General features: G+C 43.8%; 1 protein-coding gene across 2 annotated transcripts; it reads left to right on the forward strand.

Moving 5' to 3' along the window:
- Window positions 1-587: 587 nt before the first annotated feature.
- Window positions 588-38,271, forward strand: MTFR1L (mitochondrial fission regulator 1 like). Of its 2 annotated transcripts, none has more exons than XM_040421925.1 (6): window positions 588-788; window positions 8,368-8,472; window positions 9,306-9,412; window positions 12,566-12,774; window positions 37,264-37,564; window positions 37,674-38,271. In XM_040421925.1, exons 1-6 carry the CDS (start codon window positions 702-704, stop codon window positions 37,783-37,785), a joined length of 921 nt encoding a protein of 306 aa, XP_040277859.1. In that variant the 5' UTR covers window positions 588-701; the 3' UTR covers window positions 37,786-38,271. The 2 variants fall into 2 exon arrangements, with proteins under 2 accessions (XP_040277859.1, XP_040277860.1); XM_040421926.1 differs by lacking the exon at window positions 588-788 and adding an exon at window positions 8,150-8,238.
- Window positions 38,272-72,089: the final 33,818 nt, after the last annotated feature.

The following is a 72,089-nucleotide window of genomic DNA, read 5'->3' on the forward strand; positions in this document are numbered from 1 at the left end:
TGGGTTCTGTGACTACTGTGGACGATCACAGCGGCTTGAATGGTACATCAATGCTGTTACATAGTTTTCAAGCCGTTGTGACCTACGATTGGCGACATCGGAAGCTCCCAGGAACAGTGTTTTTTTTGTTTTGTTTTTTTAATGTTCACAGTGGGGTTGTCAGCTCCAAGCCCGGAAAACTCATTTAGGGATCATTCATGCGGCCGTAGCAATTTTTGCGGTCCGCAAAAGACGGATACCGGCCGTGTGCGTTCCGCATTTTGCGACAAGACTAGGACATGTTCTATTTTTCGTGTGGCCGAGGAGCGGAAGTACGGATGTGTCCGCATCCTATCTGGAAAATATGCGGCTCGGATGCGGACAAAAACTAGTAAAAACTGGTTCATTTTGAGGTTCTTGCACTTATCTCAGGTATTTACACACCGGATGTCACACTAGCTGCCATATATTTGTTCCCTTCCATTCTCGCCCCAGAAGTCAGGGGTAAAGGACCACCCTCAGCCCCAGCCCGCTCTCCACACTGCATCGAGCACAGTCACCGGGGGCGCGCGGCAAGCTCCTGCACATGCGCAGATAAGGCACAGGAGCGCGCACGCAGAGAGGCACCGTTGTGTTTTGGAGGCTGTATAACAGTCGGGGAGCGGTGCTCTATCATACAGCTCGGGGCCAGGAGGACGCAGCGTCCTTTGTACTGTCTCAGCATGGCCTCCCTGGACGTATTAGGAGATGGAGACGAAGCCTGCGAGACCGCCGAGGGGCGGAGAAGTGGTCGCAGGAAGCGATCCAAGGTGAGGGGGGTGGACAGGGCCCGGGTTGTGTCACTGCCTGGAGTTATGGCAGGAGATGCCCTTGTGGGGGCATCATGGGCTTCATCAGGACCCTTCCAATGAGGATGATGGAGTAATGCTACACAGCATGGTATTACAGCTGGGCACAGTGGGTACAATAAGGTGAACCATACGCCTATGAAGGACTGTCAGTGCCCCCATTGTGCCCTGCTCCATAGGTACTTACCTGAAAAAGGCACCTAATGTCAGAAGTTGTTACCAGCTGCCACTATGCCAGTCATACTACCTGCCGTACCTTCTTAAGGCTACGTACCCACATCACTTTGGATCTGCTTGTGTTTTTTTTGTCTGCAAAAAAACACCAGCAAAAACCTATGTGTGAAAACCTCTTAAAGAGAATGTGTCAGTACATACCTTGACATAAATCCGGCTGAATGCAACCCAGTTAGTTTCATGGAGATCTGTGGTGCCAGACCAGAGATAAGAGCTGTCTTATATTATGCTAATTAGATCAGCCCTCTGGTGCAACAAGGGCGTTGCTGTTGCACACGAAGCTCCAGTCAGTGTATGCGCCGGCCTCGTCCCCTCCGCTGTGAGTGACAGGATCAAGCACTGTAAGGGTAATCTTGCCTGGCCCAGAAAGCACGCCGCAGTGCATGTGCCTCTTTGGTTGGTGCATGCGCTGTACAACAATGAAGCTCACCAAGTGGATGGAACCTGTACTGCGCATGCAGCCCTCTACCCGGTGAGCGCCATTATTGTACAGCGCGTGTGCCACAAGATTACCATTACACTGTCTGGCCCGGTCACTCACAGCAGAGGGGGAGTGGCTGGCACATACACTGACTGGAGCTTCAGGTGCAAGAGCAACGCCCTTGTTGCACCAAGGGGCTAAATAGCATAATATCTCTCTGAATTGGCACCATGGGATAAATGGGGTTACATTCAGCTGCTCAGCGCACATCTCCCAAGGTATGTGCTGACAGATTCCCTGTTACTATTTTTCGCTCTGATACTGGATGGCACGCAGAGGTCTGAGGCTGCGCAGGGTCTAGTTTTCCTATGGACAGATGAGATTTGCCAAAGGCGCAAGTGCAAAGCAACCCCAAAAATTCAGAGACTGGTGGCAGTTTTCTCAGGGATTAGGGGTCCTTCAGTGTATGTCAAAGCTTCATCAGAATCATGACGGTCATTTGTTGCTGTGCTTTAGGCCTCATGCACACGACCGTTGTGTGTTTTGCGGTCCGCAAATTGTGGATCAGCAAAACAAGGATGGCGTCCGTGTGCGTTCCGCAATTTGCGGAACAGCACAGACAGCCATTGATATAACTACCTATTCTTGTCCGCAAAACGGACAAGAATAGGACAGGTTATATTTTTTTTTGCGGACCACGGAACGGAGCAACAGATGCGGATAGCACACGGAGTGCTGTCCGCATCTTTTGCGGCCCCATTGAAGTGAATGGGTCCGCATCCGAGCTGCAAGAACTGCGGCTCGGATGTGGCCCAAAACAACGGCCGTGTGCATGAGGCCTTAGGGTGTGTTCATACATACAGGTTTCAATGCAGTTTTTGAAGCCAATATTAGGCCTCTTTCAGACGAGCGTGTCTGGATGCGTTGTGGCAAACCCGCGCGAGTAGGTACGCAATTGCGTTCCGTTTTGACTGCGATTGCGTTCCGTTTTTATCGCGCGGGTGCAATGCGTTTTGCACGCGCGTGATAAAAAACTGAATGTGGTACGCAGACCGCAACTTCTTCACAGAAGTTCAGGTTTGGGTTCAAGGTTGTGTAGATTGTATTATTTTCCCTTATAACATGGTAATAAGGGAAAATAGCATTCTGAATACAGAATGCATAGTACAATAGGAGGGGTTACATTTTTTTTTTTTTAACTCTCCTTAATCCACTTGTTCGCGCAGCTGGCATCTCTTCTGTCTTCATCTGTGAGGAAAAGGACCTTTGATGATGTCACTGCGTTCATCACATGGTCCATCACATGATCTTTTACCATAGTGATGGATCATGTGATGAGCGTAGTGACATCATCAAAGGTCCTATTCCTCAAAGAAGAAGACGGAAGAGATGCCGACTGCGTGAACAAGTGGATTAAGGGGAGTTAAATTATTTTATTTATTTTTTTAACCCCTCCAGGCCTATTGTACTATGCATTCTGTATTAAGAATGCTATTTTCCCTTCTAACCATGTTATAAGGGAAAATAATAATGATTGGGTCCCCATCCCGATCATCACCTAGCAACCGTGCGTGAAAATCGCACCGCATCCGCACTTGCTTGCGGATGCTTGCGATTTTCACGCAACCCCATTCACTTCTAAGGGGCCTGCGTTACGTGATAAACGCACAATATAGAGCATGCTGCGATTTTCACGCAACGCACAAGTGATGCGTGAAAATCACCGCTCGTGTGCACAGCCCCATAGAAATTAATGGGTACGGATTCAGTGCGGGTGCAATGCGTTCACGTGTGTGTGTCTTCGAAGGGGATGTTCACAAGGAGTCGGGTGCACCAGCCCTTGTTTCTCTGTCCAGCAATCACTTGTGACTGGCTCATCCCAAAAATGAAGCTGGATATAAATAATATACATGAACACGCCCTTCAACTCCAGTGTAAATGTTTGACCGCTCCTACCTAGTACACACAGAGACTTGGGAAGTTAGAATTTATCTAAAGTGGGATGGTAAGGCTGCGTTCACATCTCCGTTTTGGAGATCTAGCGCATATGCTGGCTGTCTGCCGGACAAAAAAACGTTGCATTCAGTGTTTTTTGTCCTCCCGACATCTAGTATTTATGCTGGGAACCGGCCAGATCCCATTACATTGAGTGGAGATCCGGCGGTGAAATAGAGCAACCAGTGTGCCTCCAGCTGTTGCAAAACTACAACTCCCAGCATGCCTGGAGAGCCTTTGGCTGTGCAGGCATACTGGGAGTTGTAGTTTTGCAACAGCTGGAGGCACACTGGTTGGGAAACACAGTCCGCCGGGAACAGGAGCCGTTATCTTTATTTTAAACACTTTTTGGCCTTCAGTAAAACATTTTGGGGGTTGGCCGTCCATTATATAATCTAGAACAGGGGTGCACAACCTTTTCTGGTTGGGGGCCACATTGTCAACGTGAACCAATTCCAAGGGCCGAAAATAAACTTTAAAGGGGTATTACCAACTGAAATACTATATTTATGGCATATTGAACATACAGTATATATTATAAATGTCTAGTTATACAATAAATCATAAATGTCTAGTTGTTCTAGTACTCCCATCTAATGGGACAATACATGAAAGATTCATGTGAGCAGCCACAAGACATAGAGATACATGTCTGCTACCAGATGATTGGGGGCCTCATAGAATGGTATTGAGGGCCTCATGTGGCCCACGGGCCGCAGGTTGTGCACCCCTGATCTAGAAAGACTGATGAGCTGAAAAAATATGAGTATCTGGAAGCGTCCTCTCAGTAGAGTAGGAATGGCGGTAGACCTTGTAGTATACCTGTAATACTACTACGAGAAATGTGTATGCTGTATGTTAGAGGATGGGGTGCTGCATCTCTCCCTCTTCTCTGGTTATCCCGTAAAATCTGGTGAATGTTGGACACTGTGTTTAGCTGGGACCCATGGGTTTCACTGGACCTGGAACAGACCAGTTAGTGACAACTGTGGCAGTAACGTTTTTCATTGTAACCAAGGTTGCCATTGTAAAATGGCGGCGCTGGTGCACTTGGTGCAGGACAGCCCTTTATTCTTAAGATCACTAAAGGTCCTGCAATTGCCACGTATTGATTACCTGTTCTAAGGTTAAAGGGATTGTCCAACCCTTTACAAGTGATGGCCTATCCTCTGGACTGACATCCCACACCCACGTAGTTTAGCTCTTCTGCAGTAACTCCGGTGCCAGAACTACACAACCCTGTCCTTTATGCGTGTCCTCGCTCTGCAAACTATAGCTTGTCTTAGGCCCCATGCATATGACCATATCCGTTTTTCAGTCATTGGGGCATCCAGATTTTTGCTGACCCATGTCCTATACTTGTCCACAAAGGCAATCTACCTTTGTGGAATGGACATACGGATGCAGAAAGCACACAAATCACCTGTGTGCTTTCCTCATCTGTATGTCCGTTCCGTAAAAATAGTGAATATGCCCGCAAAATGCGTACCATGGACCCATTGAGAACAATGGGTCTGTATAGAAAATGTGGACGGCACACTGATCACATGTGTGTTTTGTGGATCCATGATTTGTGGACCGCAAGACCGATATGGTCATGTGCATGAGGCCTAATACTGGTCCACTTTGTGGACGAGAATATTCCATTCAGTTGATGAGCGTGACAAAAATGTTGAAGGTATGCAGAAGGTATCTGTATCGGACTGGTAGCAAGTGAGAGTCCGCTCAAATTCTATCCTCAACAAAAACTTGACCTAGAGGTAATTCTCATATCTTACAGATGTGTTTGGGAACCCTGGTTTTTCCAAACGCCTCCACAGCGGCACGGATTCACAGGAGGTTACCCCGCCTCCCCTAGGGAAACAACGTGGAGATCTTTGAATAGCCCCCTCTCCTTACCTGCTCCAGTTGTTTCCTGTCCCTCTGGGATGTGTGCAGATCCTCCTCTAAAGGGCACGCGCCGGCAGGAGTTTTTTTTTTGTTGTACTAGGCTGAGAACAGGGTCGCGGGGCTTGCGTTGCGGCCCTTCCTGCTTCTTTGGCATAAGTCCTTCAGTGGAGGCAGCCCCAGCAGCGTCCATGCGCAGTATCATGATAGGACAGGCGGGTCACGTGTGCGCAGACGAGATCTCAGGAACCGCTGTAACTGGATACTTCCCTTAGGCAATGAGCTTTTTAAAAAAGAAGAGGGAAGAATCAGTTCCCAGCATTTTTGCTGGAAGAAAGAAGCACTGGGAAGATATCTACTCCAGGTGAATGACAGTGTCCGGAAGTCTGCAGACCCGCCGACCAAAGCCCTCAGCCCGGTAAATTTCTCCTTCCCTGGGGGGTTAAATGTGATTTTATAGCTGTGTTGCACTTGGAGGTGGCAAAGAAATTTCTGTCTCACCAGGGTGAGGGATATCTGTATTTTCTTTTATGGCTAGAGGCTGTTTCCTTCTGATTATGTATTTTAATATATTCCCCTAGGTTAGGGATGTGCAAAAATCGGCTGAAGTTTCTCAGCGTATCAAAAAATGTTCTATTTGCAAAAAGGGACTGTCTTCCGGTCATAAAAAAAAAAAAAACCCTCTGTGTGAAATGTCTGGAAAAAATTGTATCAGAAGAATGTCCTTCCCTTCTGGATAATATCAGAAACATTATCAAAGAGGAAGTGAGCAGCGCTGTGGACTGTAAAATGTCATCCATATCTCAAAAACCTTCCACCTCCATGTCAGCAATGTCCGCCCCTTCTGTAATAGATCCGCAGGAGGAAGATTTTAATGAAGGGGAGTTACTTTCCGGTTCCGACTCTGGTTCCTCTAAAGACGAGTCTGGTCGTCCCCTTTGCTCCATTAAAGAGATCGATTCTCTCTTAAAAACAATAAAGGTGACCTTAAATCTGGAAGACTAAACAACAAAAATCCGTCCAGGACGTTATGTTTAGAGGCTTGGGGGGGGGGGGGGGTTAGGAAGAGGGGTTTTCCCCTGCATTATAATATTACCAGACTTAATAAAGAATTGACTGACCTAGAGAAAAAGCCTGGGATCTCCAGAATTTTTAAAAAGAAGTATCCATTTACTGAGGAGGATACCATCCTTTGGGATAAATGTCCAAAAGTTGATGCTCCGGTAGCAAAAAATTAAAAATAAATCTGCTCTCCCATTTGAGGATGTAGGTCTTCTAAAAGACCCCATGGACAAAAAAAGTGAAGCCCTTTTTTAAAAAAGATCTTGGTAAGCCTCTATAGCCATTTTAAGACCAAGTGTAGCAGCTACTTATACTGCCAGGTCCATGGCCATTTGGATTAACCAGATGGAGGAGCATTTAGTGGCAGGAACCCCAAAGGAGGATATTATTGCTTCCTTGCCCATGTTAAAACAGGCATCAAACTTTCTGGCGGATGTCTCTGTAGATACTGTAAAATTGGCAGCCAGATCTGCAGCCCTCTCCAATACCACTAGATGAACGGTATGACTGAGGTCATGGTCAGGGGATTCGGCCTCAAAAAATAAATTATGCGAAATCCCCTGTGAGGGAGACAGAGTATTCAGGTCCGTACTCGATGATATCCTTGAAAAAGCCACAGATAGGAAAACCTTTTTTTCCATCAGAACCCAAAAATTTTCATCAGACACAATTTAGACTCTTCCACAAGGGGCAGGCAGGACCTCAAGATGTGTTTTGCATTACCAAGGAGCTAAAAAATCAGTCAGTACTCCTAAATCAACTAATGATTCTGCTTCAGAAAAAAGCCATCGTTCCTGTTCCACCTGGAGATGAAAAGTCAGGTTTTTAGTCCCCAATTTGAAAACCAAACGGCTCTCACAGAGCAATGATAAACTTAAAAGACCTAAATTGTCAGTTCCAGTACAAGCGTTTCAAAATGTAAACGATAAAGTCTACAATAAATCTTCTCAGGATGTTTATATGGCAACCTTGGATCTGACCGATGCATATTATCATATCCCTATATGCAGCCGTCATCACAAATATCTAAAGTTTACAGTTCAGCGGGGGGAAAAAGAGAAGACGTCATCGACACAGGCGCACTGAGGAAGTGAGCGTCCTTCTCTTAGAGCGCCTGCGCCGAATGAAGACACGTAAGGCACAGGCGCGGGATTTGAAATGCTGACAGGGCCAGCCGGAGGAGGAGAGCGCTCGATGGCCCTGTCAATCAACTGGAGGAGGGGGTGTTTTTTTAAAAGGAGGATGCGGCGGCTACCAGCAAGTAGACGCCCTACTTGCTGGTAGTGAAGTGATTTGCATATTTTAAAAGCTCAATTTTTACTGAAACGAAGCCACAGAACAAGGTAAGAGCCCTATATAGGGAATAGTCGTACAATAAGGATTTTAATATGCCCAAAAATGAAAAATGAGTTTTGGGGGTGACAGAAGCTCTTTAAAGATCTCCACGTTGTTTCCTGTCCCTAGGGGAGGCGGGGTAACCTCCTGTGAATCTGTGCCGCTGTGGAGGCTAGAGGAAAAACCAATTACCGGTAAGTATAATCTTTAGTAGGTCCAGCCATTTCATCATGTAAATTTCTCTGATGCTGTTATGTGAAGGTATGAGGAACTACACTTTAGCTGTAGGCTATATTACCTTACAAAACAGGCTGGACTAGTACTAAAGTATACAGGATGTAAGAGGAATGATCTGTCTGAAGGTGTGATAGTCACTAAGCCCCGAACTGCCCCTGGGAGTAACTCGAACAAAGGAATCTTCACTGGGAGCTTCATGTTGCGTGGGTCACCTGCGGTCTGTCCATGAAGTATTCCCAGGTATGCTCACTAAGAGGAGATGGCCCATGAGGGAAGTGGGGGATGACCTAATTGGCAATGTGTATTAGTATCTGGGAGGAATACATACATTTTTGTTCTGGTATTAAGAGGTTTTGCTCTTCATTTCAGACGATTCCTGTGTGGGAGAACAAGCCATGTGGTTCTTCTCGTAGCCTTGTCAGGAAAATCGCATCTCACCTCCCTCTGAAGCCATGTTCAAGAGCTCACTTTGAGGTACTGCTCTAATCTCTAGGCTTTTTAACACTAAGATTTGGTCTTGGTTTATATTCTAGTAAACTGGACAATTCTATGTCGTATAGGTTTTTACTTCAAAAAGCTGATAGTTGTAGCAAACATCGTCCCTCGCCGGGCCAGAGCTATGTATCCCCTTCTATTAGCCCAAACTTCATTTTAAAGGGAATTTGTCACAGGTTTATGTTGCCCTATGTGAGACCCTGATTACAGCGCTGGGTCTTGTAGTAGTTTTCTTAATCTGTCACCAGGAAATTCACTGTTTAAACCGGGGAGGCAGCTGAATGTAATGATGCCTTTCACTTAGCGAAACCTTACTTCATTCTCCAGAAAAAGTACTTTTAACCCATATGCAAATTAGTAGTGAAGTGCACCAAGGGTGGGCCTAAACCATGTGCACCTTTCCTCCACTGTCAGCCCCTCCCTCTTTGATTGGGCCAGGTGAGATGGCTGCAGGAATCTGGCCCTGTCAATCGTGGAGAGGGAGGGGCTGGCAGAGGAAGGAGGAGCTAGGGTGCACAGAATGGCTTGAGTCTACCCTCAGTGCACCAAACTGCTTATTTGCATATGTTTTAAAATAACTTTTTCTCCAGAATAAAGCAATGGATGACTATTAAAGGTTAACTTTCTATTCAGCTGTGCTAACCCTGGTTTATCAGTGAAGTTCCTGGTGACACACTCCCTTTAAATCACTGTTGGGCAGCTGCAGTGGGATCCAGTGTAATGACCACGCTCTGGAGTCCTCAGTATTCATGAGCTGCTACGGGAAACCAAAAAGTCTAATACATGAAAATACAAATGTTTTTCCCTTGCAGGCTCTCCCTGCTTCTGATCTGTACTTCACAGATGCACCAATGGTCCCAACTCTAGCTGACATCAAGTGGATTGCTGCAGATGATGATGAAACCTATGCAAGAGTTAGGTATTTATTAGCTTTTAACACTGCATTTTTGTTCAGCATTATCACTTACTTATCACCTACTCATGCATGATCTACAGTGGACATGGACTGTCCATTGATATCAATAGGGACTGTGTAATGCTTAATTGTCCTGTAGTGGCGCTGAAGGAAAACAACACATACAGGTTTCTTCTCAGATTACAAGGGGGTAAATTGTCCAAAGTAGACCACACCTTTAAGAGTTCATTCACACGTTCAGGTCGCATCGCAGGTTTTGGCACAGTATTTTTAGAAATTGCAGCATAATGCTCTAGGTTTTGCTACGTTTATTGAAAAAACATGGCATAAAACAACGATGTAGTGATATAGCCATGAGAGCACATGGGGGATATTTATCAAAACTGATGTAAATAAAATAAAAACTGGCTTGGTTGCCCACAGCAACCAATCAGATTCAACCTTTCATTTTCAGGGCTTTTTGGAAAATGAACTGTGAAACCTGATTGGTTGCTGTGGGAACCTAAGCCAGTTTTCCTTTACACCAATTTTGATAAATCTCCCCCAAATGCCAGAAAATGCCTAAAAAAAAACTTTGTGAAACCACCTTAAATGGGTTGTCTTGGTAATGCATAATTTTTAACAGGTGCCAGCAGCCTGCCTCTTCTACTGATAGGATCATACTTACCTGCTCCCTGTCTCCCCGGTCCTCCGAACTGGCTCCCCTGTCTCCATCTGCCGGTCCGGAAGTTTTCCTTCTTCCTCCCCGGCATGGGTATAGTCACCTGATCCTCTTCAGTAAACCGCTGTGTTCTGTAGCTAGTCTGAATAAAATCGAAACTAAATAGCATGTTCAAAGACAATGGACCGGCTGCGGTGATGAGCACTAGACCTTCCAATATTTGGTCACATTACATTAGCAGAAATCCTACAGCTTGCTGATGTAAACTAACTAAACTTTGAGTGGTCACGGTTTCATACAACTTTACATGCATCAATAATAGAGGCGAATAGACTCATTCATAAAACAAAACCACACCAAGAAGGAGTTGTTGGAGTGGAATGAAGCTTTCTCTGTGTGAATGTACTGATGATATATGGAAGAGATTACAATATTAGAGCCAAAGGATACGTTTATTGGGGAAAACCTGTACAACTGAAAGGAGGCTCTAGTACCCACTTCTAGCCTGGACACAAGATGAGAGATGGTTGGACATAACATACAGGTTCTGTATGGTATGCTGTAGCACAGTTGCCCACAGATGTTGCAGCTGGACCTCTAGATCCTGCACATTTGTAGGTTGCTGAAGCTGGTATCCCAACTGGTACCATAAATGCTCAATTGCCGAAACATCTGGTGACTGGGCAGGCCAAGGAAGTGTAGCAATGTGGCACAGACATTCCTGGGAAATCCATACTGTTTGTGGGCGAGCATGAAAAATGCCAGTTGGAAGCCTTGCCATGAGAGGCAACACATGTGACAAATATTGCTGTTAGTGTCCCTCACATCACTACAAGGGGTGACCAACTGTCACATGTGATGGCTCTCCAGATCATCACACCATCAGTTGAGGCAAAGTTTCACTCCACAACAAAGGCAGGACGGAAGCACTCATCATGAGGCCTCCATACTTGAACCTATCTTTGGATCCCATACAGAATCTGGATTCTTCACTAAAGACAATACAGTTCCAGTACGTAACAGTCCAGGTTTCTTGTTCATGAAACCACTCTAAAGAAGGCGACAGTGGCTGGCTGTCAATGCCAGGACATGTATTGGGTCACATGACACCAAATTTTCTTCTGAGCGCCTGGAAATGCTCTGGGCAGAGACAGGAGTGTATAATGAAGGTGCCAACTGAGTCTGGATGGTGGATAATGAAACTGAGAGCTGCTCGTGCTTGTTGTCTGTCTGGAGCCTGTTTAGCGTGTGCGCAGGCCCTCACGTAACCATTGCTCCTAACACCAGTCCCCAAATTTATTCACATCTACACTACTCACAAAAAGTTAGGGATATTTGGCTTTTGGGTGAAATTTATAGAAAACGTAAAAAGGTCACGCTACAGTGATATTATATCATGACAGTAGGTCATTTAAGTAGAAGCATGCAATGGTGATTTCCTCATCTCAAACAATTTATTGAAACAAAAGCAAACAGTCACTGTCTCAATAACTTGTAATGTGGCCTTCAGCATCAATTACAGCTTGACAATGATGTCTCATGCTGTGCACAAGTTGACTTATTGTCTGCTGAGGCATGGCATCCCACTCTTCTTGAAGGGCAGCCTTCAGGTTATTGAGGTTCTGGGGTACAGAGTTACAAACCTCTACACGGCAATTCAGCCGATCCCATAGATTTCCAATGGAATTGAGGTCTAGAGAAAGTGCAGGCCACTCCATTTGAGGTTCCCTAATGATGCGATCTCGATGAGCTGAGGCATTGCCGTCCATGAAGCTGAAATTAGGCCTGTGTTGTTCATGCAGAGGCACAATGACTGGATTAATGATGTTATTCAAGTAGTATGGGCTTGTCACTGTATCATTCACAAAGTGCAGGGCAGTTCTGTATTGACTAGACACATCTGCCCACACTGTAACACCACCACCATGACCAAAGGCGGATGCATAGCGCTCTCCTTGATGTCTTTAACGTCGTTGGCGGCCATCATTTCTGCTCAGAGTGAATCGACGTTCATCAATGAACAGCACTGAGGACCACTGGACTGTCATCCAGCGTAGATACTCCCTGGCCTATGCAAGACGATGATGCCTGTGGTCAGGTACTCTTGCAGGTTGTACGTGTTGTGCGCACACATTGCCATACTCCTCCTCTGCTGATGCTCTAGTGTTGAGCTTACTCTGAGCCAGAATATATTGGATCATTCTTTTTCAGCAGCATTTCAGCATTTGGCCATTTTAATGCATTAGTTGTCCTACAGCTTCAGCTTTATTGTATAGTGAGATGTCAGGCTCGCTTTTAGCTTCCATCCTTCCACATTTAATGATTACTGCTAAATCTTTTACTTACATTTAGAGGCAGGTTGCCTTGTCATAAATTATGTATAATACAATAAGTATCGGAAATGCATCTTTCCAGCTCTAGCAGCGAGACGGCTTTGGGTGCTTTCTTGTATTGTTCAGTTATATGTTGCATACTTTGTTGTTTCTTTCTATTAGGAGTGACTCCAGACCCCTGAAGCACAAGTGGAGGCCAAGTCCTCTCTTAGTGATGCAGAGAAATTCATCTGTCCCAAATCTGAAGATAAAAGAAGAAAAAATGTTTTGTTTAAAAAAGCCAGGCATGTCCTTAAACAAGTCCACGGACTTACAAGATGAACTAAGCCTCCTCAGAAGCCAGATTGCTAGAATAGTCGCCACAGACACAGGTACTGTAAAAAGCATCACATTTTGTGTTCCCTTTTTAAAGGGGTTCTCGGGATTTAAGAAAATAAAAATACTAAAATATTACTTTGCTATAAATATATTCCCAAATATTTTTAATTCTATTGCCTCGTTTTGTCTAGGGAGCAATCATTAGGAGAAATAAAATGGCCGCCATCCTATTAGTACACACAAAACCTGTCCTAATCACACAGCAGGACAAGTTACTTCACAACACTGAGCTAAAGAGCTGCCTCATCTGCCTCTCTGCTTGTCAGGGATTATGATCCTGAATGCAGCTGATAAGATCTTCAGCTGAATCTCTGTGGGAATGGAGTTCATGAGGAGACATGACGTAAAGAGAGGACTGACAGGACAGACTGTGGTAATGGAGACGGCATACAAGTGCTGCTGCTCATCAGCCACATCCCCACCCTTCTCTCTGTACTTCATGTCTCCTCAAGGACTCCATTCCCACAGAGATTTAGCTGAAGATCATATTTCACTGTATTAAGGATCATAATCCCTGACAAGTAGAGCAGAGAGAAGGATGAAGCGGCTCTTTAGCTCAGTGTTGTGACGTAACTTGTCCTCCTGTGTGATTAGGGCAGGTTTTGTGTGTACTAGTAGGACGGCGACCATTTTATTTCCCTTGATGATTGCTCCATAGAAAAAACGAGCCATTATAACTAATGAAAGATAACTGGGAATATATAATAAAGTAATGTATTTTAATTTTCTTAATTCCCGAAGAACCCCTTTTAACCAGTAAAGTTAAAGCAGTAGATTTTACTTGGGGTCTTTTCTGTTTTGTTTTGTTTCTTCCCCCCCCATAGAATTGCATAGATTGGCTATTTATTCCCATTTATTAAAAAGAAAGTATGCCAAAATAACACCCTTTGGGCATACACTGGGTATGTGGGGGCTTATGAATGTTTGTGCTGCAGTAGCTTTCCTGGCACATACGCAGAATATAAAGTAAGAATGAGTTGTGAACAGATCCTTACAGTAGTATTCTGTCATATACTTCATTACCCTCTCTGAACCCCTGTTTATATGTATGTGTACATACATAGATCTACACTTTCTCCTGTACTCTGGATTACACAGATGATATATTACATGATTGTAATGCTCTATCATTCTCATACCATATGTAGCATTATAGTTGTAATTTAGCCTACACTGTATTAGTGACAGCTTGTAAATATGTTATGGGTAGTGATGAGCGAACTTATGGTCCGTGGTAGCGGAATCCATAACAGAATTCCTAGATAACCTGAACCTTGCATCCCGAACTTGAAACCACTAGTTCGCTCAACACTAGTTATTGGAGATGCCCTGTCTAATTTGATAACGGTTTGGGCTCTATATCTATATGACTAGGGATGAGCGAATCGACTTCGGATGAAACACTTGGAACCGAACCAGAGTTCGGGAAATTATTATTATTATTTTTTTTTTTCAGTACAGAGTAATAACTTCAGCTCATCGGAGCCAATACATTCTAATACTGTACGGAGCTCCTGCGAATCGACTTTGAATGTTTCATCCGAAGTCGATTTGCTCATCCCTATATATGACCGGTCTCAATTTTTTATTTGAGTGTGATGTATATCTGAAATTGTTTGGTCTAATTTGTCTACTGTTTCTAACTTGCATATAAAATCTGTGGACAGATTGCATAATATTATATCCACTATATTGACTACAATAGACCTAGACTGATACTTAAAGGGTTGTCTCGCTTAAGCAAATGGCATTCATCATGTATACAAAGTTGGGGCTCGTTCACACGACCGTTGGTGTCCCGTTCCCGTATTGCGGACTGCATTTGCGGATCCGCAATACACAGGCACCATTCCGTTGTCATTCCTCATCACGGATGCGGACCCATTCATTTCAATGGGTCCGCAAATCCGGAGATGCGGAACACTACGGAAGCACTACGGAGTGCTTTCTGGGGTTCTGTTCCGTGCCTCTGCACCGCAAAAAGATAGAACATGCTCTATCTTTTTGCAGAACAAAGGGATCGCGGACTCATTCAATTGAATGGGACTGTGATCCCCATGCGCCTGCCCCACGGAAGGTGCCCGTGCATTGCGGACCACAGCACGGGACACCAACGGTTGTGTGAACGAGCCCTTAAAGGGGCTTTCTGGATAGGTCATCAGTATCTGATCAGTGCGGGTCTAACACCCGGGACCCCTGGCAATCAGCTGTTTGAGAAGGCAGCCGCGCTCACAGTAGCACCATGGCCTTCTCGCAGCTTTCCCTAGTGAAGTGAATAGGGCTGAGCTGCGATACCAAGCGCGGCCACTATACTATGTACGGCACTGTGCTTGGTTTGCCTAGAGAAGGAGCCGGTGCCTTCTCAAACAGCTGATCAGTGGGGTCCTGGGTGTCGGACTAAGTAGGCTTGAGCAAATCAACCTTCTGATCATAGATCCAAAGTCGATTCATGAAATATTTTGATTTTAATGCTGTTTCCGTACAGCATTAAAATGTATTGGCTCCATGGAGCCAAAGTTTGTTTTCACCCGAAGTCGTCCAAGCCTTCTGTGAATTACTACTTTATTCATATCTGCGTATTTCAAAACCAATTTAAAATAGCAATCCAAGCTGGGCTTTGGTACTGGCTAGTACCTCAGTACCAAAGCCCACTTTGGATTGCTATTTTAAATTGTTTCTAAATACGCAGATATGCATACAATAGGAATTCACCGAAGTCTCGCACGACTTCGGAGGTACGAACTTTGGCTCCACGTAGCCGATACATTTTAATACTGTACGGAAACACCATTAAAATCTAAGTATTTGAATGAATCAATTTCTGATCTATGATCCGAAGGTCGATTCGCTCAAGCCTAGTCATCAGTATTTACGTTTCGGAAAACCCTTTTAATACAAAGCACTTGCTAATGTATTGTGATTGTCCATATTGCTTCTTTTGCTGGCTTGATTTATTATTATTTTTTTTTTCATCACATTATACGCTGCTTGTTTCCAGGGGTTACTACCACCCAGCAATCCTGCAGTTGTGGTTGTGCACGCACACTATAAGTAAAGATGCCAGCCTCTCTGGTGGCCAGGACCACGGGAGTGCATAATAGATCAGTGCTTTTTCCTACAGTGTACAAGCACAGCCACCACTGCTGGATTTTAGGGTGGTCATAACCCCTGGAAATCACAATACATTAGTAAGTGCCTTGTATTAAAGGGAACCTGTCATTTTGTGTATAGAGCTGAGGACATGGGTTGCTAGATGGCCGCTAGCACATCTGCAATACCCAGTCCCCATAGCTCTGTGTGCTTTTATTGTGTATAAAAACCGATTTAAAACATATGCAAATGAACCTGAGATGAGTCAGAGCTTGAAAATATGACTCTTCTCTGGTCACACAAGTAAGATATGACTCTTTTATGTTAATTTCCATATGTATCAAATCTGTTTTTTTTACACAATAAAAGCACACAGAGCTATGGGGACTGGGTATTGCGGATGTGCTACTGCCCATCTAGCAAACCATGTCCTCAGCTCTATACCCAAAATCCAGGTGACAGGTTCCCTTTACCTCCATCTACATGATGAATGCCATTTGCTGAAGTGAGACAACCCCTTTTAAAGGGAATCTGTTACCATGATCTTAGACTTTTGTTTGCATTACTATATGATTAGTACAGCAGATAAGGAGTCCAAATCACAATTTTTATTTTATTTTCCCAACTGCCTCCCGTTCCCCCGCTGTTAGCGCTCAAAGCTGTGCTGAAATACACAGCTGCTGTGCTGTCATAATGGAAGGGACTTGTGTGCATGCACAGCAGTCCTGACAATGTATTTCAGCACAGCTCTGAGTGTGGGCTCTGCTTCAATTCCAAGGTACCAATCGGAACCGAAGCAGAGTTCAGTAGTTTTAAAGTGGTTTTCCACTTTAAAAATCAACTACCGAAGTTATTCAACTTCGCGAGTAACTGACTTCGGCTCATTGGAGTCTGTGCATTTTAATACTGTACGTAGATGGCTCCTCCGTACAGTATTAATCGGAAGTTTTGAACAAAGCGACTTCAGATGTAGCATACGAAGCTCGCTTCGCTCATTACTAGTCATCAGTAGCTGATCTGCCGATCAGCTGTTTGAAAAGGCATCTGCTTCTAACTAGCTTATCCTAGGCCACTGATGACGAGTTCACCTGTCCCGTGGCCTAGGCACAGCTCAGCCCCGTAGAAATGAATGGGGCTCAGCGGCGATACCAAGTACAGCTGCTTTACTATGTTCAGCCCTGTTCTTGGTAAGCTGCGAGAAGGCCGTGGCGCTCACAGTATCGGACTGTAAAATTAATTATGGGGGATCAATGTACAGCTACATGCAAATACTACCTGCTCACATGGTGGCAGGCAGCAGCAAGACACTTAACCCCTTTAAGGACACGGCCATATTTCACCTTAAAGAGGACCTTTTACTTGTATACAAACTAAAAACCATCTATATCAGTGGGCAGAGCGGCGCCCAGGGGTCCCCCTGCACTTACTAGTATGTCTGGGCGCCGCTCCGTTCGCCCGGTATAGGCTCCGGTGTCTGCGCTCACTGGACTGATTTTTTTGTATGAGGCGTGTCCCTTGCTGCAGCGCTGGCCAATCGCAGCGCACAGCTCATAGCCTGTAACCACAAGAGTTATTGGCAAATGGAGATGAAATTTTAGAATTTAACTTTTTTGCAAAATTTTCAATTTTAACCAATTTTTTCCACTAACAAAGCAAGGGTTACAGCCAAACAAGACTGTCTGTCTTTATTGCCCTGACTCTGCCATTTACAGAAACACCCCATATGTGGTCGTACACTACTGTACGGCCACACGGGGGGGCGTAGAGGGAAAGTAGCGTCGTGTGGTTTTTGGAGGGCTGATTTTTATGGACCGGTTTATTTACACCGTGTCCTGTTTCAAGCCCCCCTGGAGTAGAAACTCCCTAAAAGTGACCCCATTTTGGAAACTACGGGATTAGGTGGCGGTTTTGTTGGGACTATTTTTAGGGTACATATGATTTTTAAAGCTAAAATGATGGGCGAGCACACTACATTTGGATCATAGAATACATAAAATATTTAATTAAATCCAATATATTGACACGTGTATAAACATAAAATCAAGTCATACAATAATGAAATAAAATACAATAAAATATAATAAAACTAGTGTACTTGGAATAATACACTGAGAGATTACGCAGATGAATGGGATGGTATGCTTACTATACTAAGGTCCAGAAGCTAATATTGGACCAGAGGATCATATGCCTGTAAGTGTTAGGGAAGTCCACTTGATAAATGAAGTATCTTATATTCTCCTAGCCAGGAGATCTCCAATCACAGATCTAATGTATCGCTGTATGCTGGTAATAACTCCAATAAGGTAAAAGGTAAGGTCACCTATTGCAGTCTTTTGTATAATCCCCAAGTCTTGGGTGCTGGTTAGGTATACCAGTTTGTTATAATGTTGCAAAGTCCCGTGATTGCTATAAATGTAGCAGCTTAAATCCGAGGACTTCTTACCTCCCTCGTGGTGGACGGTCCGTATCCGATGTGAGTCGGGCAGCGCGGGACACTGCCGGCGTCTGACTGTGTTCAGCTGCAGCTGACTAACCCGAAATCTCACAGGGTTTCCAAACGGGATTTCGTCCGACACAAAGGGGGAGAGTGCAGTAAATCGCCAATAGTTATTGGAAAAGTCCTTCGATTCAATATTACAGCATGGCCATGCTTGTAAAAGTGGAGGTGCTGTTTGTTACAGGTGTGTGATCCGGCCCATACGCGTTTCGGGAACGCTCCTTCCCTTCATCAGTGGTGTCACATCACCTGTGAGCCTCCACCTTTTATATCTTGAATAGCACCAAAATATGGATCACTGGATTTTTCCTTCTAGGATGTAGGCATGTGTTTTATAATGCGTACACTTGTTATACATCTGAATACTTTTGCGGTTTTTTACTCTTGCGGTTTCTCACTTATTGCTTCCATCCTTGCACATATGTCTATTTACACACAGTTCATCATATATATTGCACTTCAAAGATTGTTCTAATATAAATCCCTGGATTCCCTCCTCTAAAAATCCTGCATCCATTTCTTACATACGTTTTTCTATATATACATGCGGTATCCAAGCGTTATTTTAATACTCATGCATTTTTTTATTATTTACTTATTATTTCACTTATTCCCTCTGTCGATCTAAACAAGTCCGTGTACACAAAGTTGGTTGAATCAATAGCATATCAGAATTGTATCTTATAGATACACTTATTCCTCCTGTCATTATATATAATTTCTCATATAGATTGCACTTAAAGTTCTTAAATTTTGTTAAATATGAAGTACCAGGCACAGATCCTCATCTGAGAGATCAGCCTGCGTTCCTTTACATATGCGTTTTTTAAATAAGCATTTTTATGCATGCGGTTCCTATGCGTTTTTCTGGTGCTCATGCGTTTATTTACTTCACTTCTTCCTACTGTCAATCTAAACAGATCTATGTGAACAGAATTTATAATATGGATTGCATATCAAAGTTATCCAATATTAGAGTTATATCTATATAAATTCTCTTATTTCATAATGCTTTATATATAATTAAACCTGAATTAAAATGTTAAGATGAGACTTGATATCATAAAACTATAAAAAGCTATATTTAAATATTTAAAAGAAAGAAAAAAAGGAAGAAAAAAGAATCCGCAGTCGGAACATCTGTACACAGGATTGCCTTCCAATACAGTGAGCTGTTTCTATAAAAGTCTATATAAATAGTATATAGCTTTTGCATTATCACTGGAGTGATCTAGATGATATGGGGCTGGGGACCCGCGTCCGAGTCCACGACGCAGTGCCGGTAATCGGCCAAACTGCGGCGTGCGAGTCGGAACGGGGGCACCCAGCCTACAAAAATCCAAACAGCTCCAGTTCTGCATTTAGACCCGCTGGTGTCATTGATCCAAACTCATATATTCGTCTTGATTCTAATTTCGACATCTGTTTAATATAATTGCCTCCTCGCCAGTGTCTGTCTACCTTCTCCAGTGCCATGAAGATCAGTTCTGAAGGGTCTTTATTGTGTACGTCCCTATAATGTTTCGATAGGCAATGCTTATCATAGCCCTTCCTTATATTAGCTACATGTTCTGCCAATCTAATCTTCAATAGACGTTTCGTTCTTCCTATGTATTGTCTTTTACATGGACACTGGAGTAGGTATATGACACCGGCGCTGTTGCAAGTGAGGCATTCTTTTATCTCCCATTTATGCGTGTTCTGAGTAGAGGAGATAGTTGTTGTTTTCCTGGGAGTGGGATTTAATTTGCAGGCCGTACATTTTCCACATTTGAAGAAACCTGTAAGTTTCATCCAGGTCCCCATAATTGTGTTCTCTTTCTTTATTGATTTATTCAATTTGATAGATGGGGCTATCTTTAAACCTAAATTAGGTGCTCTGGTAAATGTCAAAGATGGTATTGTGGGTAAAAGATGGCCTATCACCCTATCTCCCAGTATATGATGCCAATGTGTTTTAATTATTTTTTGCATTTTTTTATGATTGTTATTGAAGGGGAGAACAATTCTAGTATTTATTATTGTATTGTCTGGCTCTATCCCCTTCTTTGGCTCTTTATCAATAAAAAATGTTTATCTGTTTAGGTTCCTTGTCCTCTCCAAAGCTTCATCTAAAATTCTCTCAGGGTATTGTTTATCCAAAAATTGGTTCTTCATTTTTCCAGCTTCTATCTCAAAGTCTTCCTCATTTGTACAATTTCTTTTAATTCTGCGGAACTGGCCGAACGGGACATTGGTCAGCCAGCTCGGCAGATGACAACTAGAAAACTGTATGAAGCTGTTTTTTGATGTCTATTTCGAGAACGTGTTGCATATATATTTCTTATCCACTTGTTTTATCTTTATATCTAGGAATTCTGTTTCCTCTTTGATGTTCGAGGTGAATTTCAAATTTAATTGGTTCTGATTAATATCTAGCAGAAATAATTCTAGTTCTTCCTTACTGCTCTTCCAAATAAAAATGATATCATCTATAAATCTTCGCCATAGGACCAGATCCGCCCCAAGTTTGGGTGTGATGTAGTTGGTTTCCCATTCTGCCAAAAATAAATTAGCATAACTTGGGGCGAATCTGGTCCCCATGGCGGTCCCACATTTTTGTAGGTAATAATCACCCTCAAAATAAAAGTAATTGTGGGTTAAAATATAATTGATCCCCTCTATAATGAAATTAATATGCGCAACATCTGTCGTCCCTTCTCTCTTTAGTTGTTCCTTTATTGCTAATGTACCTTGTCGATGGTCAATCACCGTATACAGTGACTGTACATCGGGTGTACCCATAATCCACTCTGGTTCAGCTTCTAACTCTTCTAATATTTGAATAATATGGGTGGTATCTTTGATGTAGGAGTTAGTTTTTTTCACAACTGGTTGTATTTGGGTATCTATATATTTTGATAAGTTAGAGGATATTGAATCTATACCCGAGACTATCGGTCTCCCCGGTGGTTTTACCAGGGTTTTGTGAATCTTGGGGAGACAGTAGAAGATCGGTAATCTTCTCTGTGTCCCCAAAATAAAGTCATATTCCTGATTGGAGATGGTCAATGACTCCAAACCTTTCTTACATAACGATTTGAGTTCCAGGTCAAATTCTTCCAGCGGGTCTTTATTAAGCCTCATATATGTTTCCGCATCATTTAACTGTCGGAGGCATTCTTCATTATAATCAGATGTATTCAGTATAACTACCGCTCCCCCTTTATCAGCGGGGCGTATGGTAATAGCTTCATTTTTTTGGAGCTGTTTTATAGCATGGCTTTCCTGTTTAGTCAGGTTGTTACGACTTGCAGATCCCATTTTTACCTTTCGTATATCCGCCTCAACATTTTTGTAAAAAGTCGACATTTCTACACTAGTGTAGAAATGTCGACTTTTTACAAAAATGTTGAGGCGGATATACGAAAGGTAAAAATGGGATCTGCAAGTCGTAACAACCTGACTAAACAGGAAAGCCATGCTATAAAACAGCTCCAAAAAAATGAAGCTATTACCATACGCCCCGCTGATAAAGGGGGAGCGGTAGTTATACTGAATACATCTGATTATAATGAAGAATGCCTCCGACAGTTAAATGATGCGGAAACATATATGAGGCTTAATAAAGACCCGCTGGAAGAATTTGACCTGGAACTCAAATCGTTATGTAAGAAAGGTTTGGAGTCATTGACCATCTCCAATCAGGAATATGACTTTATTTTGGGGACACAGAGAAGATTACCGATCTTCTACTGTCTCCCCAAGATTCACAAAACCCTGGTAAAACCACCGGGGAGACCGATAGTCTCGGGTATAGATTCAATATCCTCTAACTTATCAAAATATATAGATACCCAAATACAACCAGTTGTGAAAAAAACTAACTCCTACATCAAAGATACCACCCATATTATTCAAATATTAGAAGAGTTAGAAGCTGAACCAGAGTGGATTATGGGTACACTCGATGTACAGTCACTGTATACGGTGATTGACCATCGACAAGGTACATTAGCAATAAAGGAACAACTAAAGAGAGAAGGGACGACAGATGTTGCGCATATTAATTTCATTATAGAGGGGATCAATTATATTTTAACCCACAATTACTTTTATTTTGAGGGTGATTATTACCTACAAAAATGTGGGACCGCCATGGGGACCAGATTCGCCCCAAGTTATGCTAATTTATTTTTGGCAGAATGGGAAACCAACTACATCACACCCAAACTTGGGGCGGATCTGGTCCTATGGCGAAGATTTATAGATGATATCATTTTTATTTGGAAGAGCAGTAAGGAAGAACTAGAATTATTTCTGCTAGATATTAATCAGAACCAATTAAATTTGAAATTCACCTCGAACATCAAAGAGGAAACAGAATTCCTAGATATAAAGATAAAACAAGTGGATAAGAAATATATATGCAACACGTTCTCGAAATCGACATCAAAAAACAGCTTCATACAGTTTTCTAGTTGTCATCTGCCGAGCTGGCTGACCAATGTCCCGTTCGGCCAGTTCCGCAGAATTAAAAGAAATTGTACAAATGAGGAAGACTTTGAGATAGAAGCTGGAAAAATGAAGAACCAATTTTTGGATAAACAATACCCTGAGAGAATTTTAGATGAAGCTTTGGAGAGGACAAGGAACCTAAACAGACAAACATTTTTTATTGATAAAGAGCCAAAGAAGGGGATAGAGCCAGACAATACAATAATAAATACTAGAATTGTTCTCCCCTTCAATAACAATCATAAAAAAATGCAAAAAATAATTAAAACACATTGGCATCATATACTGGGAGATAGGGTGATAGGCCATCTTTTACCCACAATACCATCTTTGACATTTACCAGAGCACCTAATTTAGGTTTAAAGATAGCCCCATCTATCAAATTGAATAAATCAATAAAGAAAGAGAACACAATTATGGGGACCTGGATGAAACTTACAGGTTTCTTCAAATGTGGAAAATGTACGGCCTGCAAATTAAATCCCACTCCCAGGAAAACAACAACTATCTCCTCTACTCAGAACACGCATAAATGGGAGATAAAAGAATGCCTCACTTGCAACAGCGCCGGTGTCATATACCTACTCCAGTGTCCATGTAAAAGACAATACATAGGAAGAACGAAACGTCTATTGAAGATTAGATTGGCAGAACATGTAGCTAATATAAGGAAGGGCTATGATAAGCATTGCCTATCGAAACATTATAGGGACGTACACAATAAAGACCCTTCAGAACTGATCTTCATGGCACTGGAGAAGGTAGACAGACACTGGCGAGGAGGCAATTATATTAAACAGATGTCGAAATTAGAATCAAGACGAATATATGAGTTTGGATCAATGACACCAGCGGGTCTAAATGCAGAACTGGAGCTGTTTGGATTTTTGTAGGCTGGGTGCCCCCGTTCCGACTCGCACGCCGCAGTTTGGCCGATTACCGGCACTGCGTCGTGGACTCGGACGCGGGTCCCCAGCCCCATATCATCTAGATCACTCCAGTGATAATGCAAAAGCTATATACTATTTATATAGACTTTTATAGAAACAGCTCACTGTATTGGAAGGCAATCCTGTGTACAGATGTTCCGACTGCGGATTCTTTTTTCTTCCTTTTTTTCTTTCTTTTAAATATTTAAATATAGCTTTTTATAGTTTTATGATATCAAGTCTCATCTTAACATTTTAATTCAGGTTTAATTATATATAAAGCATTATGAAATAAGAGAATTTATATAGATATAACTCTAATATTGGATAACTTTGATATGCAATCCATATTATAAATTCTGTTCACATAGATCTGTTTAGATTGACAGTAGGAAGAAGTGAAGTAAATAAACGCATGAGCACCAGAAAAACGCATAGGAACCGCATGCATAAAAATGCTTATTTAAAAAACGCATATGTAAAGGAACGCAGGCTGATCTCTCAGATGAGGATCTGTGCCTGGTACTTCATATTTAACAAAATTTAAGAACTTTAAGTGCAATCTATATGAGAAATTATATATAATGACAGGAGGAATAAGTGTATCTATAAGATACAATTCTGATATGCTATTGATTCAACCAACTTTGTGTACACGGACTTGTTTAGATCGACAGAGGGAATAAGTGAAATAATAAGTAAATAATAAAAAAATGCATGAGTATTAAAATAACGCTTGGATACCGCATGTATATATAGAAAAACGTATGTAAGAAATGGATGCAGGATTTTTAGAGGAGGGAATCCAGGGATTTATATTAGAACAATCTTTGAAGTGCAATATATATGATGAACTGTGTGTAAATAGACATATGTGCAAGGATGGAAGCAATAAGTGAGAAACCGCAAGAGTAAAAAACCGCAAAAGTATTCAGATGTATAACAAGTGTACGCATTATAAAACACATGCCTACATCCTAGAAGGAAAAATCCAGTGATCCATATTTTGGTGCTATTCAAGATATAAAAGGTGGAGGCTCACAGGTGATGTGACACCACTGATGAAGGGAAGGAGCGTTCCCGAAACGCGTATGGGCCGGATCACACACCTGTAACAAACAGCACCTCCACTTTTACAAGCATGGCCATGCTGTAATATTGAATCGAAGGACTTTTCCAATAACTATTGGCGATTTACTGCACTCTCCCCCTTTGTGTCGGACGAAATCCCGTTTGGAAACCCTGTGAGATTTCGGGTTAGTCAGCTGCAGCTGAACACAGTCAGACGCCGGCAGTGTCCCGCGCTGCCCGACTCACATCGGATACGGACCGTCCACCACGAGGGAGGTAAGAAGTCCTCGGATTTAAGCTGCTACATTTATAGCAATCACGGGACTTTGCAACATTATAACAAACTGGTATACCTAACCAGCACCCAAGACTTGGGGATTATACAAAAGACTGCAATAGGTGACCTTACCTTTTACCTTATTGGAGTTATTACCAGCATACAGCGATACATTAGATCTGTGATTGGAGATCTCCTGGCTAGGAGAATATAAGATACTTCATTTATCAAGTGGACTTCCCTAACACTTACAGGCATATGATCCTCTGGTCCAATATTAGCTTCTGGACCTTAGTATAGTAAGCATACCATCCCATTCATCTGCGTAATCTCTCAGTGTATTATTCCAAGTACACTAGTTTTATTATATTTTATTGTATTTTATTTCATTATTGTATGACTTGATTTTATGTTTATACACGTGTCAATATATTGGATTTAATTAAATATTTTATGTATTCTATGATCCAAATGTAGTGTGCTCGCCCATCATTTTAGCTTTATCCATTTACCTTTTGAGGGGGGGTGTCCCTCATATTTGGGCTAGCAGCACCTGCTCCACATTTCCGTTTAGAGTGAGCCACCGCCCTATTGCTTATTTCTACATATGATTTTTGGTAGCTCTATATTGCATTTTTGTGAGGTAAGGTTACCAAAAATTGAAATTCTGAAATTTCATCTCCATTTGCCATTAACAGTTGAGGAACACCTAAAGGGTTAATAAAGTTTGTAAAATTAGCTTTGAATACCTTGAGGGGTGTAGTTTCTTAGATGAGGTCACTTTTTTAGGGAGTTTCTACTCTAGGGGGGCATCAGGGGGGCTTCAAAAGGGACATGGTGTCAATAAAAAAAGGCCATCAAAATCGGCCTTCCAGAAACCATGTCGGTCCTTTCCTTTTGCGGCCTCCCTTTTACTGATACAGCAGTTTACGACCACAAATGTGGCGTTTCTGTAAACTGCAGCATCAGGGTAATAAATATTAAGTTTTGTTTGGTTGTTAACCCTTGCTTTGTTACCGGAAAAAACGGATTGAGATGGAAAAGTGCCAAAAATTGCTGTTTTGGCACCATTTAAAATTTCTAATTTTTTTTGGACCGTGTTAATCTGGGGGGGTTAGGTCATGGGGTATTTTTATAGAGGAGATTCTTACGCACGCGGCGATACCTAATAAGTCTACTTTTTTACAATTATTTAGGTTTTAGACTATATTATCCATTTTGATACAAAAAAATATTTGGTATCTCTAAAGTCTGAGTCATAATTTTTACGTTTTTTTAGCCGATTGTATTAGGTAGGGGCTCATTTTTTGCGGGATGAGGGGACTGTTTTAATTGCACTATTTTGGGGGCTATATGACTTTTTGATCGCTTGCTATTTAAACTTTTTGTTATCTAAGGTGACAAAAAATAATAATTTTTTGCACAGTTTTTTATATTATTATTTTTGACTGTGTTAATCTGGGGGGTAGGTCATGGGGTATTTTTATAGAGGAGATTAATACCGACGCGGCAATACCTAATTTGTATACTTTTTTTTTTAAAATAATTTTAGTTTTACAAACTTTTTGAACAAATTTTTTGGGATGTCTCAAGTCTGAGAACCATAGTTTTTATCGATTTGTCAGTGGCTAAATGGAAAAGGGGATTATAAATTTAGTACTCCATGGAAGTGTGATACTCCCTGAAGCAACCAATAATGCAGAGGCCCGGATGATCGGGGCACATGTCACACTGAGTAGTGGTGTCCTTCCGTATCCCCCTCCTGTGACACACTCTGCACTTTTTTGGGGTCCGTCCCTTCTTTCCATTATGGGGGACCACACCTGAAAAGTGTTGGCCAGGGACGATCCAGGCGCCTCCAGTTCCCGAGGTACTCCGGCCTGCTCTTTCCCGGTCAGTAAAGATCAGGGCCTTGAGGACTGCTTCATAGAACTGCAGGCATTTCCCTGTGTTGCCAGCGCACTGGAACAGTACAAAAGAGTTGTACATGGCAACCTGCACCAAGTAGACCGCAAATTTTTTGTACCATGTCCGTGTTTTACGCATGGCGTTATATGGCTTGAGGACTTGATCAGAGAGAACAACTCCTCCCATATACCGATTGTAGTCGACGATACAATCGGGCTAGAGGACCGTTGCCACGGTACCTCGCACAGAGACGGGTGTGTTGCTGTTACCGTGAATTGTGGACAGTACAAGGACATCCCTCTTGTCATTATATCTGACCAGCAGCAGGTTTCCCCTGGTAAGGGCACGGGTCTCACCCCTGGGGATAGGTACCTGCAGAGGGTGGGCAGGGAGGCCGCGTTAATTTTTCCGCCTGGACCCACAAGCGGACGTGGATCTGGCGGCGAGGGACCTGAACAAGGGGATACTAGTATAAAAGTTATCCACATAAAGGTGGTAACCCTTATCTAGCAGTGGGTGCATAAGGTCCCACACAAGTTTCCCGCTAACACCCAGAGTGGGGGGACATTCTGGGGGTTGAATACGGGAATCTCGCCCCACGTACACACAAAACTTGTAAGTGTACCCTGAGGTACGCTCACAAAGTTTGTACAGATTCACGCCATACCTCGCCTGCTTTGAGGGAACATACTGGCGGAAAATGAGTCTCCCCTTGAACGCAATGAGAGACTCATCAACCGCGACCTCCCTTCCAGGTACGTAGGGCTCCAAAAATTCTGAATAATGCAGGCATTTCCGGATGGCCTCAAACCGGGAGCGTGTCATGGCCGTACTGTAAAGTGGGGTCTGGTAGAGGACGTCCCCACTCCAGTAATGCCTGGCACTAGGTTTTTTGACTAGGCCCATGTGCAGCACGAGGCCTCAAAATGTCCTCATCTCGGCTGCACTGACCGGCGTCCAGCCACCGTGTCTAGCCAAAAAGGAGCCCGGGTTTTGAGCGACGAACTGTTGGGCGTACAGGTTCATCTGCTCCACCATTAGATTTACCAGTTGGTCACTGAAAAAATGACTAAAAAAGTCGTATTCAGTGAAGCCCACTGTGTAAATCTGGATTCCTGGTTGTCCAACAAAATCAGGAATCACGGGCTCAAATCGCTCTGGGGTATACCAGCCAAGTTCACCTGCAGGGGGCTCAGGTGGACTGACCTGGTGGGCCGGGAAACTAGTACGAACCCCGGAGCTGCTCGTACTAGGGTAGGCCACAGGGTCCCTAGCATGGGGGTCCCCTCGATCCGCCTGGCGGTGTCTCCGCCGCCTTGGAGGCTCATCATCGCTTGAAAAAGTTAAAAAAGAAAAAAAAAAATTCTAACTCGCTGATCAGCAGTCCGAAGATGATCAGCGGTGGGGTGGGCGATGCACTAACAGTAGCCAGACGCTAAAGAATGCCGGCCACTGTCAGTGTACGCAAAAAAAAAAAAGCTTGCGCCCCCCAAAAAAAGGGTGAAGGGGGGCGAGCTGCAGCACCCCTGGGGGGGGGGGGGGGGGGTGTTTATGGTCACACAGCTGTGCTGTGGACCCCAGACACCCTAAGAGGATGATGCAACACTAAAAACCTTAACTTTCCCTAAAGTCTCCCTGCCTGAACTAAACCTTTCCCTACCCTGTCCCTAACCTACCTTTTTGTGCCAGATGGCACTGTGGAGGATCAAAAGAGGGGGTGATGGGCACAGATCAGGGGGTGCAATCTGGAGATTGGGCAGCAGGCTGCTCTCTCCAACGGCCGAATGGAGGAGGAGAGGAGAGCACCGGGGAGTTGACCCTCGCCCGCCCGTGCAGCCAATCAGAAGAGATCCTGTGAGGTGATGTCACCATCACTTCACAGGATCTAAGGATGGTGATTGGTGGTGTATTATCACACCACCGATCACCATCCTGTCTCTGGTGACCCGAATAACCCGGAAACGCAGCAAACCGCAGATCTGAATTGAGGGGGGGGTTGTGCCAGAGTGCCTGCCGAATGAACTCAGTTCCGATCACCGCGCGACGGTGATCGGAACTACACAGGGGGTACCTGTACGCCCTGTGTCCTTAAATGGTTAAAATGATTGATTATGGGGGTCCCTGCAGTGACTTCAACAAGGCAGTACCCTGGGGAAAGAGGAAACTGGCGAGCCTTCCTCTGTACCTAAATGTCATCTTGGTCACCCGATTTATCTATAATAATAATGTTTTGGATCTGATCAATGGTCAGTAAAGTAGATGTGCTGGTCCAAATGATAGAAGTAGGTTTACAGCCCTGGATAGAAATGACACTGACACATGCAGGTGGGAGTCAACGCATATCTCTGGTTTATTGCGGAACAGCAGACAGTATATAGGACAGGAAGGAGTGGGGGGTGTAAGGTGATGTATATCTTTTCTATTGGCTATAAACTCTGTATCTTCTGTCACATCTATGTGCAAGAGGAAGTTCCCCCCTCCCCCTTCCAGATGGGGGAAGCTGTTACTTTGTCTCTTTGAGGCTGCTTGCTTGAGCTGAACGGAAACCATCTTGTGACACATGATAAAGCAAAGAGCAAGATTCTTGTTATAGGCGATGGCTTGGTACCTGACCGCCATTTTAACTATAGTATAGTTCTCAACAAGCAAGTATCCATTTTGTCTCAATATTCCATAACAATAATATACTGAGTAGTCTCTTAAATAATCTAGCCAGTATTTATATGGGTGCCTAGGCTGGTTACGATGCTGTAAGCTGTAGCGCTACTTGTGTAAGGGGTGGGAGACTGGAGGCCCACCCTTGCTCAGGGAACCACTGGAGGATTCACCTGTACCCCTTCGAGCCAGTCCTAGCCTGTCCATGTGTATTCCTTGTCCCATTTGGTTTCAATAGGAATCTGCATTATATGATCTGTGGTGCACTAGTAAAAAGGAACTCTGTGTCACAGAAGAAAGACTTGACTTGTCAGTTCTTGCTACATGTGCACCTACTTTAAGGCTGTGGCTAAGTGGCCATGCATTCTCTTCAGTGACATTGTGTGCAGAAAATCCTCAGCATTTACAGTAAAAGCAAAATGTAGCATTTTAGAAGTCTCCTCCACAGACTGTGGAGAAAAATACAGTGTAAACTCGTTTGTGCTGCGAGGTTTCAGTCCAGGAGACCTTCTGTGATCCAAGCTCATTTTGGACATTTATGCAGCGACAGATTTCTGCCAGATCCGCTTCAGATTTTGCTCTATAGAAAATCTGCAGCAGACTCTCTGGCTGTGCCCTTATGGTGAGTTTACACATCCCAGTAGTTGCCAATCTGTGAAACTGTCGTTCATGCAAGCAAGTAAATTATTGTTTCTGTCCAGCTGTATGAGGACGAGGGATCGCAATAGCACTTTGGTAAGTGTAAATCCACCATTAGGGCTTTTCAAAGATTATCCCATTATTTCACTCTTTTAGAAGCGTTCTGGTGGACTGTATTTAGACTGTGTTACATCACTGCACTAAACTTACAGCCCTGTATGTGACTAATATATTCTCAGCACCTTTTTTTTAACTCGTGAAAGCAAAAAACTTCTAATGAAATTTGTATGATGCATCGCATATGATTTTCCAGGACGTCCTCCATGACCGCACGCAGAGGATGTCCTTTATACCTCTGAAGGGACAGGAAGCACAGAAAGGTTAAAAGCCCCTGCCTTCCCTCCAATGCCAGTGTTCTTCCTTTACCTTTGGGTCGGGAGTAACAGAGAGGTTCTCCGTTATATTTTTAGAGGCCCAGATTGGATCATGGGGTTCGGCCTTCCCTTCCTTTCTTCCCTGGGCTGGCTAGCACCCCTCAGGTTGGGGTCCCCTGGCCTTACCAGTACCCATGAAACTGCCGGGTCTGGTTGCGATGTCCGCTTCCTCCTAAGTTGGGAGGCTCTCGGCTTTGCGCGGCGCTTCCTCCTCCTCCTCCTTCCTCCGGCGGCTCCACGTGTTTGTGTTTGTGCGACCATGTTGGACGCTGGCCCCGGCTTGCTTCGGAGCGTAAGCACGCTCGTAGGTCCTCTCGCGAGATGCGGCGACAGGACGGACAACCTGGTGCAGCATGGGATCCATCAAATCCAGGTTTTGCCGGGGATACGCTAAGGAAGCGTGAACTATGGCGGCAGGACTATAAAATGGGTAAGAGATCAGTATATCTCTCTCTCTCACCATGGAAGGTCCTCTGTCTTGGCTGTCTTTGCTGAGTTCAGACCCCTCTGCCCAGGGACATGTAAGTTGTATTATTATGACCCTGTATAATGAACTTCTTCGATACACATGAAAAGCAGTGTTCTTATGTAATTTCAGGATGATAGTTACATAAAACTCCATCTGAACCAAAGAAGAGAATTAAAGATGTGCTACTTGTAATAAGAAGCTAACGGAAACCTATGCTAAGCAACTTTGCACCTCTTATATTTGAAATTACAAAAATCATTAAGGAAGAAGTTCATTCCTCGGTGACTAAATTAATGCCAAAGTCTGTTCCACAGTCCCAGGCTAAACGGTTTTTAAATTCACGTGAAATAAACAGCCTTTTTTCCGCTTCCTCCCCTTCCTCCAGAATGAGGGATTTTAAATTTTCATTAACAGGGAAGAGAGATTTCCTTCTTGCTTTAAGTCCCCTGAACATTTCGTCCTGAATAGAACGAGGCTGAGAAACCTCTTCAACATTCATTGTTTGACGGACTGCGGAAATAAGAGTGTCTAAGTCTTCGGATGAAAAGAAAAAATGTTTTCCCTCTTCCGCAGGACCAGAAGCAATATCCTCATTATCATTATCAACCTCTCCTTCAGATCTATTATACATAGATTCTTCTTTTGAATCTGAGTCTATAACCACTCTAGGTCTCTTAGCTTTTAATGCGGAAGATATGGGTAGAGACCCCAAATATTGACATACCCATTGCAAAAGTAAACACCCTGCCTTTTGAGGACTCCTCTCAATTAAGAGATGCTATGGATAGGAAAATTCATGGTCTTCTCAAAAAATCCTGGGAAGTATCTTCTGCATTAATCAACACAAATATTGCGGCTACCTCAGTATCTTTCTCTTTTTTTTTTTTTTTTTTAAGGCTCTCCCAGCTTGAGAACCATTTAAAATTGGAAACTTCAAAAGAAGAAATTCTAGAATCTATTCTACTATTGAAAATAGCTACAGCTTTTCTCTCTGATGCCTCAGCAGAATCGATAAGGTTCGCGGCCAGAGGCAGCGCTCTATTAAACACGTCCAGACGAGCACTGTGGCTTAAGACCTGGTCAGGAGATATTCCGTCAAAAAACAAGTCATGCACCATTCCCTTTTCCGGTACCTATGTTTTCGGTCCTATTTTAGATTCCATTCTAGAAAAGGCTACGGATAAAAAGAAAGGCTTTCCTGAAGAAGAAAAAAGTTAAAAAAAAACAAAAACAAAAAAACTGTCCTTTCGGAAGCCTGGACCCTGTTATACGCCCCAGTCCTACAAGGGCAAAGGTAAATCCGGTAGATGGAGTTACCCTAAGGGAGGCAAGGGTACAGGATTTTTCCTTCCCAGCAAAAACAATGACATTCTTCCTGAGGAAGGGAGATAAAAATCCTTCCTTCCACAATGGGAAGAGATTACTTCCAACACATTGATTTTAAATATTATACAATTCAGTTACAAGATAGAATTGTTATGCCCTCCTCCCAAAAAATTTGTGGTAACTCATTTCGATCAACCAGAACAGAGATCTGCAATTTTTTTCAGATCTGGAAAAACTGTTAAATCTTCATGCCATCAGGCCTGTTTCCCCAGAAGCAATAGGTCTGGGTCACTATCCAGGTGTTTCAATGTGCACCATAGATTTAAAAGATGCCTATTATCATGTGCCAATTTTTCCAGACCATCAGAAATATCTCAGATTTGCAGTTCAGAAAAACTTTTCCCTTCTGCATTTCCAGTGCCAGTGCCTCCCCTTCGATCTATCCCCAGCTCCAAGGATATTCTCAAAAATAGTGACAGAGGTGATGTCTTGGTTGAGAAGAGTAGAAAGTATAAGAATAATACCTTATCTGGATGATTTCCTATTGACTGCTCCATCAGCCCCAATCCTAAGACAACAGCTGGGATAAACCCTGTCCCGCCTCTCTCGCTTAGGCCTCTCTCACACGACCGTTTTTTTTTTGTTCGTTTACGGGCCGTTTATTGCGTTCCATATACGGAACCATTCATTTCAATGGTTCCGCAAAAAAAGGAATGTACTCCGTATGCATTCCGTTTCCGTTTTTCCGTTCCGTTGAAAGATAGAACATGTCCTATTATTGCTCACAAATCACGTTCCGTGGCTCCATTCAAGTCAATGGGTCCGTAAAAAAAAAACTGAGCACATACCCAGCCCAATTTTTTCTATGTAAATACTGTATATGCCATACGGAAAAACGAAACAGAAACAAAAAAACGGAACAACGGATTGTTGAAAAACGGACCGCAAAACACTGAAAAAGCAATACGGTCGTGTGAAAGAGGCCTTAGGGTGGATCATCAACCTAGAAAAATCAAACCTAGTTCCAGAAACTAGGAGGATTTTCTTAGGAACTCTTCTGGATTCAGAGAAACAACGTTCCTTTCTTCCAATAGAGAAACGAGAAAAAATGTACCAAGAAATCTCCTTATTCCAGAAGAAGAAGAAAGTCTGGACCATAGGATCGGCCATGAAAATCCTAGGGTTAATGACATCTTGCATTTCCATGGTTCCCTAGAGTCAGGTTCACTCAAGATCCCTGCAGAAAACAATTCTGGCGTACTGAATCGTGATCTGAAGACTTTAGACCTAAAATTTTGCATCCCTGGCTCTGTAATCTGGGGCCTTTCATGGTGGAAAGATCCAAAAAATCTCTGTGGGGATTCCTTCGACTTCAGATCCACAGATTAGGTTACAACAGATGCCAGCAAATCAGGCTGGGGTGCTCAGATACAAGACTCTTACTTCCAAGGTCATTGGGATCTCACTCTCCCAGAAGTCATCAAACTTCCGGGAGTTGAAAGTCTTGGAGACTTTTCTAAAAGCAGAACAGCTACTAAAAGGTCAACATGTTCGAGTTCTCTCAGACAACATGGTAACAGTATCCTTTCTGAAATGAAGGGGGATCAAAATTTCTGCCCCTTCAACATCTATCAGCACAAATTTTCAGCTGGGCAGAGAAAAATGTTTTGTCAATATCAGCAATCCACCTGAAAGGGTAAAAAAAATTACCGCTGACTTTTTAGGCAGACACTCCATACAGCCAGAGGAATGGTGTGTCAAGAAAGAGACCTTTTCATCTACTTTGCAAAATATGGGGGACGCCACAAGTGGATCTTTTTGCAACACGAAAGAATTCCCATCTTCCCTGTTTCTTCTCACTAAACCCATGGGACAGACCACTGGCAGTGAATGCCTTGTCCCAAAAGTGGGATGTGGATTTGGCCTATGCCTTCCCCCGTTTCCTTTGATCGGGTCGGTCTTAAAAAAAAAAAAAAAACTGAGATCAGAAAAAACTGCTCTGATCCTAGCCCCCTATTGGCCGAAACAGAGCTGGTTTCCAGTTCTAGAAAGCTTAGCGTTGGGGATTCCGTTGTTGCTTTCCCCAGGAAAATACTTATTGTCTCAGGGACCTCTATACCATCCACAAGTACACAAATTGAGACTGACAGCCTGGATTCTGAAAAGTAGATGCTGAGATCCAGAGGATTGTCGGACAAAGTGATTACTACTATAATTCAAAGTCACTAAAGTGTCACTTCAGCTATCTATACGAAGATTTGGAAAAAAAATTAGTTCCTCGTATCGGTGCTTGCAGAAGGATTCAGACTTTCCTTCCATACAGGACATTCTAGAGTTTCTGCAAGAAGGTTTTGATATGAGCCTGCGACCCAGTACAATAAAAGTTCAAATATCAGCCTAAAGTTGGTTTCTTGACTTCCCTCTTGCAGAGCACAGTTGGATAAAAACCTTTAGCCGTGCTATCTCAAGGATCCGGCCTCCAGTTACAAAGTCAATCCCTTTCTAGGACTTGTCACTTGTCTTAGAGGAACTATGCAAATCTCCATTTGAGCCATTAGATAGTTGTCACATTAAAATGCTCTCTTTAAAACCGTTTTTCTTGTGGCCACAACAGCAAAAAGAGTGGGCAAAATTCAAGCCTTTTCTTCAAGGGAGCCATATATGAGAATCCTGGACGACAGAATTATCTTAAAGCTAGACCCGGCCTTTATGCCGAAAGTCGTCTCTACCTTTCATCGTGACCAGGAAATTGTTCTCCTCTTTTTGTACTAACCCAAAAAATAAGAGAGAACTACTTTTTCACACTCGGTAATACAATACCTAGAGGCAACTCGCCCCTTTAGGAAAGATACAGCCCTATTTGTACAGTTTGCGGGGAAGAACCAAGGGAGGCAAGCTTCAAAGTCCACTATCGCAAGGTGAATTAAGTCAACAATTCAACAAGCATATGAAGTATGAAAGTAGAAAAAAGTACCGCGGCACTCACCAGCAATCTTGAACTGCAGTTTTATTTCATAGTAACAAAAAGGTGGTGGACATAGAACAATGCACAAGTGTGTGAATCGGCAACAGCTGTTTCGCGTTAATCCGCGTTTTGTCAAGCCTCCTTTGACGTGCAGGGGAGGAGGATTTAAATGCCTCCCTCCCATACACCTCACACTGCTATACATGTGCATGAATATATAAAAAACATACAACCTTTAAAAACATTCAAATGAAGACAGCCAAATCATTTTTACATTTAACCCTAAAGGTCCCATAGCTTGCGTTTTAATTATTCATGCTGCCTCCTGTTGGAGGATGCGTCTCCCCCTCTTATAGGGTCTGGACTTTCTCTATCCTTGCACATCTCAAAGTCTCACTCCTCCCTCCATGTTCAGCATGCATATGATCAATTAATCTGGTCGCCCCATTTTTATTGATTATAGATTTTTTTTTTTTGTGTTCCCTGAAGCGTATGTATAGGCATCTGTGCGTTTTTCCGATGTAAAATCTCCCACATGGGCAAAAAATCACGTATACCACATATTGGGTTTTACAGTGTATGAATTGTTTCACAACATGTCCCACACCTCCTATTTGTAGATATCTTTGTATACATAATTGCACATAGAACAGTATCCACGTGCGTAATTCCCTTTAGAGGCACTCCTACCCAGCCAGTTATCCACTGGACGGGGAAGGTTGCTCCTAACAATGGCATCCCCTATAGTCCTACTTCTGCGGAAACTAATAATGGGATGACTCTCCACTCTGGCTGATAGTCATATCCCTCTGTAACATCTGGCAATTATTTGAAATGACTTTTTTAATTGTGGGAGCCAATGGGGAATAATCAAATGTGAACACTGCTCTACCCGCTTCACCTCTATTGTATTGTAATTCGACAAGCATATACTTCACAGAACAGATCTTGCCCATTCGGGGTCACAGCCCATTCTACCCGATCAGTGTCGGCTTCTTGGGCAGAAAGAGCTAAAGCTTCAGTAGAACAAATTTGCAAGGCAGCTACCTGGTCTAGTTTTCAAACCTTTTGTAGGCATTATAGATTAGACCTCTCTTCTAATACAGACCTTGCCTTTGGACGTAAATTCTTACAGGCTATAGTCCCTCCCTAATATAGTTATCTGGTATTGCTCCATGTGTGCTGTCATGGAGGACGTCCTGGAAAACATAATTTTGTCTTACCGGTAAATACTTTTCCAGGAGTCCGACATGACAGCACACATGGAGCATGTCCTTTATACCTCTGAGGGGACAGGAAGCCAAAAAACAAAAAACAATTTATATATTATAGGTTTTGTTTTTTGGCTTCCTGTCCCCTCAGAGGTATAAAGGACATCCTCCATGTGTGCTGTCATGTCGGACTCCTGGAAAAGTATTTACCGGTAAGACTAAACCTTCTTCCTTCTTCCTTTTTTTTTTTTTTTTTTTTCTTTTTTTTTTTTTTTAAACCACACAAATAGTGGCAACAAAATAAATGACAAGTTTATGATGTGGAAATATTTCTATTCTATAGAATTGCACAATGTCTTCTATGTAGAAGTCTGGTTTCTAAGGCTGGACAATTGCACAATGCAGGTAGAACTGCTCCAATAATATATAGTGCGAGTCATAATTTCCAGACTTGTATAATGCTATTTGCCATTAGGAACTAGCATTTTATTTATAACCTTGTTCTTTCAGCTTCTTCGTGTTCAACAGATTCTATAACTGAAAACGTGGACACTAACTCCTCGTATCCTGACTTTGCTCCTGCTTTCCAGTCGACGTCCTTTGTAATCAGTGACATTACCGAGGAGGATGAGTTGGATGTGTCTGAATACTCGTCAGCATCTTTAATGGAATCTTCCTTCAGCCACCAGAAGCAACTGGAAGCCAGCATGTCCGATGATGAAGATTCAGTCTGCCTCTCAAAGTCCAACAGTTTTGCAGATATGATGGGCATATTGAAGGACATCCACAAGATGAAAGTGAATAGAGATTGGTAAAATAGAGTTCCATTTCCCCGCTCTCCCTCTGTTATTTCTGATAGTTATGACATTTTAGAGGGTCTTCTTGCTATTCATTTTGATCTTTTTTTTTTTTTTCTCTAGGTCCAATAGAAACCAAGTTTTACACAAAGAGGAGGATCCCATAAATCTTATTTCAGAGGTCTTGAGACAAAAGTTTGCACTAGGTGATCAAGATGATAAAAAGAACATTTAGCCAAGTCCATTATATGATATTTTTCATGTAGTAAAATTGTGTAAAGGTCACCTATTTTGTTATAAAAAAGGTTTACTTATTCTACAACACCTGAAGGAAGATCACTTTTCTTAGAACTCGCTGTTCAACTAGAACCTGACTAATAAGTAATAAATTACAGGTATGAGGATAAGGTTAAACTACTGCATATTTACAGCCTCACAACCTGTTTACTTGTGTTACCTGCCACTTCTTGCATCTGATTTAGTACATTGTTTTACATCATTTAAGAGCTCTGTCACTAGTCTTTTCCTGCAAGATTTGCCCTTGTGCTGCTCCACAAAAAGGGCCTGATGCCCTGTCATGTGCTTTGGATCTGAATTCTGTACACTTGTCAAGCTGCAAATGGGAAAAATTACTTCATATGACAGAAAAAATGTATGGTATAGGCCAGGGATGGCCAACCTGCGGCTCTCCAGCTGTTGTAAAACTACAACTCCCACCATGCCCTGCTGTAGGCAGCCTGGGCATGCTGGGAGTTGTAGTTTTGCAGCAGCCTCAGGTTGGCCATGCCTGGTATAGACAATACATTGTGATGATAATTAAAGGGGGTATTCCAATCCTATAAAAAGCCCCCCACACTGAATATACTTACTTGGATACCCGCTCCCTGTGCCGCTCCTGGTCCCCGCACCGCCGCTGCTGCTTCTCCCCGTGCGTGTATGAAAACATCCGGGGGGGCGCAGCCAATGGCAGACAGGGATGAGCCTCCCTAGCATCGCGGGTGACCCTAGGGAAGCTCGTCCCCGCCTGCCATTGGCTGCCCCTGACACGGGATGTTTTCATCTGCGCACAGGGAGAAGCGGCAGCGGTGCATGGACCAGGAGCCCCGCAGGGAACGGGGACCCAGGTAAGTATATTCAGTGTGGGGGGGCAGCATATTGGGGAGCTTTTTATAGGATTTTATAACCCCTTTAAATTCTATGGTCACCTTTTTGTGTGTGTTTTTTGTTCTAAAAATCATTTTTCCAATTGGTCTTCACTTAAAAAAAAAAAAAAAAGGTCAACAACAGTGATGCTGTGTTCACTTGAGCAAAATCTGCTACTAATTCAACAGCGGGAAACTTTTCCAATGTGTAATGCACATTCACAAGCAATTAAGATCTTGCCATTGACATCAATGTAAAAAAAAAACTGTGCCATGTGGGTTTTTTTTTTTTCAGCAGCTGATTTGAAAATCACTTGAGAAGTGACATGTTACTTCTCTGAAGTAGAATTGATGGCTTTCCATAGAAGCTAAAGGTGAAGCAGAAAAATCTCACTCAAAAACTCATCTAAAATACTGTCAAATTACAAAACCACAACAAAAAACAACCTGTTTTCAGCTATCAGTCTGCCACTAACTTTATTAAAAAAATTTCTGCTGTGTGAATGTAAGCCTTTAGGATTTACTGACTTTGTGGGGTTTTTTTCTGCTTTTCCCTGAAATCCGTTTGAGAGCTAGTCTGTCAGCTCCATATGAAGCACTTATCTCTGGTCTCCAGCTCATAAATACTCATTTAAGCTAAACCATTATCAGTTTAGGGGTCCATTCACACGTCCGTATGTGTTTTGCGGATCCGGATGTGTTTTGCATTTTGCGGACTGCACATCGCCGGCACTCTCCTAGAAAATGCTTTTTCTTGTCTGCAATTTCGGACAAGAATAGGACATGTTCTATTTTATTTTTTTTTACAGATCCGGAAGTGCAGATCCGCGGATGCGGACAGCACATTTCGGCCCCATTGAACATGAATGGGTCCGCACCTGTTCCGCAAAATTGCGGAACGGATGCAGACCCAATTTGCGGACGTGTGAATGGACCCTTTTCATAATTTAGTTTGTGTTTATTAGCTGTCAGCAGACCAGAAATAGGAGCTACAGAGGGAGCAGTCTGCAGTCATTGAAACCTAAAGGCTGTTGAAGATAAACAGTTGATAATTTGTAATAAAGAACCATTGGAAAAATGATTTTTAGACCAAGACAAGTAAAATGCAATAAAAAAGTTCCCTGACAGTGTCCACAGCTTTTAACTGTGTTTGGAGATTTGTGTATCCGATAGCGTAGGGTTTCACAGGTCACCACTTCTTATACTGCAGTTGTGACCAGGTTCTACTTTCTAATCTGCTGAGTGAATTATTTGGCCTGATTTTATAGATGTACCATACACGTAAAATATAGTGAGTGCATCAACTTGCCTATTATTTGCTCCTCTTACTAATATTACACAGTGATACAATTCTGGATAGAGTTGACGGTACTTGTGAGGGATAGAGGATGGTTACATGTTCCCATAAATCAGTGGGTCCAGAAACTCTGTGTTGTGAATGTGAAAAGCTGTCCAAGTTGCTCCTGCAGTGTTGATGTATGAACGGAGGGGGGGGGGGGGGGGGTTGTACCGGATTTATTTATTTTTATTTAAATCCCACCCTCAGCCAGCAGGAACTGTGACGTGAGATGTACTTACCGCCTCCCTGGTTCTGGCTCCCTAGATGTTTGCACTGTACTTATGGTCCCCATTCACATAGATGGAGTCACATGCTGCTGCTATGGATTGGCCTGGTGGGTTACATGATGCTTGGGAATACATCACTGCTAAGGCTGGTCATTGGCTGCAGCTGCACATATGGCACCGTCCTTGAAGATGTTGACCGATAATGACCGCGAGTGCAGGCAGCCCAGGAGCTGGAACGGAGTAGGTAATTATGTTTCTCTTCACAGGTCCCATTCCCTTTGGGTAGGACTAAAAAAAAATCCTAGACAACCCTTCCAAGGTATTACCGAGAATTTAGATAATATTTCTTATTTCATTGGTGAAAATTGTGAGCTTGTGTTCACTTGTCATTTTTAATATGCTATAGAACTAGGTCTGGAATCAATAAAGAGAAGTCTACAGATTAGCTTCTCCCGAATTCTTGTTTTTAGCTGGAGCCTAAGAGCTCATGCACACAGATGAACCTTCAGCAAGAAGGCCATGCAGATTCTGTCAGGTGCTGTATGTGCACAGATATCTTTCTCTAGGGGAGAATACCTCAAAATATACCGTATCCAAAGGACCATGAAGTGGGCGGAATGATTCAGAAGTATAGTATAGGACCTATGTACATCTATGGCAACCCTCATACAGATTTAAGCCATAATAAAGCTGTGTGCATGAGCCCTAAGAATATTGGAGCACCTGTTACAATAATGCAAATGGACAAATTATTTTCAGTATATTACACTGTCGACTGACTATAATAATTTACCAAATGTTGCTGTTTGTTACATATTATTCATAGAGATAAAAAAAAAGTACAGTATTTTTCATGATTCTGGCAATTTGGTTTACCTAAAACAATAACAGTGCATCCGAAAAACAACAAAACACATATGCATGAATAATAAATTTTATTGAATAGTCACAACAACATAGACAATAATGGGTAAAAAAATAATGAACAAGTTGCAGTAATGTAGTGGCACTGTGGACCAGCGCGTCACCAAGGTCCCAGATAATGAGTCTATCCCAAAAGCGTACGTCAACTGTTGGTCCGAGTAAGCCTAATGGCGAATGTCTGAGAAAATAATCTCATAACCGGACCACAGAATGGCGTAAGCACACAAATAATATAAATGACACAGTGCTGGCCTAGTTGTAGGTGTAGATGGGTGCAGTGTGTGGATAGAGTTATTCACACACAGTAGCTAATGTAATTGCAACATGCACCCAACACCCAAACGTACAGCCAGCACGGCAACATGCATAATAGTAACAATTGTAGAAAAATGTAAGGGGAACCAACCTGGAGACCTGGGTGAGCGCACCCCTGACGCGCGTTTCGCACAGCTTCCTCAAAAGGGGAAGCTGTGCGAAACGCGCGTCAGGGGTGCGCTCACCCAGGTCTCCAGGTTGGTTCCCCTTACATTTTTCTACAATTGTTACTATTATGCATGTTGCCGTGCTGGCTGTACGTTTGGGTGTTGGGTGCATGTTGCAATTACATTAGCTACTGTGTGTGAATAACTCTATCCACACACTGCACCCATCTACACCTACAACTAGGCCAGCACTGTGTCATTTATATTATTTGTGTGCTTACGCCATTCTGTGGTCCGGTTATGAGATTATTTTCTCAGACATTCGCCATTAGGCTTACTCGGACCAACAGTTGACGTACGCTTTTGGGATAGACTCATTATCTGGGACCTTGGTGACGCGCTGGTCCACAGTGCCACTACATTACTGCAACTTGTTCATTATTTTTTTACCCATTATTGTCTATGTTGTTGTGACTCACACGCCCCTTTTGAGGAAGCTGTGCGAAACGCGCGTCAGGGGTGCGCTCACCCAGGTCTCCAGGTTGGTTCCCCTTACATTTTTCTACAATTGTTACTATTATGCATGTTGCCGTGCTGGCTGTACGTTTGGGTGTTGGGTGCATGTTGCAATTACATTAGCTACTGTGTGTGAATAACTCTATCCACACACTGCACCCATCTACACCTACAACTAGGCCAGCACTGTGTCATTTATATTATTTGTGTGCTTACGCCATTCTGTGGTCCGGTTATGAGATTATTTTCTCAGACATTCGCCATTAGGCTTACTCGGACCAACAGTTGACGTACGCTTTTGGGATAGACTCATTATCTGGGACCTTGGTGACGCGCTGGTCCACAGTGCCACTACATTACTGCAACTTGTTCATTATTTTTTTACCCATTATTGTCTATGTTGTTGTGACTATTCAATAAAATTTATTATTCATGCATATGTGTTTTGTTGTTTTTCGGATGCATTGAGTTAATTCTCACATATGATTTTCTCATTGTTTGAGAAATTATTTTCGGTTCTACTAAAACAATAACAGTGTATCATCTGAACAGTAGACAAATGTGGCAAAATTGTGTTTTATAGGATATATAGAAATATAGAAATAAATATATATATATATATATATATATATATATATATATATATATATATAATATTATATTTCTTCTCATTGTACCAACTTAGCACATTTTGACCAAAGGCTTTATCATCTCAAATCAACAATGTTGTCCCTGCGTGAATAATTTGGCCTTTTGAATTTTTCCAGACTTTAACTTGGTGTATTTTATAATATGAATGACCTATATGCTTTCACCACTTGTCCTGCAGGGTGATATAAAAACAAGCCTGAGAGTCCATCAGTACATTGTCAGAAATCATATCTTTAGGTTATCGGGCTGAATTGCATGTGAATGACTAAACGGTTGAATATTACACACATTTGAATCTAATGTCAATGGCTGTCTTAACAAAAATGCAGTGAGAAAGCATTTACCCAAGAAACAGTGGCACAGTTTGCTTTGCTATTTCATCAGTATACGATGGATGGGGGTCCAACACCTGCATCCCCACCGATCAGCTCTTTCGGGCAGACACTGGAAGCAGAAGGTTCCATCCATTGTGTAGTTTCCCACTCACTTGAATGGGAGATGAGCTGCAGCACCCTGGCACGGCCATTACGGAAAAAAGGGAGAGTAAACGGGGGTGGGGATGGAGGGAAAGAGAGGTCCAGATGGAGGATAGATGTGACAGGGGAAAGAGGGAGGGGGAGGGGTTTAGGGCGAATAACGGGTGAAGATGAGAAGAAATAAGGCGCCAAGGTATACCAAATGCAAAAACCGAGAGAAGGAAGAAATATAAGAGGCTGCTCACACCAAGTAGAACTAAAATTTCAGACCGGCCTGGCTAGCAGGCCGCAACAAATAGTAGATACACGAAAAAAAGGAACCAGTAGAGCGCCAAGTGTTGAGGAGAAAATAGGGAATAAGTAACCACTACATGTGGCTAATAAAGGCCTGCAAAGCCACCCTAACAATGTTAAAAAAGGAGGCCGTATGGTGTGAGGCCAAATGAAATGGTGGAAATTAAAAATTTTGAAATATAGTTAAAAACAATAAAAATGAATACAATTACTGTAACCCTCAGTAAAATATGCACACAATCATGTGTGTTACTTACTTCACCAGGGAGGGTGGCAAAAGATAAACTCAAGACACTTGACGCCAGAGCCCCCCCCCCCCCCCCCCCCCCCCCCCTCGCCTGCAGAGTGTTGGTTCCCTTGTCGTCCTATTGATCGATGACCTGATGGACTTCAAAAGTAACACAAGGTAACTTTTATTGTAATTGGCTCGATGCGTTTTGGGGCAATTAAAAAAAAACCTTCCTCAGGAGCATATTGTAGTACAGCTTGTACTACAATATGCTCCGGAGGAAGTGTCGAGTGTCTTGAGTTTATCTTGTGCCACCCTCCCTGGTGAAGTGAATAACACACAAGATTGTGTTCATATTTTACAGAGAATTACAGTAATTGATTTGTATTCATTTTTATTGTTACCAATTATTTTATTTTATTTCCACCATTTCATTTAGCCTCACACCATACGGCCTCCTTTCTTGACATTGTTAGGGTGGCTTTGTAGGCCTTTATTAGCCACATGTAGTGGTTACTTTTTCCCTATTTTCTCCTCAACACTTGGCGCTCCACTGGTTTCTTTTTTTTTTTCGTGTCTCCATCTGTACAGCTACCAACTCCAGTAGCTGCTCGAAACAGCTGATTGGTTGGGGTGTTGGGTTTCGGACCCCCATTAATATGAGATTATGATATTGATGATGTATCCAAAGAGAGGTCCTTATTATCTAAGTCCTGGGAAAACCTGTTTAAAGTAGAGAGCACAAAATAGTGCATTACAGGTAGCAAATTGCCATAATTTAAGAGCTTTTTATGTTTGTTTTTTTACATAAAGTTCAAATTACTTAATTCAATGGAATTAATATGCATAATTAAAAGGGTTTTCCAAGACTTGGCTAGGTCACCAGTATCGGATCTGTGGGGGTCTGACACCCAGGACACCCCCCCCCCCCTCCCTTCAGCTGTTTGAGAAGGCAGTGGCGCGCACAGTAGCACCGTGGACTTGTCTCAACTTTTCCTAAGCCAGTGGTGACATGTTCATTGGTCATGTGGCCTAGGCGCGGCGCAGCTCATCCCCCGTTAAAGTGAATGGGGATAGGTCATCAGTTCTAAAGTCTAAATTTGTATAAATGTTTTATAAGGTGTTGATGTATGTATATTAAATGCAGAATACTGGGCCAGACAACTATGCCATACCCAGGAGTCAATACATCCAGTTTGGTCTCGATAAGTAATATATTTTTACCACATTTGTCTCAACTGAATAGTTACAAAGAAAATTTTGTTTGGAGTCCCAGTTACATCAGCACGTGAATACAATAACTGTACATTGATTTGTTGAGGGCATTAGGGAGGGTGTTGTCTTAACTTTCTCTAATACTAATTGTAGCACACTTTAAAGAAATCTGGCATTTATGCTTATAAAGTGCTGGATAGACTTATTAAATAATACTATGTAGGCTCTTGTGTATACCTGTTTTAGTTGACGTGCCATTTATGGGTTGTCTGCCATCTTGGTTCTTTCTTCCCATCAAATATGGTTCCCCCAAATGCAGCCTACGTTTCCCATCATTCCTCTGGTTTAGCAGAGGCGATGGAGTCTTATCACATTAGGGTCAGCAAGTGAGATCAGTGACAAAGAACCTCTGTCCCCTAACTTACAGTGCAGTCCGGTGTATTTTATGTGATGCTGCTTCAGCCTGCCTCTTCTGCCTCCTGATTGAGATGGTTTCTTCAGGTGTGCTCTAACCAGGAGAAAATAGGGGAGAGTATCGTGTAACATCAGCCCATAGATACACTGGAGACTCTGCACACAACATACCCAATAGTATAGACGGTTAGTGGGAGCCAGGGGTGTTATAGAACTTTGCAGCTAATCATTGTATGGACTCGCCTACTTGTATTGCTGCACTACTGGTCCCTTAGTTCAGAAAATATGTGAGACTGGGGGTCACCTGACACAGCTGCCATAGTGACCATGGTTTAAAATGTATGAATTCAACTGAACTGGTGTGAAACAAATTACACTGCTAGCATATTTCTGGAGAGTTAGCCCAAAAAATTGATAAAGTGCTTCTTTAAACCTGGCCTTTGTGGGGGGGGGGGGGGGGGGGATTTGTTTATTTTTCTTACTGTTTTTCATTTAATTACGCACAACTATCTTATCGTGCCCCTTTTCAATAAGTTGAAAAAAAATCTTGGTAATTTGATGAAATGGCTTTTTATGCTATTCATAAGTGTCTGTTTGTTAGGAGTGTGACATTGATACATATACCCCTATGTCTTTTTAATACGTGCAGTGCTGGAAGTAGCATGGATTTTGAACAAATAAGCTACTTCGTGACTATCCAGCATGGCTTATTTGCCACGATAACAAAACTATGTACTGTATAGCATTAAAGCACTATGAAATAAACTTATTTTAAAATCAAACCGCTTATGTATGACATGACTTTCAACTATCCATGATCAAGTTAATTGGTTTAGATATCCCCTACTCTTTAAAGTGCATCTGTCAGCAGATTTGTACCTATAAAACTGGCTGACCTGTTGCATGTGCACTTGGCAGCTGAAGGCATCAGCCAGTATCATAGGTACAAATCTGATGACACATGCCCTTTTAGCCTTTTCAGATTATAGATGCCCTCATTTTTATGTATCTGATAGTGAGCTCCCCACTAGTGTGTTAGTACAAAATGAATAATGGGGTTGTAAACTATGGGGTGTACTAGACATACTTTTTTTTTCATATAGTCAAACATCTTTAAGCATGTTGGATCATTTTTGGGAAGATCAGATTAAGTCCTCTGCACACGGCCGTATTACAGGTTTTGTTTAGTTCAGCTCCATAAAAGGCCAAATCTTTATAAGCACCCGTACCTCTGTATGCTTCTGAGTTCATGAAGAGAATTTTCTTGTCAGATTCTTTATGAATCCAACTGAAATATGTTGGGGCATGCTGTCAGTGTTCCTCAGAAACAATGCTTAGCCTAATAGCTGGTCATAAATCTATATGTGTGAATCCATTCAGTTAGATTTTCAGAATAAGCTGCAGTGTGTGTATATACATGAAGAATAACACTATTTCCACTATCTGTGAAAGACCATCCCCCATCCGGACTTGAAATCAGAACCACCAAGATCGTTTTAAAAGAACTACCACTACTCTCATCCTCAGTTTCCCCTTTCCTGCCTATAGAATGGGTATAGTGCCTCTCAAGATTTCATCGGAGCTGCAGGGCCTCCTTCCCCCAAAATACAAAAAAAGCTCATTCCTCATAATAGAATTTATTTCCATGTACACAGTCAACTGACACCTGCAAACAGATATTCCAGACCAAGCTGACTGGACTATATTCCACAGTTATTCTGCATTCTTAGGTTTGGCTACAAAAACAAACAGCATTTTTGATGCCGCTCCGCAAATTCTCAATTGGATTGGGCTAGCCACTTCATAATATAAATCTTGTTGGTCTGGAACCAGGATGTTACCCGCTTGCTGGTGTTTGGGGTCATTGTCATGCTGAAACACGCATTTCTTCTTCAACATAAGGCAACATGACCTCTTCCAGTATTTGGATATATTTAAACTGGTTCATGGTGCCTGGTATGTGATAAATGGGCCTGACTCCAGAGTATGAGAAACATCCCCAAACCATTATGCTTTCACCTCTATGTTTTACAGTCTTCATAGTGTTCTGCGGCTTGAATTCAGTGTTTATGGGTTGTCTCACAAACTGTGGCCTTTAAATACAATAAAAACAATCTTGCTCTCATCTGTCCATAGAATGTTGCGCCACTTCTCTTTAGACCAGTCAATGTGTTCTTTGGCAAACTGTAACCGTTTCAACACATGTCTTTTTCTCGGCAATGGTAGCTTACAAGGGTTTCCTGCAAATAGTTTGGCTTCACGTAGGTGTCCTCTGATTGTTGCAATATTCACAGGTAACTGAAGATCTTCTTTGATTTCCCTGGAGCTGATCATTGGATGCTTCTTTGCCATTCTTATTATTCTGTGATTTACACCGATGGTAGTATTTCTTTTCCTACCATGTGTTTCTGGTTTTCGTTTGCCATTTTAAAGCGTTGGAGATCATTTTAGCTGAGCAGCTAAATTTTATCTGTACTTCTTTATTTCCCCAGTCGTCTCCATGACAGCACAAACTGAGATTGCCTTCATCTGATAGGACAGGAAAAAGCACACAGAGAGGTTAAAAACCCCACCCCCACCCCTCATCGCCAGTGTTTTTTCCTGTCCTGTCAAGGAAGGAATGCCAGAGAGGTGCTGGGAGCTCTTCTGGGTTCCCTAGTCCTTTTTTCAATTTTTTACCTTTTTTTTCTTCGCACCCTGCTACGGCGGGGTGTCATCTGTTAGACCGGAGGTCTGTTCCGGGGTCCGGCTCTTCCGTCCTCCAGGTGCGGTCTATGCCCAGGTCACCCTCATTCATGGTGACCCCGGCGAAGTTCCCTCTGCGGCGGCCCAGGAGGGCTTGAAGCAGTGCGGTAGGGCAGCTGGAGCGCTTCCCTCCAGTCGCCAGGTGATGACGTAGGACGCCGAGAGGCGTGGCCAGCGTCGTGACCCGGCGCCAAATTCAAAAAGGGACGCCGATTCGGACCACTCTGAGGCCTCCACGATTCACCCTACCTGCTGACAGCAACGCAAGTGGATGGGAGCTGAGAAGATGAGCACCCCTACCACCACTGGCTCGGGTCCTGAGCCCCCTACCACTCTGGTCGGTGTGAGTAGCCTGCTGGCACCTTTTTCATATTGCATATTTTCCCTGCAGTGGTTGACCCTTTCCTCCCTTGTGTGTTGCAGGGAGAAAAGCAGTCTACCTCCTCTGTTAAATCCAGACCCAGGAAGTGCGGCGTCTGTTCTAAGCGCCTTCCTTCCTCAGGGTCCAAGTTACTGTGTAAGGACTGCACCTCTACCGTGGTGAAGGCGGAGTCCTCTAGTTTTATGGAGGAGATCAAGACTTTGGTCAGAACGGAGGTCAAATCAGCGTTGGCCGCTAGGGACCCCCCTGCCTCCCCTATACCCCAGCCCTGTCAGGGCCACAGACCACCCTCCTCCAGAGGCCTTGACTACTCTGGGAGTGACCTGGACTCGGCTGACTCTGTTTTGTCAGATGTGGGGACTTCTACTAGTTCTCAGGAATTGGAGGAAAGTAGTGAGTACAGGAGATTCCTCTTTAACCCAGAGGATATCAAAGAATTGATCCGAACCATCAGGGCCACTATTAAGATGGAGGTCCCTAAGAGGTCCAAGTCAGTCCAGGAGGAGATTTTTGGGGGTTTAGGGGAGCAGCACAAATTGGTGTTCCCGGTCCCGGACAACGTCCAGAAGATGATACGGGCAGAATGGGAGAAGTCGGAGAAGGGTTCCTTTATCCACGGGGCCTCAAAAGGAGATACCCCTTCGACGAAGCGGACTGTGCCGACTGGGAGACCATTCCCAGGGTGGACGCTCCCGTTGCTAAGGTAGCGAAACGAACGGTCCTTCCGTTTGAGGGCGCAGCTCAAGGACCCTCTAGATAGGAAAGCCGAGAGCCTGCTCAAGAGAACCTGGGAAGCTACAGCAGCTCTCCTAAAACCGGCGGTAGCAGCGACGTGTGTGGCTCGTACACTCGCAGTGTGGCTTGAACGACTAGAGCACCATATAGCGAATAAGGCCCCTCGGGAGGAGATCCTGGACAGTATTCCTCTTCTGAAGAAGGCCATTTTCTTCCTTGCCTATGCCGCTGTAGAATCGGTTAGGCTATCTGTCCGCATGGCTGTCCTGTCCAATACCACCAGACGGGTACTGTGGCTTAAGGCCTGGTCGGGCAACACCGTATCAAAAAACAGGCTGATATCTTTACCCTTTCACGGTCAATACGTGTTCGGGTCTGACCTGGACAAGATCCTTGAGAACGCCACGGACCGTAAGAAGGGCTTTCCAGAGGACAAATCCAAGTCCAGGAGTTTTTTCGGAGGCCCCAGCAGGATCCCAGGGCCGATAGGAGCCGCGAGGGTCGCGGATTTACGAGAGGCGGGAGAGGAAAAGGTTTTTTCCTTAATCCCAACGCTGGAGATCCCTCTTCATCAAAACAATGACATCATCCCGGTCGGAGGAAGGCTCAGCTCCTTTCTAGGGCTTTGGGAACAAACCATCACGGATCCGTATATATTAGGCATCGTAGAACATGGCTACACTATAGAACTGGATTCCCTTCCTCCGCAGAAGTTCATCCTGACCAAGCTCACCAGGGGCCTCGAGTCTCCCTTATCCGAGGGCATAAGAAACTTATTACGCCTGGGGGCAGTAGAAAGGGTCCCTGCCGGAGAATTGGGGAGGGGTCACTATTCCCCCTTATTCCTGGTCCGGAAATCAAATGGCAATTTTCGGACCATCATAAATTTAAAACCCCTGAACAAACACATCACCTACCACAAGTTCAGGATGGAGACCGTCAAGTCAGCGGTGAAGCTCAGCAAAAGAGGGTCTATGATGGCTACAATAGACCTCTCCGAAGCATACTTCCATATCCCAATACAGATCCGTTCCAGAAGATATCTGAGGTACGCGGTGGAGCAAGGCGGGACAGTTTGCCACGATCAGTTCAAGTGCCTCCCGTTCGGCACCCCGCATATTCACTAAGGTTATGGCGGAGGTCGTAGCCTACATAAGCAAGGAGGGGATAATACCCAGTAATCCCAAGAGTGCTCCAAAAGTTTCAGTCCGAAAGGTGCAGACTGATTCTGGTGGTCCCATTCTGGCCCAGGAGAAGCTGGTTCAGGCTCCTCAGGGCCCTCAGCCCGGAAGATCCCATCCGTTTCCTGCCGGAGGAGGGTCTTCTAACCCAGGGTCCCATACCGCACCCCAATACCAGCCTCCTCAAGCTGTCTGCCTGGATTCTGAGCAATCCCTCTTGCTAGGGCTAGGGCTAGGCCTCTCTGAAAGAGTAGTTAATACCCTCTTACTCAGTAGGAAGTCCAACACCTCCAAAGCGTACCTCAAGGTTTGGAGAAAGTTAGCCTCCTGGGGCGGAGTCAGAGGATAATAATCGTCCCTTACCTAGACGACCTGCTAATAGTAGCGGAAACCTCAGATCTCCTTCACAGACACATCCAAGTGGTTCTCTTGCGCCTCCAGAACTTGGGCTGGTTGGTCAACCGGGAGAAATCCGACATGTTCCCAGACCATCGGAAGGTATTCCTGGGTATTCTCTTGGATTCGGCTCTTCAAAAATCCTTTCTCCCTCCGCTAAAGGTACAGAAGCGGAAGTAAAGGGTCCTCCACTTCACCAAGCAGTCCTGTTGCTCAATAAGGCAGGGCATGGAAATGCTGGGCCATCTCACCTCCTGCATCCCTGCGGTAGCCTGGGCCCAATTCCATATGAGACCCTTACAGAAGCTGGTTCTAAAACAATGGAACAGGTATCGATCATCCCTGGACCAAGGGTTGTCAGTGTCCCGCGAAGTAAAGGCTTCACTGGGCTGGTGGCTCAAGACCAAGAACCTGGAATCGGGAGTTCCATGGAGGCAGGAGGGTGTGCTTTCCCTCACAACGGATGCCAGCTCTTGGGGCTGAGGGACCCTCACGGCTTCAGAGACTTTTCAAGGGATTTGGTCCAAGGACCAGAGAAGGATGTCCTCCAACTACAGAGAACTCTGTGCGGTTTGGGAAGGCCTCAGGTCCATCCAAATACAGGCCAAAAATCGCCACGTACTGGTCCATTCGGACAATTCCACAGCGGTGGCATTTATCCAGCATCAGGGAGGAACAAGACACGGTCACCTACAGAGGCTCTCAGACCGAATCTTCTTTTGGGCAGAAAAGAATCTACAATCCTATGTGGCAGAACATCTGAAGGGATCCCTGAATCTCCAGGCGGATTACCTCAGTCGGCAAAGTCTGGATCCAGGCTGCCTTCCAATAGATTCGGGATCGTTGGGGGTAAATCGCAAGGTTCAGAATTTCTTCTCCCTCAATCGAAGAGACCCATGTGTGGCAATAGACTCTTTTACCCAGAGCTGGACGACGGGCCTAGTCTACGCCTTTCCCCCGATACCAGTAATCCCAAGAGTGCTCCAAAGGTTTCAGTCCGAAAGGTGCAGACTGATTCTGGTGGTCCCATTCTGGCCCAGGAGAAGCTGGTTCAGGGCCCTCAGCCCGGAAGATCCCATCCGTTTCCTGCCGGAGGAGGGTCTTCAAACCCAGGGTCCCATACCGCACCCCAATACCAGCCTCCTCAAGCTGTCTGCCTGGATTCTGAGCAATCCCTCTTGCTAGGGCTAGGGCTAGGGCTCTCCGAAAGAGTAGTTAATACCCTCTTACTCAGTAGGAAGTCCAACACCTCCAAAGCGTACCTCAAGGTTTGGAGAAAGTTAGCCTCCTGGGGCGGAGTCAGGTTCAACCAGTCCACCCCTAATATCCCTCTTATCCTGGAATTCCTCCAGGATGGGCTGGATTTGGGTCTTGCTCCTAACACGAGTTCAGGTGTCGGCCTTGGAGGCCCTCTATAATACCAGCCTTTATGAGGTCCCCTGGGTAGCAAGATTCCTGAAAGCGGCAGATCGACTAAATCCCTGAGTCAGGAATATGACCATCGAACCTCAACACCGTCCTTTTGGGGCTGTCGGATGTTCCGTTTGAGCCTCTTCTCTCCCTATCTATTAAGTGGCTCACTCTGAAAACCATCTTCCTAGTGGCCATATCCTCCGCAAGGAGGGTTTGCGAGCTCCAGGCTCTGTCCATACAGGAACCCTTCCTCAAGCTGCTAGACGACAAGCTCGTTTTCAAATTAGACCCCTGTTTTCTCCCCAAAGTGGTCTCCTCCTTTCATAGGTCGCGCAAGATATAGTTATCCCGTCTTTCTTTCCTAACCCTAAAGACGAGCAGGAATCTAGATTCCACAATTTAGATGTTAGGCGTTCAGTTCTTCATTATTTATACGCCACAGAGGAGTGGCGTATCGATAAAAATGTATCCAATTTGCAGGTCCAAATAGGGGTAAGAAGGCAGCTAAGAGCTCTATATCCTGCTGGATTAGATGCACCATCTCCGAGGCTTATAAAGCCTCTGGCAAGGAGGCTCCTACATCCCTTTGAGCCCACTCAGTTAGATCGGTCTCCACTTCTTGGGCTGAAAGAGCCTCTGCTTCGTTAGAACAGATCTGCAGGGCAGCTACCTGGAAGAGGGCCCACACCTTCACCAAGCATTATAGGGTGGATGTGTTTGCTGACGAGGACTTGGCCTTTGGAGGTAAAGTCCTAGGTGCTGTAGTTCCCCCCCCCCCCCCCTAAATTACTTTGTTAGTTCTCAGTTTGTGCTGTCATGGAGACGACTAGGGAAATGAGTATTACATTCAAGTCTCCATGACAGCACAACTTTGTCCCACCCTTGTTTTTCTTTGTCAATAGACTATTTGGCTAGTTTTATGTTCTACCCCTTGTCCTAGTCCTGTTATAATACACTGGCGATGAGTGGTGGGGGTGGGGTTTTTAACCTCTCTGTGTGCTTTTTCCTGTCCTATCAGAGGAAGGCAATCTCAGTTTGTGCTGTCATGGAGACTTCCAGGAAACCGGATTACCGGTGAGTGTAATACTCATATGTTTTCCCATCTCCAACTTGATCAAAGTACTTACTTTTTCAGTACAGTGTCCAGAACGACCCATTTTACTCACTGAGCAAGGGCTAAAACCAGGCATAACATTTGTTGCCCTCCTTCTTTAAATAAGGGCCATAACTGACACGTTTCTTCACAGAATGAATGATCTCACTAATTAAACTCCACACTGCTATTAATTTGAACACCCCCTTTCATTAAATCAGTCAATTACACCCAATTAGCAGCGTGAATGTCATGACTGTTGATTCTGTTAGTTGCCTGTTACTTGGCTACACCTAGTCATGATTTTTCCCCCATGTATTATCTTTTTTACCAAAAACAGTAATTAAACACATTAGTGCTGTCAGACTGCTATTATTTTGCACATAACTTGAGTATGGGGGGGAGGTTACCTGTTGGCATAAGAATCTGCTAGAAGCTTCCCTATAGTCTGGATTTTCCCTTTGTCCCTGGGGTAGATTCTGTTCCGGACCTCCTACTGTGGTCCTCTCCTGGGAGTTCCCCTGCCTCGTCTGGTTGCTTTACTTCGTCATCCTCCAATGTCTGGATAGGTGTTTGGGCATGGCAGGAGTGCGAGTTTGCGGTGATATGCTTCCAGGGCAATAGACTTGGGAAGCATGGGGGGGGGTTTGTGATCACAGCATTGACAAGCAGCGGGAAACAAGAGTGAGTGCGTACTACAAGAGGGGACTCCAGCCAGCTGCCAAGGGAAGGAGAAGCAGTTACCCACTGCTGAGTAGTGGTCAGTTTTCCTTCCCCAGATTCACAACTTTCCAAGCAGCCATGCATAGGGAGGGAGAGATTTCTCAGCGCGATGACCTCCCAGTAGCCGGGATTTAATTCTTGCATGGTACTCCAGGTTGGGTAAGGTGGTTTATACTCTGACATCTTTCATTCTGTGGGGGGAGATTTAGATTTGGGCCCTGTATTAATATATTTTATACCCCCAAGAAAGCTACGAACAAGTCCAAGGGCAAAGAAAGTGGCCTGTGTAGGAAAAGACTGGTTCCATCTTACACTTTGCTAGTCAAAGTGGTAGCAGAGGAATCTGTATTTATTTCAAAATACTCAGAGCCTGATTAAGGCTACTTTCACACCAGCGTTTCGGTGTCCGCCTGTGAGATCCGTTTCAAGGCTCTCACAAGCGGCCCCAAACGGATCAGTTTAGCCCCAATGCATTCTGAATGGATGCGGATCCATTCAGAATGCATCAGTTTGGCTCCGTTCCGCCTCCATTCCGCTCTGGAGCCAAACTGATCTGTCCTGACTTACAATGTAAGTCAATGGGGACGGAGCCGTTTGACGTTGACACAATTTGGTGCAATTGCAAACGGATCCGTCCCCCATTGACTTTCAATGTAAAGTCAGGACAGGTCCGTCTGACTAACAATTAGACTTAGGCCTCTTTCACGCGGGCGTGTCCGGATGCGTCTCGGTGTATTGCGGCAAACCCGCGCGAGTAGGAACGCAATTGCAGTCAGTTTTGACTGCAATTGCGTTCCGATCAGTTTTTATCGCGCGGGTGCAGTGTGTTTTGCACGCGCGTGATAAAAAACCGACTGTGGTACCCAGACCCGAACTTCTTTACAGAAGTTCAGGTTTGGGTTAGTTGTAGTGTAGATTGTATTATTTCCCCTTATAACATGGTTATAAGGGAAAATAATAGCATTCTGAATACAGAATGCATAGTACAATAGGGCTGGAGGGGTTAATTTTTTATTTTTTTTAACTCTCCTTAATCCACTTGTTCGCGCAGCCAGCATCTCTTCTGTCTTGTTCTGTGAGCAATAGGACCTTTGATGACATCACTACACTCATCACATGATCCATCACCATGGTGATGGATCATGTGATGAGCGTAGTGACGTCATCAAAGGTCCTATTGCTCACAGATGAAGACAGAAGAGATGCCGGCTGCGCGAACAAGTGGATTAAGGTGAGTTAAATTATTATTTTTTTTTTTTTTTTTAACCCCTCCAGCCCTATTGTACTATGCATTCTGTATTCAGAATGCTAATATTTTCCCTTATAACCATGTTATAAGGGGAAATAATAATGATCGGGTCCCCATCCCGATCGTCACCTAGCAACCGTGCGTGAAAATCGCACCGCATCCGCACTTGCTTGCGGATGATTGCGATTTTCACGCAACCCCATTCATTTCTATGGGGCATGCGTTACGTGAAAAACGCACAAAGAGGAGCATGCTGCGATTTTCACGCAACGCACAAGTGATGCGTGAAAATCACTGCACATGTGTACAGCCCCATAGAAATGAATGGGTCAGGATTCAGTGCGGGTGCAATGCGTTCAACTCGCGCATCGCATCCGCGCGGAATACTCGCCCGTGTGAAAGAGGACTTAGACTTTTTTTTTTTTTTTTTACATAGAATGCAGACTGATCCGTTCTGAACGGATACCATCGTTTGCATTTATAGGTGCGGATCCCTCTGTGCAGATACCAGACGGATCCGCACCTAACGCAGGTGTGAAAGTAGCCTTAGTCAGAAGCCTGAACACCAACCAAAAATGTACCTCCATATCACAACCTGAACCATATATCCCAAAAAAATCCATAATACCTACAAATGACATATAGTTCCCAAATAATATAAAGGATAAAGAACAAAAATTATATCACAAAACCGTCTTTATTAGTACATATAATACACAAAATGGCCATCACAATTTTTTTAATATTATATTTACTAATAAAGTTTGTTTTGTGATATACATAATTTGCTTCTTTCTTTTATCTTATTTAGGAACTATGGGGCTCCTTTATTAAGACCAGCATTTTAGACACCGGTCATAATAAAGCCCCATAGTTGGTGGAGGATCCGACAAAGTTATGAAAAGGTGCAAGGCCTCTCCATAACTTTGGCGCATCCAGCGCCAGTTCTCAATGTAAGGCTAATTTCACACTGGCGTTTCTGGGTCCGCTTGTGAGATCCGTTTCAGGGCTCTCACAAGCGGTCCAAAACGGATCAGTTAAGCCCCAATGCATTCTGAATGGATGAGGATCCGTTCAGAATCCATAAATTTGGCTGCGTTTGGTCTTGGTTACGTTTTTTAGACTGTCACTAAAACGCGGCTTGCAGCGTTTTGGTGACCGTCTGACTATGCAGAGCCAAACGGATCCGTCTTGACTTACAATGTAAGTCAATGGGGACGGATCCGTTTTTCACTGACACAATACGGTGCAATTGAAAACTGATCCATCCCCCATTGACTTTCAATGTAAGTCAGGAAGGATCCGTTTTGACTTTTTTTTGAATGAATAATGCAAACGGATCCGTTGTTAATGGATACAAGCGTTTGCATTATTGGTGCGGATCCGTCTGTGAAGATACAAGAGGGATCCGCACAAAATACGAGTGCGAAAGTAGCCTAATACTGCTTCCGAGTTGTCTTACATTTAGACCATTTTCTACACCTAAAACAGGTGTAGAAAATGATGAATGAGACAGGCCTGCCAACCCACCCCTTCGCCGCCCACGCCACACCTGCAATTTCAGACCTGGCCTCAGCGGGCCAAAGTCACAGATATCCGCGCAACTGGCCATTGCGCCACCATCTGCGCCTGAAAGACTCCTAATTTACGCCTCATTATTACCGTAGGTATTATAAGTCAGAAGTCTGCTCATCTGTAAAGAAATTTAAGAAATGCTTGAAAAGTTCCACTATGGAAAAGCCTGCCCATTGAGGAGACAGACCTCCTCTTGAAAGCGATTTAAATCTACACTGCTCAAAAAAATAAAGGGAACACTTAAACAACACAATGTAACTCCAAGTCAATCACACTTCTGTGAAATCAAACTGTCCACTTAGGAAGCAACACTGAGTGACAATCAATTTCACATGCTGTTGTGCAAATGGGATAGACAACAGGTGGAAATTATAGGCAATTAGCAAGACACCCCCAATAAAGGAGTGGTTCTGCAGGTGGTGACCTGACCACTTCTCAGTTCCTATGCTTCCTGGCTGATGTTTTGGTCACTTTTGAATGCTGGCGGTGCTTTCACTCTAGTGGTAGCATGAGACGGAGTCTACAACCCACACAAGTGGCTCAGGTAGTGCAGCTTATCCAGGATGGCACATCAATGCGAGCTGTGGCAAGAAGGTTTGCTGTGTCTGTCAGCGTAGTGTCCAGAGCATGGATGCGCTACCAGGAGACAGGCCAGTACATCAGGAGACGTGGAGGAGGCCGTAGGAGGGCAACAACCCAGCAGCAGGACCGCTACCTCCGCCTTTGTGCAAGGAGGAACAGGAGGAGCACTGCCAGAGCCCTGCAAAATGACCTCCAGCAGGCCACAAATGTGCATGTGTCTGCTCAAACGGTCAGAAAAAGACTCCATGAGGGTGATATGAGGGCCCGACGTCCACAGGTGGGGGTTGGGCTTACAGCCCAACACCGTGCAGGACGTTTGGCATTTGCCAGAAAACACCAAGATTGGCAAATTCGCCACTGGCGCCCTGTGCTCTTCACAGATGAAAGCAGGTTCACACTGAGCACATGTGACAGACGTGACAGAGTCTGGAGACGCCGTGGAGAACGTTCTGCTGCCTGCAACATCCTCCAGCATGACCGGTTTGGCATTAGGTCAGTAATGGTGTGGGGTGGCATTTCTTTGGAGGGCCGCACAGCCCTCCATGTGCTCGCCAGAGGTAGCCTGACTGCCATTAGGTACCGAGATGAGATCCTCAGACCCCTTGTGAGACCATATGCTGGTGCAGTTGGCCCTGGGTTCCTCCTAATGCAAAACAATGCTAGACCTCATGTGGCTGGAGTGTGTCAGCAGTTCCTGCAAGACGAAGGCATTGATGCTATGGACTGGCCCGCCCATTCCCCAGACCTGAATCCAATTGAGCACATCTGGGACATCACGTCTCGCTCTATCCACCAACGTCACGTTGCACCACAGACTGTCCAGGAGTTGGCAGATGCATTAGTCCAGGTCTGGGAGGAGATCCCTCAGGAGACCGTCCGCCACCTCATCAGGAGCATGCACAGGCGTTGTAGGGAGGTCATACAGGCACGTGGAGGCCACACACACTACTGAGCCTCATTTTGACTTGTTTTAAGGACATTACATCAAAGTTGGATCAGCCTGTAGTGTGTTTTTCCACTTTAATTTTGAGGGTGACTCCAGACCTCCATGGGTTAAAAAATTAGATTTCCATTATTTTTTTTGTGTGATTTTGTTGTCAGCACATTCAACTATGTAAAGAACAAAGTATTTCAGAAGAATATTTAATTAACCCCTTAGTGACCAGGCCTGTTTGGGCCTTTTATGACCAAGCGTTTTTCTTCCTTTTTTTATGGTCTCGTTCCAAGAGCTATAACTTTTTTATTTTTTCATCTATATAGCTTTATGAGGGCTTGTTTTTACGGGACAAGTTGTAGTTTTTAATGGCGCCATTTTGGGGTACACATAACTTTCTGATTAACTTTTATTAACTCTTTCTGGGAGGGAGATGGGGAAAAATAGCAATACTGCCACTGCGTTTTTACATTATACATTTTTGGGCGTTCATTTTTCGGTACAAATAACATAATATCTTTATTCTCTGGGTCAGTACGATTACAGTGATACTAAATACTTATAATTTTGCTTACATTTTACAACTTTTTTTGCAATAAAACACCTTTTATTAACCCAAAAAATTATTTTGCATTGCCACTTCACAAGACCCATAACTTTTTTTTTTTTTTTTTTATATGGAATTGTGTGAGGGCTTGATTTTTGAAAGACAACTTGTATTTTTCATGGGTATGATTTTGGAGTAAATGCCGCTTTTTGATCGCTTGTTATTCGGTGGAAACTAAGAATAAATTCGAAATTCTGTCGGCGTTCACCATAGGGGATAATTTATGTAATATTTATGTAGTCCCGGTTGTTACGGACGCGGCAATACCAAACATATGGGGGATATTTTCTTTTTGCAATTTTTTTCATTGAAAAGCGTATTTTCAATGGAAAAAAAGGCATATTTTTTTATTTTATGGAATTTTTTTTATTTAATAAATGTGTATTTTTTTTTTCTATTTTTTTTACTACTTAATAGTACCACAAGGGCACTATAATATACAGTATTTTGATTGCTTTTAAAATGTAATGCATTATCTCTATAATGCATTGCATTTCAATAGCAATGCTATTCGAACATTGACCAGCAGGCTGCGCCAGAGAGGCACAGCCTGCTGGAAGTAACTGAAGACAGGCTCGGGCCCTCATCGGAAGCAAGGTAAGCTTCCCAGCACATCAGCACCCCGCGATCGCATTTTCGGGGTGCTGATGGGAGACAGAGGGAGTCCGCTCCCTCTGTCACCACTTTACATGCAGCGGGCGCCATTGTGCCCGGCATGTAAAGGGTTAAACAGCCCGGATCGGCACTCCTGCCGTTCCGGGCTGTTAGAGCAGGGACCCGGCTCTCATGTGAGAGCCAGGTCCACGCTCCCCGCTGCACGGGGGAGCCGCGCGGCGCTTAAACTGGGCCGCCGTAAAAACGCGGTGGCCCAGCCTAAGGCCCCTTAGTGACCGCCGTAAAAACACGTATGGGTGGTCACTAAGGGGTTAATTTAGATCTAGGAAGTGTTATTTTTGTGTTCCCTTTATTTTTTTGAGCAGTGTACTATGGAACTTGAGGATGTAAGGAGACCTAGAAGAGCTAAACGTTTTTTCTGCTTCAGGATAGTATCCATGCTTTGATTAAAAGAGAATGAAGTAGGCCAGACAAAATAAAATTATCCCAAGAGTTGATAAAAGAAAATACCCGTTTGAAGATGTTGCTATGTGACAAACTGTGCCCAAAGTTGACGCTTCAGTGGCTAAGATTAGTACGTGGTCAGCCTTTCCTTTTAAGGACTTGTCAAAAGTTCTGCATGGAATCCATAGCATCCACAATTTCTATCTCTTTAAAGACTGTACTGTTGTCAACAGACATCAAAGATGCCTGTTATGTCCCGATTCATCCTTCCTCCCAAAGGTTTCTTAGGGTTGCAGTTCAGACAAGGCAGTCGATTCTTCATTTTCAATTCAGAGCCTTTCCCTTTGGGATATTGCAGGCCCCAAGGAGGAGGTGATGACTCGTGTGAGGAGGTCAGATATTATCATTTCTTACCTGGATGATTTCTGGTAGTGAGACATTCTTCAGACAGTCCCAGGGTTTAGATTTAACAGGATGTCTGTCTTTGGTCTTATGACCTCCTGCATTTTGGCTGTAAAGTGGACCCAGTTTCACTCCAAGGGCCCTACAGGCTTACATTCTGACCTTACGGAATAGGTCCTTTTACTCTCTAGAAAAAAGGATTTTTCAAGCTTAATTCACTCATCCCTTAGGTGGTAGAGGTTTCTGAAAATATCATGAGGGTTAGAGTGGTCTAAAGACAATCCTCCAGTAATCACCACAGACGCAAGTCCTACAGGTTTGGGAGCTCATTCAGTTTTGGGATTTCTTCAGGGCCGTTGAGAGGTTCCCCTGAGTGCATAGTCTCAAAATGCCAGAGAATTGAAGGTCATTCTTTGCACTCTGCATCATCTTCTTCCCCAGATAGCAGGAAAATACTGTACAGTAGTGGCCAAAAGTTTTGAGAATGACACAAATATTAGTTTTCACAAAGTTTGCTGCTAAACTGCTTTTAGATCTTTTGTTTCAGTTGTTTCTGTGATGTAGTGAAATATAATTACACGCACTTCATACATTTCAAAGGCTTTTATCGACAATTACATGACATTTATGCAAAGAGTCAGTATTTGCAGTGTTGGCCCTTCTTTTTCAGGACCTCTGCAATTCGACTGGGCATGCTCTCAATCAACTTCTGGGCCAATTCCTGACTGATAGCAACCCATTCTTTCATAATCACTTCTTGGAGTTTGTCAGAATTAGAGGGTTTTTGTTTGTCCACCTGCCTCTTGAGGATTGACCACAAGTTCTCAATGGGATTAAGATCTGGGGAGTTTCCAGGCCATGGACCCAAAATGTCAACGTTTTGGTCCCCGAGCCACTTGGTTATCACTTTTGCCTTATGGCACGGTGCTCCATCGTGCTGGAAAATGCATTGTTCTTCACCAAACTGTTGTTGGATTGTTGGAAGAAGTTGCTGTTGGAGGGTGTTTTGGTACCATTCTTTATTCATGGCTGTGTTTTTGGGCAAAATTGTGAGTGAGCCCACTCCCTTGGATGAGAAGCAACCCCATACATGAATGGTCTCAGGATGCTTTACTGTTGGCATGACACAGGACTGATGGTAGCGCTCACCTTTTCTTCTCCGGACAAGCCTTTTTCCAGATGCCCCAAACAATCGGAAAGAGGCTTCATCGGAGAATAGGACTTTGCCCCAATCCTCAGCAGTCCATTCACCATACTTTCTGCAGAAGATCAATCTGTCCCTGATGTTTTTTTTTGGAGAGAAGTGGCTTCTTTGCTGCCCTTCTTGACACCAGGCCATCTTCCAAAAGTCTTCGCCTCACTGTGCGTGCAGATGCGCTCACACTTGCCTGCTGCCATTCCTGAGCAAGCTCTGCACTGGTGGCACTCTGATCCCGCAGCTGAATCCTCTTTAGGAGACGATCCTGGCGCTTGCTGGACTTTCTTGGATGCCCTGAAGCCTTCTTAACAAGAATTGAACCTCTTTCCTTGAAGTTCTTGATGATCCTATAAATTGTTGATTGAGGTGCAATCTTAGTAGCCACAATATCCTTGCCTGTGAAGCCATTTTTATGCAACGCAATGATGGCTGCACGCGTTTCTTTGCAGGTCACCATGGTTAACAATGGAAGAACAATGATTTCAAGCATCACCCTCCTTTTAACATGTCAAGTCTGCCATTTTAACCCAATCAGCCTGACATAATGATCTCCAGCCTTGTGCTCATCAACATTCTCACCTGAGTTAACAAGACGATTACTGAAATGATCTCAGCAGGTGGAAAGTTTTTTTTGCTATTAAGTTAATTTTCATGGCAAAGAAGGACTATGCAATTCATCTGATCACTCTTCATAACATTCTGGAGTATATGCAAATTGCTATTATAAAAACTTAAGCAGCAACTTTTCCAATTTCCAATATTTATGTAATTCTCAAAACTTTTGGCCACGACTGTACACAAAGATCTTTTCAGACAACATGACAGCAGTGGCCTATGTCAACAGAGAAAGGAGGTATGAGGTCCTCCGTTCTCCGCTTCACTTTCGGCCATCCATCTGAAAGGGTCAAAAAATGTATAAGCAGACTTCCTGAGTCTACCAGGGGAAGTGTTGTCTGACCGAGGAGGTCTTCAGATAGTAGATCTGTGGGGAGAGGGTTACCTTGATAGATCTCTTCGCTACACAGGAGAACAGAAAATTCAGGCGGTTCTTCTCCCTGAATTCCAGGGAGTGCCCTTGGGGGGTGGGTGCCCTTTCTCAAAAGTGGGAGGAGCATCTGTTACATTTCTCCCCTCAAACTTCTCCCTAGAGTAATACGGAAAATAAGCATATAGGGGGTGAAGGTGGTCCTCATTTCCCCCGTCTGGCCCAGAAGACTATGGTTCTCTTGGCTCAGGAGCATGTTTCTGTACAAGCCATGGGTCCTGCCAGACAAGAAGGATTTATTATATCAGGGTCCTCTTCTAACAGAATGTAGGAAAGCTGCATCTGATGGCCTGGATCTTGAAAGGCAAATCCTGAAATCCAAGGACCTTTGAACCTGAACAGGTTATTTTTACTCTATAAGCTACTAGGAAATAGGTTACTTCTAATGTTTATGTTAAAATACAGAAGATGTATCTTAGGTTTGGTAATGCTGCAGTGGACATTGCTAAGCCTCCAGATATTCTGCTAATGTTAGGCTGGTTTTCCCACGGGCGAGATTTCCGCGCGGGTGCAATGCCTGAGGTGAACGCATTGCACCCGCACTCAATCCGGACCCATTCACTTCAATAGGGCTGTGCAGATGAGCGGTGATTTTCACGCATCACTTGTGCGTTGCGTGAAAATCGCAGCATGCTCTATATTGTGCGTTTTCCACGCAAGGCAGGCCCCATAGAAGTGAATAGGGCTGCGTGAAAATCGCAAGCATCCGCAAGCAAGTGCGGATGTGGTGCGATTTTCACGCACAGTTGCTAGGAGACGATCGGGATGGAGACCCGATCATTATTATTTTCCCTTATAACATGGTTATAAGGGAAAATAATAGCATTCTTAATACAGAATTCATAGTACAATAGGGCTGGAGGGGTTAAAAATCCACTTGTTCGCGCAGCCCGGCTTCTCTTCTGTCTTCATCTTTGCTGTGCACAGGAAAAGGACCTGTGGTGACATCACTACGCTCATCACATGGCCCGTCACATGATCCATCACCATGGTAAAAGATCATGTGATGGACCATGTGATGAGCGCAGTGATGTCATCATAGGTCCTATTCCTCAAAGAAGACAGAAGAGAAGCCGGGCTGCGCAAACAAGTGGATTAAGGTGAGTAAATTAATGTTGATTTTTTTTTTTAACCCCTCCAGCCCTATTGTACTAAGCATTCTGTATTAAGAATGTATTATTTTCCCTTATAACCATGTTATAAGGGAAAATAATAGCAATCTACACAACACTGATCCCAAACCCGAACTTCTGTGAAGAAGTTCGGGTTTGGGTACTAAACATGGCGATTTTTCTCACGCACGTGCAAAACACATTACAATGTTTTGCACTTGCGCGGAAAAATTGCGCATGTTCCCTCAACGCACCCACATCTTTTTCCGCAACGCCCGTGTGAAACCAGCCTTATATTTTCTACAGGAAGATCTTAACAAGAACCTTAGCCCCAGAACTGTTCAGCGCACCGTTTGATTCTAACTTAAACGACCGCCCTTGGATTTAAACGTGGGTGGGAATTTCTTCTGTCAGCCTCTTCCCCATACACTCAGATTTTGGAGGAGAATCTGGCCATTTTTAAGATGGGTCCTGCATTCCTGCCAAGAGTAGTATCAGACTTTCATCGTTCTCAGGTGGTTGTGCTTCCCTGTTTTTGCTAGAATCCATCAAATGAGAAAAAAAAAGAAAGGTTTCACAAGTTAGATGTCAGGAGATGCCGATTCAATACCTTCAGGTTACTAAACAATTGGAAGAAGGCCCCTCAATTGTTTGTTCAGTTTCAGGGAGCCAGGAAAGGGCAAAGTTACCAGTCACAAATGTGCTAGTATACTCTTCGAGCAGGCAAAAAGCTCTGTGGTGGTTTACAGCCCACTCAACTAGGGTGGTTGCTACCTTTTGGGCTCAGACAGCCAGTGTCACGATTGACCAAATCTGTAGAGCGGCGATTTGGAGTTCTCCAAATACATTTTTTTAGACCTTACAGGCTAGATCTCCTGTCTAGTGCTAACTTATCTTTTGACCATGCCCGTGCTGCAGATGGTTGTGTGCATGAGCACTTATTCACTCACAGGTCCTGTCATGGGGCATAGTGAAAATATTAAAATTACACTTACTGTTAATTGGTTTTCCATGAGCACATGACAGGACCTCCTTTATTCTAACCCCAAAAGAAAAGAAAAAAAAATACAAAAATGTAAGAAAAATCTAAAAAGGGAAAAAAAAGTAGGGTGCTTGAAGACTATGTAAACGTTTGGGGCAATTTTTTTTATTATTGCATTGTACTCATTTTGAGCTAAAAATCTTTCTTTTCAATTGGTCTTTATTAAAATTATGAAGGCTGAGATGCTGTAGAAACAGCCTCTGGAATTTCTCTCTTTTCTGTCAGTTGGGGAGCTGACATTATAAACGCTAATAAATGCTTATAGCTCAGTTCTTATGTTACTGATAAGAATGTGGCTTAAATAAGTGTTTATGACCTCTTAGTACAGGGTTTCTCAACTTCGGTCCTCGGGACTCACCTACCAGTCATGTTTTCAGGATTTCCTTAGTATTGAGCAGGTGATCTAATTAGTGTCCATGCATCAGGACTTACCACTGGTATTCATTCTGTGGGATATTCTCAAATCCTGACCGGTAGGTGGGTTCCGAGGACCGGAGTTGAGAAACCCTGTCTTAGTAGTTTAGAGATGAGGTTTATTAGATGATCGGCACAAAGTGAAACTCAAAATACCACACAGTTAGACAAACAGTTAACCTTTTGTTACAGAACGGCTCAATATTTTTAATAAAGGCCAACTGAAGGTGTACATAGAATTTAACCCCTTAAGAACTCAGCCCTATTTCACCTTAAGGACTTGGCCATTTTTTGCAAATCTGACCAGTGTCACTTTAAGTGCTGATAACTTTAAAACACTTTTACTTACCCAGGCTGTTCTGAGATTGTTTTTTCGTAACATATTGTACTTCGTGACACTGCTAAAATTGGGTCAAAAAAGTAAATTTTTTTGCAAATGCCAAATTTACCAAAAATCTGGAAACATTTGCAAGTTTCCAAGTTTCAATTTCTCTAATTCTATAATACATAGTAATACCTCCAAAAATAGTTATTACTTTACATTCCCCATATGTCTACTTCATGTTTGGATCATTTTGGGAATGATATTTTATTTTTTGGGGATGTTACAAGGTTTAGAAGCAAATCTTGAAATTTTTCAGAAATTTTCTAAAACCCACTTTTTAAGGACCTGTTCAGGTTTGAAGTCACTTTGTGAGGCTTACATAATAGAAACCACCCAAAAAGGTATTCAAACTACACCCCTCAAGGTACTCAAAACCGATTTTACAAACGTTGTTAACCCTTTTGGTGTTCCACAAGAGTTAATGGCAAATGGAGATAAAATTTCAGAATTTCGATTTTTGGGCAAATTTTCCATTTTGATCCATTTTCCACGGTAGGGTGTAGAGGGAAAGGAGCGCAGTGTGGTTTTTGGAAGGCAGATTTTGCGGGACTGGAGTCACGAGGCTTACATAATAGAAACCACCCAAAAATGACCCATTCTATAAACTACACCCCTCAAGGTATTCAAAACTGATTTTACAAACTTTGTTAACCCTTTAGGTGTTCCACAAGAATTAATGGAAAATAGAGATACAATTTCAAAATTTCACTTTTTTGGCAGATTTTCCATTTTAATAATTTTTTTCCAGTTACAAAGCAAGGGTTAACAGCCAAACCAAACTCAATATTTATGGCCCTGATTCTGTAGTTTACAGAAACACCCCATATGTGGTCGTAAACTAATGTACGGGCACACGGCAGGGTGCAGAAGGAAAGGAATGCCATATGGTTTTTGGAAGGCAGATTTTGCTGGACTGTTTTTTTTTTTACACCATGTCCCATTTGAAGCCCCCCTGATGCAACTCTAGAGTAGAAACTCCATAAAAGTGACCCCATCTAAGAAAATACACCCCTCAAGGTATTCAAAACAGATTTTACAAACGTCGTTAACCCTTTAGGTGTTCCACAAGAGTTATTGGCAAACAGAGATAAAATTTCAGAATTTCAATTTTTTGGCAAATTTTCCATTTTAATCCATTTTTCCCAGTAACAAAGCAAGGGTTAAGAGCCAAACAAAACTCAATATTTATGGCCCTGATTCTGTAGTTTACAGAAACACCCCATATGTGGTCGTAAACAGCTGTACGGGCACACGGCAGGGCGCAGAAGGAAAGGAGTGCCATACGGTTTTTGGAAGGCAGATTTTGCTGGACTGGTTTTTTTGACACCATGTCCCATTTGAAGCCCCTCTGATGCACCCATAGAGTAGAAACTCCAAAAAAAGGCCCCATTTTAGAAACTATGGGATAGGGTGGCAGTATTGTTGGTACTAGTTTAGGGTACATATGATTTTTGGTTGCTCTATATCACACTTTTTGTGAGGCAAGATAACAAGAAATAGCTGTTTTGGCACAGTTTTTATTTTTTGTTATTTACAACATTCATCTGACAGGTTAGATCATGTGATATTTTTATAGACCAGGTTGTCACGGATGCGGCAATACCTAATATGTATACTTTTTTTTTATTTATGTAAGTTTTACACAATGATTTCATTTTTTTATCATGTTTTAGTGTTTCCATAGTCTGAGAGCCATAATTTTTTCAGATTTTGGGCGATTACCTTGGGTAGGGTATGATTTTTGCGGGCACTATTTTGGGGTGTGTGTGACTTTTTGATCGCTTGCTATTACACTTTTTGTGATGTAAGGTGACAAAAAATGGTTTATTTAGCACAGTTTCTATAAAAAAATTTTTACGGTGTTCATCTGAGAGGTTAGGTGATGTGATATTTTTAGAGCCGGTCGATACGGACGCGGTGATACCAAATATGTACCGTATACTTTTTTTTATTTATGTAAGTTTTACACAATAGCAGCTTTTTTAAAACAAAAAAAATTATGTTTTAGTGTCTCTATATTCTGAGCCATAGTTTTTTTTATTTTTTAGGCGATTGTCTCAAGTAGGGGCTTATTTTTTGCCGGATGAGGTGACTGTTAGATTGGTACTATTTTGGTGGGCAAACGCCTTTTTGATCGCTTGCTGTTGTACTTTTTGTGATGTAAGGTGACAAAAAAATGGTTTATTTAGCACAGGGGGTTAGGTCATGTGATATGTTTATAGAGCCGGTCGATACGGACGCGGTGATACCTAATATGTATGCTTTTTTATTTTTTTTTCCTATTTTTTACAATTTATTTTTTTACTTTATTTGGGGAAAATGACGTTTTTGTTTATTTTTACTTGAAACTTAAAATTTTTCAACTTTTCTTTTTACTTTATTTTTTGTCCCACTTTGGGAATTGAACTTTTGGAGGTCTAATCCTTTACAATGCATTCCAATACTTCTGTATTGGAATGCATTGGCTGTATGAGTAATACTGTGTGTATTACTCATACAGCTTCCGGCCTGTGAGATCCAGGGGGCTGGATCTCACAGGCTCTTCACCGGAAGGCAGCGCGATGCCTTCCTTAGGCATCGCGCTGCCTTCCATGCCATCGGGTCCCCCCCACAGCCCCATGGGGACCCGATAGCACCGCCGACTACCGCCGCCCGCACAATAAAAGCCGCAAACCGCAGGTCTGAATTTACCTGCGGTTTGCGGCGATCGCCGACACAGGGCGGTCACGGGAACCCCCCCCCCCCCCCCCCGTATTTAGCTGTATCACCGCCGGCCAGTCGGCGGTGATCGGAACAACACATGACCGGTACGTCATGCGTCCCTAAGGGGTTAAGGAAGCTCTAAATCTAAGGATTTCATTCCATTTCTGAGAATTAGTTCCTAATAAGACTATGTATCTTGCTACAGACTGAGGATGAAAAGAGTGGTAGTCCTTTTAAAGCAGTCTTAAAGTTTCCTGTCTGAATGGGGGATGGTCTCTCACAGGGGCTGTTGTGGGTTCATGGGAAACTGATTACCGGTAAGTATTATCTTATTTATGGCCTTCACAGGTCCTCCACATTATATATATATATATATATATATATATATATATATTGAGCAGGCTTAATCTCAGCCTGCTTTTGTGGGAGGGGCGAAGGGCTACAAAACACCGCCACCCAGTCGACAGGGTGCGCGATCTTTCGATGCTGGCCGCTTCCGGTTCCTGGTCACGGCACCTCAGGACTAAGACAGGCAGCGTGACGGCTTCACCACTCACCACCCTTCTGCGCGGGCTCTGGTAAGTGCACGAGCGGCCGGGGTCCTTGCCTCGGCTACTCGTCTCCTCCCGGCATCTTCCTGACCATGGCCGGCGCAAGCAGTTTTTCCGAGGCTTGAGCTCGCGGTCTCACCGGGAGGCGGGGCAAGCTTGCACCCCTGCACGCACATGGGATGGTCGGCTTTGGTCGCATCCCAGGCCTCAGCGTGCGGCCCCTTCCTCCGCTGGTAAAGGGACAACACAGTTGGCACAATGAGCCAAGATGCCAGAAAAAGAAAACTAGAGAGACCTAAAGAGATTGACGGAGAGTGTGTATTATTACCGCGGCTACAATGCTTACTGCAATTAACCTGAGAGTCTGGTGGGTGAAGGGCAAAGTCTCCCTGCTCATAGATGGCATAGTTTTATTTTCTGGCATACAGACTACCAAAAAAGATCGGCTGATTTAATAAATACGTATGCGCCTCTTAAAAAATTTGGTGTGTCTCATTCCAGCACAAATTTTAGGCTGCCATAAATCTGTTCTTATTTGGCCACGGGAGTCGGAGTCCCGGTCTGCCCTGGACCCGTAGGTCCCTCCGTGTGCAGCATCAGGCGCTGAATGGGTCTCTGGTACCAGGGCAGGCTTCTCCGCTCCATTACATGTTTGCAGTATGGCCCCCCCTCTGGCGAGGGCAGGACAGAGATCTCCTGGCTGGAAGTACCGTCCAGCTATTTTACCTGTGCTGGGGTACGTGACCTGGCAGCCGACACACTTCCGGGTGTTAATCGTCACGTCCTGCTCATCTGCCTGCTGGACGGGGCAGGAGGTCACGAGCCGCCAGACGGTCATGCGCAATTGCACGTCTCCTCTTGTCAACTGGAGGAGAGGGGGCACACGCGTCGTGGCGTCGCCAGCAGTTCCTCATGGTTGCACCGCCATATTCACTCGCTGCCGTGGGAGGCTGTCAACGGGGGTACAGCACGCATGTGATCATCTTCTAGTTTTTCACCGGTGACCCTCGGGCGGGTCCCCGGCAGTTGGGAGTTTGGCTCATGTCTCGCCCACCTTTGTCCGGGTCACGCAACCCATGTCCCCTTGCTTGGTACGGCCAGGCACCATGTTCCACACATTCTTGTCCTCGCCAGGTGCGCCTGTCACGACTGTGACTGATCCAGACAGGTCTGGGAGGAGAAGGTCGCAGCGACTTGCTACTCGCGATAGCTTGTGAGTTTGCTCCGTGGTTCAGGGTATGTCATCTGGGTTTTGCCTTGTGAACCTTTTTGTCCTGACTGGGAGTTTGTAGGCATCCTTCTCAGGTGAGTCCTGTCTGCCACTCCCAGCTACTATATTAGTTTCACTTTCACTTGCAGTCATTGCCAGATATAGTCCTTACTTCCAGTTCTATTCTGACCTTTGAAGGAGATCGTTTGATGGTGTTGCTGTGGAGCTCTTGTCCGGTGTGGACTGTCGTGATTGGGATCGCCTTCTCTGCTCGTGACTGGATAAGTCTATCTCTGATATAGTTTGTTTGTTGCTGTCTTCCCCTGCTGTTCTCCTAGACATGAGTGATGGTGACTAGTGATCCCATCGGCCTTTCCCCACTCTAGGCTTGTTAGGGTGACTAAGGGTTTAGGCATACTGCTCGCCGCACGGGTTCACACCCCGTCTAGGGTATCAGGGCAGACAGGTGCCAGCTTAGGGTTAGTCAGGGGTGGCCATACTATTCCCATCCATAAATAAGGGTCCCCCTTCCCCTCCGTCTGGTGCGACACGACTGCTGCTGGGGTAGCGGTCGTGACAGTATATCTGGCCTTTTATAAAATAAAAAAAAAAGTGACATTTCTTTTTTTTTTTTTTTCTTTGCTTGCTGTTTTGCTTTGTATTTTTCTGTTCCACTATGGATCCGGTTACGGTTTTGGCGAAACAATTACAGGGATTATCCCTTAAAGTGGCAGGATTAAAAGCAACAGTGCTGCAGCAGCAGCCATCCTTGGGTTCCACCGTTGCTACGGGAAACCAAGGTACTCCTGAGCCAAAAGTGGCTTTACCTGATAGGTTCTCAGGAGGGAGAGACCAATTTGTAACCTTCAGAGAAGCTTGCAAATTGTTCTTCAGGTTACGCCCTAGATCCTCCGGCGGTGAGGAACAATGGGTGGGTATTGTAATTTCTCTCCTGCAAGGAGATCCGCAGGCTTGGGCTTTCTCCCTACCATCAGACTCTCTGGCCTTGCGATCAGTGGAGGAGTTTTTTAAAGCCCTGGGTCTCGTATATGATGACCCGGACAGGGTCTCACTGGCTGAGTCTAAGCTACGTAGACTTCGGCAAGAGAACCGGTCTGCTGAACTATATTGTTCCGAATTCCGTAGGTGGGCTACTGATACGTTATGGAACGACTCGGCCCTTAGGAGTCAGTTCTGCCAGGGGTTGTCTGAAAAATTAAAAGACGCGCTGGCGGTATACGAGGTCCCTGGGTCTCTGGAGGCTGCTATGTCTCTGTCCATAAGAATCGAAAGACGACTCAGGGAGAGACTATTAAATTTTACGAGGCCTCTATAGGGCAGGGATCGGTCTGTTATGATCCAGTCGAACCAATGCAAATAGGGGGCGCCACTAGACGGGTGAATCCTCCTAAGTTCTGCTGTAGGTCAAAGGTTTGTTTTCGTTGTGGGGGGAGGGGTCATTTTGTAAAGGTTTGTCCCTCAGAACCCAAGAGACCACAAACAAAGGAGCCGCCGGAAAACTAGAGTCCCCAGATTGTGCGGAGGATAACAGTCTGGGCGTATTCGTTTCCTCCATACGCATGTCTCAGTTTTTGTTGTCCGCTACCGTTGAGGCGGGCAATAAGACTGAGATCTGTTCCGTCTTTTTGGACAGTGGGGCCCCTCAACTTGGTGGATTCACGATTTGCTCAGGCTCTGGGTTTTACTCCAGAACCGATACACAGAACTATTCCTGTTTTTGCCATCGACTCCTCCCCTCTTACTCAGAAAGAGTTAACTCAGATCATTCATAATATCCATCTGCAGGTAGGGGACCTCCATAAAGAGCATATCTCGTGTTATGTCCTGGACGGTCTTCTGGCTCCTATGGTATTGGGGCTTCCCTGGCTGGTGACTCACAATCCAGTGGTGGATTGGCAGGCCGGGGAGATTGTGGAGTGGAGTGAACATTGTA

Source organism: Bufo bufo, chromosome 3 (genome assembly GCF_905171765.1).
Source record: "Bufo bufo chromosome 3, aBufBuf1.1, whole genome shotgun sequence".
In the NCBI taxonomy this organism is placed as follows: domain Eukaryota; kingdom Metazoa; phylum Chordata; class Amphibia; order Anura; family Bufonidae; genus Bufo; species Bufo bufo.

Excerpts from the sequence above, each read along its gene's own strand:
- MTFR1L (XM_040421925.1), top strand. The coding sequence starts at position 702 with ATGGCCTCCCTGGACGTATTAGGAGATGGAGACGAAGCCTGCGAGACC. Across the intron at positions 789-8,367 it reads GTCGCAGGAAGCGATCCAAG|ACGATTCCTGTGTGGGAGAA; the intron begins GTGAGGGGGGTG and ends TCTTCATTTCAG. Across the intron at positions 8,473-9,305 it reads GTTCAAGAGCTCACTTTGAG|GCTCTCCCTGCTTCTGATCT; the intron begins GTACTGCTCTAA and ends TTTCCCTTGCAG.